Below are 72,089 nucleotides of genomic sequence, written 5' to 3'. Positions count from 1 at the left end.
CAAAATAATTAACATAACTAAAAAGGAAACATTTTGGAACTCAAAGAACTAACCCAAAACTCAATGTTTCCATATATTCTCTTGTACATTCTTTTATATTATATATATAATTATAGTTGTAATACCCAATTTTAGCCCGAGCTCACAAAAAATAATAAACCCAAAATAATAAAATAAAGTCTAAGTCCAGTACAAAATTATATCATTTGGCTCGATCAGAATGGTCAATTACTTGAAAAGGTTGAAGGTCCATCTACAAGCTTATGGAAACATAATCTTCAAGGATGTGCAATCTTAGATATGATATATGCAATCTTAGATATGATATGCAATCTTAGAATATATGATTTTGTAATCTTAGAGATTTAATTTGTAGATACCCTTTAATCTTAGCCGTTGATGTAATTAATCTGTACCGTTGGATTTGTGGAGGCTCAACTATAAATAGAGGCCTCTCCCTTTATTGTGAAAAAAAAAACGGAGGTTGGGAGTAATAATAATTCTTAAGAGTATTCCCTCAAATTTCTCTTTCTCTTGCATTTTTATTTTCTTTGGCGTGTTCAATAGGGTCCTTTCGACTTCATTCATTTGCTGATTTAGGCCCAGAATTTATGTCAAAGCTTGATTTAGTCTTTTTTTATTTTTTTTTATTTTTATTAAATTTGATTTTCTTGTTATTAAGTTATTATTATTATTGTTATTATTATCATTATTATTATCATTATTATTATTATTATTACTATATATACACATACGCATATTTTTTTTACAATAATATATATACATACATTTGTTTAAAAAACTTTTATAAACACATGCACTTATTATATATATATTTTATTATTATTCTATTTGCATAACTTTTATAGACATATTATACATTTACATTTTATATACATATACATTTTTATTTCCTAACTTTTATATGCATATATATATATATATATATATATATATATATATATATACTTTTATATTTTTTTACTTTGATAAATATGTATATACGTATGTTTTCTTATACTATTCTTCATAAATTTTATATATATATATTTTCTAAATTAATTAATTTTAATATATGTAATTATCTTTTTTATAATCTATATATATGTAATTATCTTTTTTATAATCTATATATATGTATATAATTTTTTATATATGTACATGTATATATTTTGTACCATTTTTCTCTTTATTTTTTTGTTTATTTCCTTCTTTTGTTTATCAATTTATGTTTTCATTTATATTTTAAAAGCATATTTTTTATTTCGCTCATTTATTTGATGCTTTGCATGTTATTGATTTATTTTTATTGATTTATTTAGTTTTTATATTATTTCTATGCCATTGTTGTATTTATTACTATTGTATTTATGTATTTATCTTTTACTCGAATTTAAAAATGGAAAATTTTCAAAATAAAGATAATACTCGTATTTAGGATTTTCAAGAAAATTGAGCCCTAACGTATTGGGTTCGATTTTCTTCGTAAAATCTAACAATCGAGGATTGTTCTTTAATCAAACAAAATAAAACTTGTCATCGGAATTCAATGTGTTGTGTCCTAACGTATTGGATGTGACACGTTGATTTCTCGAGATAAAGATTTTAATATATATATATATATATATATATATATATATATATATATATATATATATATAAAGGAAATATTGAATGTTTGAGATTTTAAGAAATCGTGCATTAACGTATTGGCTGCGATTTCTTCATAAATTTTAAACAATTAAATATTTTCTTAAATTTTATTATACGAGTTTTTTGGACCAACTCATCTTGAAGAGAATAAAATGTTGTGCCCTAACGCATTGGGTGTGATATTTTTCTTTTCAAAAAGAGAAAGTCTTAATAAATAATTTCATGTAACTAAGGATAGTATTTTTTTAAACTCTCGAGACATTAATTAATCAATTTGGTGCCAATTTTTGGGCGTTACGAGGGTGCTAATCCTTCCTCGTACGTAACTGACTCCCAAATTCGTTTTTCTAAAACTCGTAGACCAAAGCTATTTTTTAGGTGATCCAATCACACCTTAATAAAAGATTGGTGGCGACTCCCAATTTTTGTTTTTTTAAAGTCGACAACTAATTTTTATTTTTATTTTCCAAAAATAGAAATGGTTTTGACAACAGTTATAAATATTGTTGACCTAAAACAGTTGGTAATAACAAGAAATAGAATATGAGTAGAAGTGGCAGCATAAGTGGGCACTTTTACTGGCATTGCGAAAAACATAAAAAAAAACAGGGGACATCAAATTGATTATGCATTTTGGGTTCTCTACGCCTATTGAGCGTAGCTCAATAAGATGATGTAACATCCCTACTTTAAAAGAAAAGAAAAGAGAAGAATAATATTATTATAGGAGTCCTTGAATAAGTGATCTATAAATAAATTGTAGTATACGAAATTGTGATCATTTTTAGAGAAAATCGTCATACATGAAAGCATAGAGGATTATTAGTAGGAGTACGTGGTTAAGTTAAAAATTCGGTATCGAGTTCAGGGATTAAATTGAATAAGTTAGTAAAGTATATAGACTAAAGTGCAATTATCCTATTTTATTTTGATGAAAAGGACTTAATGACAATTTTACCATTACTTAAAAAATTCAAAAATTTCATGATGGCCTTAAATTATATTTTCATTAAATAATTATTATTTAACATTTTGTTTAAAATAATAGTAATTTATTAAATATTATAATATATATATATATATATATATATATATAAAGAGAGAAAGATAAGTTCTTTCTTATCTTTCTCACGAAAGTTTGGGAAAAAAGAAGAAGAAGAAAACCCTTTCATAATTTTCCTTCAATTTTAAGCTCAATGTACGATTTTTCTTCAAGTTTTTTTTTTATTTATAGATTTTGAATATTTGAAGCTTGCTTTACGTATAAATACTGATAGTTTTTGATTTTATCAAGTATTATGGAAGTTGCCATTAAAGGACATTGATGGAAGCTTAGAAAACTTAAGTGAAATAGATATATTTTTGGATAGGAAATTATTAGAAGATAGTTCTAGCTTGTTAGAAGTGTGAAAAAGAAACAAAAAATGGATGAAAAGTTTATTTGGTATATTTGGCCATGTTAAAGAGAAAGTAAAGAATATTGGTCACTTTGTGTAATATTGGTGCTAAATGATAGCTTGTGAAGTAGTGAGTATTCTAATGAAGACGAATTTGAAAACGGATAATCAAGTGGAAAGATATGCAAATTTTGGACTAGAAAACTTAAGTTGTCAATATGAATAATCATGCATATTTAAATTTGTTTTTATTAGTTTTAGTTTTAGAATGGATAAATGATGTTGTTTCATATTGAATTGCTCCTATTGTAGCTAAAAACTAAACGAACATCTTGAAGGAGAAAGACGAAAAAAAGGAGTAAAGCGATTAAAACTTCTGTTTGTGCTAATATCTTATTTTCATTACATAAAGCTTTAGAATATATAATTTAATATGACTAGTTATATTTATTTTATTTTGTTTTGTTTTTATGAGTTTTGGATGAGCTTGAATAATTTAGTTAATATTTATAAAATTATGTTTCGAGATGAATACTATGTTTTTCATAAGACTAAATTAGAGAATTCATGGTTATGATTTGGATTTGAGTATTATAATTTTAGATGATTGAGCAATAAAATATTTAATATGTTTCAAATTGGAAGCCTATTTTACATTAGGCGATATGTGATTTGAATATGAAATATAATTGAAATGAGAATTATATGAAAATAGAATTGAAATGGATCATGAAATTTGGTTTTTACCCTGTTTTACTAAGTTAGACTAAAACAGATATAATTGGCATGCCATAGAGTCTTTATGTCTGAGAATTTAGATCTCCCCAATTCCCAGAGGGTCGAGAGAGAAAAGGCCAAGTCGGCCAGTTGTATTATTGTTAGCCCCAATTCTCAGAGGGTCGTGGACTACTCTGATAACCATCGTTGCTAAACAATTCGGGGTTGCGGATTCGTGTATCTGGTTATGAGTCTAAACTTTAGTACGGGGTCTAAATTGAAAGAAAAGCAAAAACAAAACTTGAATTTATTTGAATTTCCATATTGTGCAAATTAAATTAATTACGCGATTTTGAATTTAATTAAAAAACTTATTTTCTTTATTTGATTTGTCAATATCCAAAATATTAAAGTTTATTAATATTAGAATTTTCTTTTATTGTGATGTTATTAATGATATTTTTAATCATGTTTTAGTTTATTTCTATCAATTAATTTCTATCCAATACTAATGTAATGATTTATATGATATTAACACCACTGAGCATAAAAATTGCTCAGCGTACGATTTGTCTATTTTTTCGTGCGTAGGTAGTTAGATTCGTTATATCGTTCCAGCAACATCCGAAGAATCGAACTTCAGCTTAAACAATGTTGGTGAAGAGTTTACTTTATGGTTGATGTAAATGACATGTACCTAGGCTTATATATATAATATTATGTCATAAATTGAATTTAAATATTTTCATTATGTTTTCTTAGCTAGTATTTTATAACTAATATTTTGATAAAATAGTAAAGCGTAGAAATCTAGTTTATTGATATGTTTTGAGAAATCATAGTGCTAGAAATTGATTTGGGAGATAATTTGAATGTGGATATATATTTTGTGAAAATCTAAATTATTTTGCAGGGGGTTTTTCGTAAGATAGGTAGAAATGTTGCCGAAATTTTTATAAAATAATTTTACCAGTACGTTTCTTTTTCAAAAAAGAAAAAGAAAAAGTGAGTTGCTTCGGCAACGAAATGTGACATTTAATATTCGGATCCGACAGCTGAGTCAGGTATAAAGTGCCACAGATGAATCCGCTATCTTTGAAATAAATACAACCAGTGATCTTAGTTCTAACACACCCTAGTGAAAAATCCCCACTTTTGTATCTCAAAGGCTAGACCATAAATTTTCTCCCCGATTATTTAGTTTGTAAAACGAACAACAAAAGGTTTTATAGCCTCAAATGCACTTGCAAGACAATGTTCCTCAATAGACTGATAAGTGCTCTCTTTCCTTGATTCTAACTTACACAAGCCTCTAATATATAATAGTTTAAAGCTTGCTAAGATAAAGATTAATTACAATCAAGATCTTACTAAAATAACCTCATAAAAAGACTTTACAAATATCCTCATAGAACTCAATAAATCAAAGATCTTCAAGGTAAGTCTTCAAATCAGTATTGATTCGATCCATACCTCATGAGATTCGACTATTTGATTCGATATGATTAAATCTTCAAAGGTTTGTTGCTCCAAAAGATGGATTCAAAGGCCAACACACGTCCACAAAATCATTTAAGTTATTGCCTAACAAATTTGGTTAAAAAGATTTCCAACTCCAAATAAGGTAAGTTATATTGCTTGTCAATATGCTAGCGAAAGTGGCAATTTTCTTTAGTAAATTGGCAGCCACTTAAAAAATATTTGCCTTAACAATGAAACCCCTATCAAGGTTGAAAAAGCTTTTCATGTTTAGAGCATGAATTCGTTTTGACAAAATTAACGTCTAATTCATCTTAATCTGTCCAAATCTCATCAAATCATTTATCCTTATTATAAGGATACAAAGATAATAAAATCGGCTCATATCTTCATGGATTGCATATCTCAAGTAGGCCACATAATAATGCTTGAAATTTTTTCTTACTTGACTCAATCTCTTCTTCAATGATAAACACGAGACTCACTGTACAAGATCCTAAAAAGTATGCAAGCAAATCATCAAAATATTTTAGTCTAACATACCAACAAATAAGACAAGTTATGTGCCTAGCATAGTGATAAAGAAAGCGAACACTTCCCTCGGCACATAGACAACCACTTCAAAAATTTGGATAAATAAATACAAATATATACTCGGTTGATTATAATGTATAATCCAACTAGTAGAATGCACAAAAGATAAAAAACACTATAAAACCAAATTAATCTAAAAACAACCGAATAAAATTCGTACTACATATGCACATGATACCACACATTATAATTAAAGAAGGCGAGATTCGGACATGAGTGATTGCTTTTATATTCATAGAAGTTTGACTTATATTCGCAAGCAATAAACTATTGGGTAAATTGTTACAGGTTATATTTTAGTCACTTATGTTTGAAATATTACGTTTTAGTTATTTATGTTAACGTATTGTAACATTTTAAGGACTGTGCCGTTAATTACCGTTAACGGGTGAAATGGTAAATTGACTGACACATTAAATCATCATTTCAAATAAAAATTTAGGTTAAATTGTACAATTGGTCCCCATATTTTTTTGTTTTGAACATTTTAATTTTTTCTTCTATGTTCTTTTAACTTTTTTATTTTATTATTTTCCATTTTCTTTTGCTTCTCCTTCTATTTTCCTCCCTTCTCCATCTCTTTCAACGTAGTTTTTTTTTTTATGTTTTCCTTTTGTTAAAAAATTGCTTCAGCGCTAGTTCTTATGCCCTCTTTCATGTAACTGCAACTCCAATAAAAAAAATTCGATTACTGACTTAAGCTCATATAAAAGAAAGTTTCAATATGCCAATCTGTAAGTAATCTTATGCGATCCACGATTAAAATTTTAAGCAATTCGCGCATATTTTCTTTTTTGACAAAGGGTTTTCAAAAAAGACAACCACCGTTCTTCAATGAAAGGACTTGTCCATATTGGTCCTGTTTTGGTGCTTGAAATCATTTAGAAGAACGAAAATAATAAAATGAAAAATCGATATTTAACAATTACCATACTATTTGTTTGGCAAAAAAGAAAAAGGCAGATGAAAATAATTTGAATTTTTCAATGAAAATATTGAAAAAAAGCCTAAATGATATACAATCCATTTCAGTAAACCCAGCCAGTTAGATAAAGACATATATTAAACTTGATCATGTATATACTTGAATGGCTTAATATACATTCATTGTATATATTTAAAAAACCAATACCTTTCATTCTTTTTAATTCAGAATAAATAAAAATAAATGTTAATTGACCTTTAGAATAGTATTTCTTGAATTTTGTTAAAAAAGGGATTCTCCAATGGGAATGGGGGATTTATGTCAAATGTCAACCACTAAGAGACTCAACGATCAATACCAACCAAACCTTGAAGACATGGTGGGGAGCAGCCAAAATTAGAAATGGGTCCTTAGGAATTACTTAGTGATAAAAAAAAAAAAAAACGAAATATTGTAAAACAATTGTGATTTCCAACATTTGAATGAGTTTGAAAGTTAAAATATGTTTTTTTAAGTTCTTGTTGATATATGGTACTAATAAAGATGGAGAAGGAGGAGAGGGGCATATTGAAGAAGATATAGGATTGAGAGTCGAAAAAGTAGAGGGAATCAAGTAAAAGAGGATGAGTGCTTAATGAATTAGGGTTTTGGGAGAGATGAGTCTCCTACAGTGTTGATCTTTGAGGTCTTTATAGGTAAGCGAGAGTTCATATCCAATTATGCCACTTAGTGAGCATCGGGTGGTCAAATGAAGGGTCCAACTAAGTCCAAATTGAGGCAGGGTTATAACAATTTTTATACTTTATTCATATTTAAAAATTAGTCTTTCTATTTTTTAGTTTTAAGAATTTAGTCATTATATTTTTTGGATTTAAAAATTAAGTGCAAATGTTAACATCATCACTTATTTGTTTGTTAAATTTTCTGGTTTGACATTTTGAAATTAAAAAAAAAATACTCACTTGGTAACCATGAAACAAAATATTGACGTTGTAATGGACCTAAATTTAGCGTAAGAATTTTAACAGTGTTAATGAGTTAGACTTACAATTTTAAATCAAAATTAAAAGGATTAAATTCTTGAAAATAAAAGTAGGACAAAATTCTAAATTATGAAAAGTATAGAGACTTGAAGCATATTTTAACTTAATTGAAAGATGATAAATATAAATACATGTGTGTTTCTCTTTTCAACACCAAAGTAATTTTGGGACGTTAAAGAGGAAAATGATTTGGATTGCTATTTGGGTTTGCCACTTATTATTAGTAAGAAAAAATTAATAGCTTTTGGTTATACCCCTTATGGCTTGGGACACGCACAACAAACCACCAGAGGACCAGTGGCTCGGAAGGCCTGATCCTAGCCGACCTTGTGTTATCCTCGAAAGGGTCTTTGCCGACCATCCCTACGAACTAGCTTCTCGCTCATTTCAGAAGGGTCTCGTCCATCCATTCCTCAGGGCACCTGCTCTTCTGTTGAGAGTGTGACTTTTAGGCCACCAAAACTTACTTGAATGTTACAACCTTACACTATCATTTAGAAGGAATGCTAGAATGAGTCCCATCACATACATCCCCCCGTGCACTTCACAATGATGATAGAATCGCCAAGCACGAAACCTCCATTATATATATCCCCCGACTCAATACTCAGCTACTTCTTTTGACTTTTCGCTCAGCTAAGGTGAACCGACTTTCCTTAACATTAACGCAACCTTCTCCTTATCTCCTCCCTTGATACATTCGTGAACACTTTTAAACAAGTTGTTGATAAATTACAAAAAAAAAAAAAATTAGAGTTGATTGGAGTGATTGTTATCATTTGGAGGTTGAGAGGTTTTTGCTAAATCAGTATTGCAAGCAATGCTTACATATGTTATGTGTTGTTTTCTCTAGGGGCGAGCAAAATTCGATTTGACGCGAACGAGTCAAATTAATCGGGCTAATTGAATCAACTCGATTTTTTTTTGAATTTTGAGTTCGAATTGAGTTGAATTTTTGAATTCGAAAAACTTGAGTAATTCGAATAAACCAAATACCAAACACTTTTACTTTCCTTCCCCCAACCCTCTTCAAACACTTTTACTTTCCCCCTAAAAATTGTACTTCCCCCAAACCTCCAAAACTTTTTTCATTTTACTTTCCCCCTAAAACATTTACTTTCCCAAAACCCCTTTAATTTTTTCCTTTTACTTTCCCCAAACCCCCAAAAACTTTTTTCCTTTTGCTTTTCCCCAAACCCTATCTCACTCGAATCGATTCGAGAAAATTTCAAATTGAGTTAGGATTATAAGGATTTTTCAACTCGATTAACTTGAAATTTTTTATTCGATTCGATTCAACACTCACGCCTAATTTTCTCTTCCACAACTTTGTTCTAGGAAGAGTGGCGATCAAAGATGGGCAATGTTGTAATGGGATATAGTTAGATTACCAAATGGCATGAGTGGATTCAGGTACTTTGGTATTACTTTTTTTTTTTTAAAAATAAGTCCTCTTTTGCATGATCTAGTGTAAGATGTGATTATATGGTGGCATGCATGATCTAGTGTAAGATGTGATTATATGGTGGCATGCACCCTCAAGTATCTACTTTACAAAAGCTTGTTATAGTTAGCTCTTGTCAAAAGATACAAACTATGGTCTACATTGCTTTCTTTAGCACACAATTTGGAGTATTCATACCTTATCGAAGTTTAAGATTTTTTCTTAGAGGTTGAGACATGAAATTTTGCCAATGGCAGCAAGAATTGTTATGATGCCAACATCCAATGATTGTGTAGTAAGGGAAGACATAGTCTATGCACTTCAAAACTACCTTTTATTGAGAGAGGCATTGAGGTTAGGAGGATTTAATGAAGGACTATTGCATTGTGAGGCTAATCATTGTATTAATGTTTTTACCAGTTTTATTATTTTTCTATGGCATCTCTTGACAGTTCCTAATGAGAAACATATCGATTTAAAAATACTTAATCATCATTTATTTTTTAGGAAAATTATTTGATACAATATCAATTGAATTTTTTAAACTCCATGGATAAAGTTAAATGATTGACATGTGTTTATTTTGATTAATTTTTAGTTTTTTAATATTACATAAGGACATGTTATATTATATGTCGATAATGACAGTAGGAATGACCGTAAAGCAATAAGAAAGAACACGCAGATTTTACATGAAAAATCCTTATTGAGAAAAACTATGGGTAAAGGAGGTGAAATTCACTAATGTTGAAAAACAGAATACAAGAGGTTTTCTACTACATACATTTTAAGGTTTAAATAACCCTTTTATAATTAACGTTTAATAGAAAAATTATAATCTTATACGAATTTAACTTGTGCGGTAAGGTCCGTACCTACAAATCCCCAAATTTTCCTCTCTATTTTATTTCTTTAACAAGTAAGTTGCACCTTGAACTTTTTAGGTCGGGATTCAGGTCACACAACTCTAACAATCTCCACATTGATACGAATTCTCGATGAATAAGTTCTCCACTTCTTTCACGAAACCCCTTAAGGGGTATTCTTCAACAATGATCACTGACCAAGTCCAAGCAATGTTCAAACTTGGCTATAGAAAGTGACTTAGTCATCATATCTGCAGGACTATCATGAGTGCTAACTTTGCTCACAACAATATTACCACGAGCAGTAATATCACACACAAAATGATATTGAACATCAACGTGCTTCACCTTCTCATGAAACATTTGATCCTTCGTAAGGAATATGACACTCTAACTATCACAAAACATTGTACTAATCTAAAGGTCTTTACTGAGTTCACCAAAGTGACCTTTTAACCAAAAATCCTTTTTACAAGCCTCAATAATCGCCACATACTTAGCTTCAGTAGTAGACAAAACAACTGTAGTCTGTATAGTGACTTTCCAACTGATGGTGCAACCCCCAATAGTAAAGATATACCCTGTGAGAGACCTTCTTTTATCAAGGTCTTCAGCAAAATTTCGAATCAACATACCCAATGACTCCATCTTTACTTCTTCCAAACTGTAAGCAAACATCAGTAGTTCATCGTAAGTATCTAAAAATCCATTAAATTACTTTCCAGTGTTCTTTATCGGGATTCACCATGTATCAACTAATTACACTAACTGTATATGATAAATTTAGACGTGAGCAAACCATAGCATACATGAGAGATCCCACTGCACTAGAATAATGAACTGTGACATGTAGTCAATCTCATCATCTGATTTCGGAGACAAGGCTGATGAAAGTCTGAACTAGGCTGCAAATGGAGTACTAACAGACTTAGCACTCTGCATATTGAACCTGCAAATAACGTTTTCAATGTACCCTTTCTGAGTTAGGTATAATTTACAAGCTTTTCTATCTCTAAAAATCTCCATCCCGAGTATTTTCTTTGCTTCTCCCAAATATTTCATCTCAAGTTCTTTATTAAGCTGGGCTTTGACTTTTCTTATCTCTCATTTATCTTTAGTTGCTATTAACATATCATCAACATAAATGAGTAGATATACAAATGAACCATCACCACTCTTCTCAAAATAAACACAACTGTCAAAACTGCTTTTTCTAAAATCATGAGTAGTCATAAATGAATCAAACCTCTTGTACCACTGCCTAGGTGATTGTTTCAGGCCATAAAAAGACTTTTTCAGCAAGTAAACATAGTCTTCTTTTCCTGAGACTATAAAACCCTTTGGTTGTTGCATGTAAATGTCTTTCTCAAGTTCTCCATGCAAGAATGTTGTTTTCACACCTAACTGCTCAAGCTTCAAATCATACATGGCAACAATACCAAGCAAGTTTTGAATCGAACTATGCTTAACAACAAGAGAAAACACATCTATGAAGTATACACCTAGAATCTGACTGTAACCTTTTGCAACCAATCTTACTTTATACCTAGGTTATTTAACTCCTAGAGTCCATTCTTTCTTCTTGAACACTCATTTACAACGAACAACATTTTTACGCTTAGGAAGCTTCACCAGGTTCTATGTACTATTCTTATTAAGTGATTTCATCTTTTCTTTCATAACAATCATCCAATTGGTTGAACCTTCACAACTATCTACCTCAAAATAAGTAGATGATTCTTGATTTGCATCTAAATCTTCAGCCACATTTAAAGCATAAACAACTAAACCAACCTCAACAAACCTTTATGGAAGTTTAATTTCTCTTTTAGGTATATTCTTGGCAATAGAATATTGTGGTGTTGGTTGTGGTGAAGGAACAACTCTACTCTGAGTTTCTGTACTAACCTGAGGAGTAAACTTTATTATAGATCTTGAATTAATCTGAAGTTCCACCTGCTCCACGTATGTGCTTGATCTCTGCTGGTCTTTTTCAAAAGAGTATTTAAGAGGTAAGTTATGCAACCTAGCAGTCTCAATAAAAATAACATCTCTTCTAATTATAACTTTTCTAGTTTTAGGACACCATAACTTATACCCTTTAATACCAACTTTATATCCAAGAAAAATACACTTAATAGATCTAGGCTCCAATTTACCATTATTAGCACGAGCATACACGAGACATCCAAAAATCTTCAAATTAGAATAGTTAGTAGAAGTACCAAACATACCTCTTGTAGAGTCTTTTTCTTAATAGCAATAGATGGAGACCGATTAATTAGTAAACATGTTGTAAAGGTCGCTTCAGCCCAAAACAACTTTGGTAGACGAGTATCGACAACATGCATCGAACCTTTTCTATTATTGTTCTATTCAACTGTTCTGTAATGCTGCTTTACTATGAAGTATGACGAACTTTCAAGTATCTCACAATATCTTCTGATTTGCACAATTCATTAAACTCATTAGAACAAAATTTCAAGCCATTATTTGTGCGGAGGTGTTTCATATGTTTTCCTATTTGCTTTTTGATCAAAGTCTTCCAATCCTTAAATGTGGGTAACACATCACTTTTCTGTTTTAGGAATAATGCCCAAACTTTTTTTGGAAAAAAATCATTAATGATTGTCAGCATAAAATTAACGCCACCCCTAGAAGGCATTCTAGATGGCCTCTAGAGATCAAAATGAATATAATCTAGCTTTCCCTTCATGTTATAGACTCCTCTGGTGAATCGAACTCTCTTTTGCTTCCCAAAAATACAGCGCTCACAAAACTTTAGTTTGCAAGTGTCTTGTCCATCAATAAGTGCTCTTTTGCTTAATTCTGCCATGCCATTCTCACTTATATGCCCTACACGTATGTGCCAAAGTCTAGTAACATCATTATTTGACCAGGAAGAGGAAGCAACGACTGCATCTCTTGTAACTGTTAAACCCTGCAAAACATATAATTTGGCAGTCTTTTTTTGTCCTTTCATCACGACGAGAGAACCCTTGCTAATCTTTAGAACTCCACTTTCAGCTTTGTACTTGTACCATTTTGAATTAATAGTACTCAACGAAATCAAATTTCTCTTCAATTCTGGTACAAGTCGTACGTCACCAAGTGTTCTGATGACTCCATTGAATATCTTAATTTTGATTGTGTCAATACATATAATTCTATATGAAACATTATTTCTCACCAAAACAACATCTTTAGACACAGTTTCATATGTTGTAAACCAATCTCGGTTGGGACTCATATGAAAAGTGCAGCTAGAATCGAGGATCCACTCATCGCTTACTTTAGAGTTGTCAACAGAAGCAACTAAGAGTTCACCATCACTGTAGTCTTGTACTACATCAGCTTCACCAGATTTTTTCAGTTGTTTTCCTTTTTGATTCACAATCTTCTTTTTGATCTTATTCTGTAACTTTTAGCACTCAGACTTAATGTGCCCTTTCTTTTTGTAAAAATTACAAGTTTTACCTCTATTTGAAGATTTCAATCTACCCTTAGCTTTATTACCAAGATTTTGTTCTTGTGTCCTCCCACGATTATCACTAGTATTTCGTTCTTATCTCTTACGAACAATGAGATTATCTCCCTAAGAGTCGAATCTAGCTACAAGAAGTTTCATTTTATCATACCAGGCTAATGAATCATAAACTTCATCAACTATGAAAGATCTATGACTATATAAAATTGCATCTCTAAAGGTTGAATAATAAGGGGCAACGAACAAATCAAAATTAACCCTAAATCCTCTTTGTCATACTAAACCTTTATGGCCTCTAGGTCCGAGACAATTTCTTTAAAGACAGTTAAGTGTTCTACCAAATACCTTCCTCCAAACAATGAGAATAAATACACTACTTCAGATGCAACTTGCTAGTTCGGGTTTTTGACATGCATAGTTGCTCCAGCTTCTACCATAACACAACGACGGTCTTCTCTTTCAACACGTCCTGTAAAATTTCATTTGACAGATGCAGATGTAATTGTAATAAGGCTTTTCGATCCTTACGCTACTTTTCTTCAAGCGTCAATGTCGAAGGCATCTTATCTAACCTTAGTAGGGCATCATCCAAATTCATCTGTGCGAGAATTGTCTGCATCTTTACCTGCCACAATGCAAATCTGGTATTGTGGTCCAACAACAAAATATCATACTTTAATGTCGTCATTATCGTGATTGAGACAAGCAACTCGAATGCTTTGATACCAGTTTATTATACTATACATCGATAATGGGAGTAGGAATGATCGCAAAGCAATAAGAAAGAAAAATAAGAACATGCAGATTTTACGTGGAAAACCCTTATCGGGAAAAACCACAGACTGAGTAGGAGAAATTCACTAATTTTGAAAAACAAAATACAAAAGGTTTTTTGCTACACACGTTTTAAGGGTTAAACAACCCTTTTATAATCAACGTCTAATAAAAAAAGTATAGTCCTATGTGGATTCAACTTGTGTGGCAAGCTTCGTACCCATAGATCCTCAATTTTGCCTCTCTATTTTATTTTTTTAATAAGTAAGTTGCACCTCAAACTTTTAAGGCCGGAATTCAAGTCACACAACTCTAACATGACACATAAGTTGTAACAACTTCTAACTCTCCCTTGTAGAATTAAAAATTTTCGGTATAAAATAATAATCTTATTCCATATCGAATATTTATTTTTGAAGTTGGGTTTTAATGCATTTAACAGTTGATGCTTGTAATTATGTGTTAAGCATTATTTAATCATCATTTAATTATTTTATTGAATAGTTACTTATATAGTCTTATAATATACACAAACTGTAGATTTAGTATTATATTCTACTTTTATCATTCCAGCTTATACATTTCTTTGAATTTTAAATTTTAACCATGAGTGAAGTAGTAACCATTAATTTCTTTAAATTAAATTTTGCTACTTCTAAAATTTTATGTAGTAAATATATTATCACATATGTAATGTCATGTTAGGTTTTTTATTTTCAATTATAATAAAAGATCAATATTATTTTAACTAATAGATTTAGTTAGCCTTAAGCCATTATTAAAATTTCAAAATTAAAAAGTATAAGGCTAAAGATGAACAAATTGAATGATAATGACTCAATCTACGATTTTAACATATCATAAGACTAATAGTAAAATTTTATCCAACAAATTTAATTACTACGGTTTCATCATGACTAAAATTTTAAAACTAAAAAAAATCAAGCACTAAATTAAGTAATTAACTCAATAATTGAATAATTAATTCAATAATTAACCAACCAAACTGAAAGTGAAATCTCAAAATTCTTAAAATAACAACACTTGATGCACCATGATTACTCTTTTATGCTCATACTACAAGGTAGAGGTGTCCATGGGCCAGGCGGCCCAGCCCGGCCTGACGGCCCGCCCGAAATATGGGAGGGTTCGGGTAAAAATATAGGTCCAAAATATGGGTTTGGGCAAAAAACGAGGCCCTTTTAGAAAACGGGCTGGGCCTCAGGCACCACGGCTCGGCCCAAATATAATAAATATTTTTTTATTTTTTAAATTTTAAAATATTTTTAAAATAATTTTTTTATTTTTTTATTTTTAAAATAAATGTTTGGTGTTTACTAAAAAAATAGGCCGGGCCGGGCTCGGGCTTAGAATTTTTTCAGGCCGGGACAAAATTTTAAGCCCATATTTTGGGCCGGGCCGAGTACGGGCCTAGGACGTGGGCCAAAATTTTTTCTAGGCCCGGCCCGGCCCATGGACACCTCTAGTACAAGGTTAAAACCCAACATTAATCAGAGATTAATTTCAATAGAATCATTAAAAAATAATAATGATGAAGTATGAAGTCATTAAGGTTGTCACCTGCCAAATCTTTGACCATATATTTATAGATTTTAATGATACTTATTATTTTATACTCTTTGAAGTAGTCTTTGGAGCAATCGGACAGGTGCTACATCTTCATCACTAATATATAAAACCATAAATACTTAACCTAGTGACTACATCTATCCACAGTTTTAGGATCTTCATTTTTGGATCAATTATTTTTATAGTAATACAATAGTAAACTTATTAGAATTAGGGGTGAACAAAATTCGATTCGATTAAAAAAAATTAAAAAAATTTCGAATTTCAAGTTAATCGAGTCAACTCGAATAAGTAATTCGAGTTTTGAGTTCGAATTGAGTTGAACTTTATAATTCGAATAATTCAAATAATTCAAATAACATATTGGTGCAAATACCCTTTTGGTCCCTGTCAAATTTGAAAATGAGCAAATTGGTCTCTCTCTCAACAAAAATTACAAAATAATTCAAAATAATTTTCAAAAATTCAAAATGATTTTTAAAATTCAAAATATTTATAAAAAACCCAAAAATTTATATATTTTTTAAAATTATACAAATTAAAAAAAATCTAAAAAATATATAAGTTAAAAAAATTAAAAAAGTCTAGAATAAGTTAATTAATGATTCAAGTTTATCGCACTAAAGTATTTTTTTATTTTTCTTTGAAAAAGTTTTCAAATATATATGGTTTCAAATTTATGTGCTCTAATATGAAATTAATTATACGGTAACAAGATTTTAATTTGACATGTTTAAATTTTTAATTTAACTCGAACAATAAAATATGACTCATCAACTTGATTAATTCGAAATCTTTTCACTCGACTCGATTCGATCGACCACTTATCTTTAATTAGATCCACTCTTAATACCCAAAACAATCAAAGATAAACTCATTGACTAAAATTAATATATCTTATTAAAATTAATATATAATATATATACACTTCACCAATAAATTGTTTCAAATTATTGTGCAAGAAAATTCATTGGTTGTGGTCAAAGCCTTAGTAGATAATGCATTTTTATTTTTATTTATTTTATCATGAACAAAAAAAAAGGAAAAAAAAACCAGTGGGAGGTTTGTCGTTTTTGCCACACCTCACGCGCTAATGTCTTTGACTTAAAATGTCAAACCTTATTACCAAAAAACCATGTCAAAACTTTTATTTTGAATTTTACCCACAATGTTTACATCTTTTATTAATTTATCCCTTAACTTTTTTGAGTTAAATTCGACCCTCAACTTTTCAGAAAAGAGTCAAATAGTTTTTTTTTAATGAAAATGTTGATTAAAACAATAATTTTTTGATGATGTTTGTGTGGCAGCCTACATGACAATCCACAAGTACTTTAATAATTTGAAATGACACTATTTGCTTTGTATGTTATATCAATAAATAATTCTGAAAATATAAAAATAAAATTATTTAAAATTCAAAAATTATAAAATTTCATAAAATTCCAAAAAATTAGCATTAAGTAAATGTGGATTGTCATTCAAGCTATCATGTTTAAAAATTCAACGTTTTAATCAAGATTTTTGTTAAAAAACAATTTAACTCTTTTAAAAGGTTGATGACCAAATTAATTTTTTTCTAAAGGTCAAGGGTCAAATTTAGCTTAAAAAAAGAACAAGAGCCAAATTAACAAAAGATGTAAATATCGATAACTAAATTTGACATTATGTCTTTTAAAATGATAACTAAAAAAATTAACTAGTATTTGTAAACATTATTAAGCCGATTTAAAAAAAATTGTTTAAAAGTAACTATATCATGGTTTGGTCAATTAAGTGTTAGCTCGATTAGCAGGTTATTATTGCTAATATAGGAAAACATGGGTTTGAGTGCTTTGAAGTGCATTATCCTCCTATTTATGGGTTGAGCAAGGACTATAGTTAGTTCTAAACATTTTGTCAAAAAGAACTGATATGATCAAAATTTATAATGAGATTATTTTTTTCAAAAAAATGTATTATGGTTTGAATTAATATTTCATCAAAATAAATAAATAAATATTAACCTTAGTCAAATCTTTCCATTGTTTTAGAAAATTATAGTCGTTTGAGTCTTAACTCGGTTGGCATTAAGATTGTTGTTCGTGCAAGAGGAAATGAGTTTAAGCATACTGAAGCGCGTTTATCCTCCTATTTAATGAATTGGAACCTCATTTACAATTTTTCTTCTTCTAAGAATGGAAATTTTATTATTTAATCTTTTAAATTTTTATAAAATTATATATTAGTATAATAATAAAATTGTATTTCAATTCTTCAATTAATTTATCTGGTTTCGTCTCCATTGCAGCTAGTTATCGGTCAACAAGCCATGGCTAAACGGTGGGAATCTCATAAGTCAACGAGGCCCCTCTCTTTGAAAAAGTCATCTCTCTTTGTAATAATTCTCTGAAACTCAAAGCTATTATATAAATAACACCTTTACATCACTTCTTCTTACAACTTTCTCTCAATACACCTTCTTTTGCCTTCTTTATTACTTAAATCACTTTCTTTTTGGATCAAAGCTTTAAACAAATAACAATAAAAGCAATTCCAGAAGAAGAGCTTTTCTCTTTTTCTCCTTTTGTTGTTGATACGTACGTGTAAATATATAGTTGCAAAAGCATTGCAAGCTTTTATAATATCAATGGCGAATGATTATAAAGCACGTTCATTAGAGGAGACACCAACATGGGCTGTTGCTGTGGTGTGTTTTGTTTTGGTTGTTATTTCAATCTTCATTGAACATGCCATTCACATTGTAGGCAAGGTTTGTTCTTTCTTTCTTTTTTTCTTATATACATTTTGATTTTCAGACATTACTCCCTTGACATAGTTGTATGTTTGATTATATAACATTGCATTGTTTCACCCTTCACACAGTGGTTCAAGAAAAGGCACAAGACATCTCTTTATGAAGCACTTGAGAAGATTAAAGCAGGTAATTTAACACTATTTCCGTTTCTTTAATCTTAATTAAAAAAACTAACAGTGTTTCTTTTTCTTTTTGTGTAGAGCTCATGCTTATGGGATTCATATCATTGCTTCTAACAGTCTTTCAAGGTCCCATATCTGAAATTTGCATTCCAGCACATGTAGCAAACACTTGGCATCCATGCAATACGAAAACTGAGGCTGAAAAATATTCTGAAAAATCCTCTGGTAGAAAGCTTGTTGAATTCTCTGACGATGATAGTTTTTATATTCCTAGACGCAGTCTTGCATCCAAATCTGACAAATGTGCAGAACAGGCAAGATTGTTTAGCTTTAATCTATGCATATTTCATAGTTTATTCATATAAACTGTTCATTTAGACTGAGAAGTATATATATTATTTCAGGGTAAAGTTGCATTTGTTTCAGCTTATGGTATCCATCAGCTCCATATATTCATCTTTGTGTTGGCAGTTTGTCACATTCTTTACTGTATCATAATCTATGCTTTGGGAAGAACTAAGGTAACTAAATGAAGGGAAAAAAAATTACTTTCACTGATTTTTTTTCTCTCTTTATTCTGCCTGTTTTCCCCTTCTTTAATAATGGCTTTGAACTGCAGATGAGGAAATGGAAGGCCTGGGAAAATGAGACAAAGACAATTGAATACCAATTCTACAATGGTATGTATGTTTGTATGTGGAAGATCGCATCTTCGTGCTTATGTTTAGCTAGATATGCGTTGACCATATGTTTCTTCATTTACTTTATTTAATGAAGACCCAGAGAGGTTCAGATTTGCAAGGGACACTTCATTTGGGCGCAGGCATCTGAGCTTTTGGAGCCGTTCTACCTTAACTCTTTGGATTGTAAGTACAATCAGATGAACATTTGAACTTTTTTTTCATATATTTGGAGGGCCCGACTTCTACGAAAAAACTTGAGCAGTTCAAGAAAAATGAAAAATCCGAGTCCCTTCTGTAAAAGAAGTCCAGCAACCATTGAATTTATAGCACGGGATTCTTTTTCTTTAGGTGACATTTTATGGTTATGAATTCTGATTTGATTCTTTATTTATAGGTCTGTTTCTTTAGACAATTCTTTGGGTCAGTCACAAAGGTTGATTACCTGACATTGAGGCATGGATTTATCATGGTAAGCTAAGCCATGGATTCCTATGGAGTTTTATGCTATTTTATTTTTCCTATTTTCTTGTTTCTTATTGAAACTTCAATCTGCAATGCTTTCAGGCACATTTGGCACCTGGAAACGAAACAAAATTCGATTTCCAGAAATACATCAAGAGATCATTAGAGGATGATTTTAAAGTTGTTGTAGGGATCAGGTTGGTAGTCTCAAGCTAACCAAGAGTTCTTCAATTTTATTAGTTAAAATTTTACGATGCTAAGTTAATGATTGTGTTTGCAGTCCAATCATCTGGTTCATTGCTGTCTTGTTCTTGCTTGCGTATACACATGGTAAGTATCTCATCATATTCATAAAGAATTGAGTTCAATAGTGTCGTCATATGAACATAGTGATGGATTTTTTTTGAGCTTACTAATGATTAATGATCAATTTGCTCTTCATCAACAGGATGGTATTCATATTTATGGCTACCTTTTATTCCCTTAATTGTAAGTACAATAGCATGTTAGATTCATTTATACATGTATTTCTGGTTTGGGATTATGAGCAAATTAATCTTAAATCCTCGTCTTTGCAGATAATCCTAATGGTTGGAGCCAAGCTACAAGTGATCATAACCAAAATGGGGTTGAGGATTCAAGATAGAGGGGATGTAGTCAAGGGTGCACCCGTGGTTCAACCAGGCGATGACCTCTTCTGGTTTGGACGCCCAAGCTTCCTTCTTTTTCTCATTCACGTCGTTCTTTTTACGGTAATTTTCCTTTAATCTACCAACATTAAACCAATCATCATTGTCATCGCTTGTGCTAATGCTTGTACATTGATCCTTGATTTCATATCCAGAATGCATTTCAACTGGCCTTTTTCGTGTGGAGCATGGTAAACAATCCTATTCCTTGTAGTTCTTTCCTTTCTGTTGCGTGTTTCATATGCAATTGTTTGATCACCTTATCTAATAAGTCCTTTTTTCATCAAATTTCAGTATGAATTTACGATAAGATCTTGCTACCATGAACATATTGAAGATGTCATCATTAGAGTCTCAATGGGGTGAGTTCATGCAACTTCTTAGGCCAACATTTTGATTTAACAAAGTGAAAACTTTTCTCATAAAATGCAAAATTTGCAACTTTTTCAGGGTTATCATACAGTTCCTTTGCAGTTATGTGACTCTTCCACTCTATGCTTTGGTGACTCAGGTAAGATATAAATAATAGAAACTTTTAAAATCTTCTGCAGTTCTCATATTCTGATCTATGATAAGCCTGGAACTAGTTAAGACCATGATGCAAAACCAATATTTGATCCAAAAAGAATCAAAATCTAGCTCGAAGTCGAGTTTATAACAGTGAAAAATGATACTAAATTTGTCTGTTTTGTTTTGTTTACAGATGGGAACTAATATGAGACCAACTATCTTTAATGATAGAGTTGCAGCTGCACTCAAAAACTGGCATCATACAGCAAAGAAACACACTAAACAAAGCAGGCTGCTACATTCCGAGAATACGACACCATTTTCGAGCAGGCCGGCAACTCCGACTCATGGGATGTCACCGGTTCATATTCTGCATAAACATCCTCAAAGATCCGAAACCTATGGTATATCTTCAGGACATTCGGTTGATCACTGGGATCCAGGGTTGTTCCATTCTCCACTACAGAGTCACGAAATCAATGACCCTATTCATGATAGAACACAGATAGAAATGAGGGATGTAGATAGGACAGTTCAAGAGTCTGGCTCTTCACAAATGGATGCTGAGACACCTCAAACAATTCGAACACAACACGAGATTGACATCATTCCATCTGATTTCTCATTCGCAAAAAATTAATCATCCAATGAAGATCAGCTCGGATGAAAGGGACAATGCTCCTAACTTCTGCCATTTTTTTTGTACATGTTACATGCATTTGAACTGAAGCCAGCATACAGGGAAACTTAAAAACTTGGGAAACAAGGAAACAAAAGAAGAGAGAATTGAACTCTTCCTTTGTTCATGTATATAGACGAAGAACTTTTTTCAAAATTTGTTAGTTCAATATACTAAGTTCATTTTATTCTTTATAGCATTTTGTATTTGCTTTTCTTTTACAGTTTCCAATCTGTTTAAATAATACTTTAACCTTTTTTTAAAAATAAAAAAAAATCTTAGATGGAATATTTAAGATACTTCATAAATGACTGTCACATGTTTTATTTAGGGTATGTATTATTCCGACCATAATAAGAAGAAAAAAAGAGAAATTCTACATTGAAAAAGAAGGTTCACAATGAGGACAAAGTGCAGTTGTACAAGCAATCAACAAATAGGAACAAAAGAAAGTGAAAAAAAGAAAAAAAAGAAAAAAAAGAATGAATTTCGCCTATGTTATACTGTAAGGGTAACAACATGCTCTGGAATCTTTTCATTTCTAATCATATATATGCGGCAACAGCACATATGGATGATTGTGCATAAGCCTTGATGGGTGTCAATGACGATTGACTTTCTTAGCAATCAAACATGATCATTTCCCTCTATGTGTGGCTCTTCTGAATCACGTCCGGCAGCCAATTTCTCAGCTGCCAATCTCTCCTCCAGCGCTCTAGCCCCTCTTTCTCTGCAAGGTGACATATTGTTTAGTTCACAATAAAAGCAAATTATTAGCAACTATAGACATCTTATGCAATGTGTGCCGGGTAAGCTCTCTAGAAAATACAAAACACTTCCTTTTTTCCCAATAGTGATAGAGAATACATCAAATTATGCAACCTGCGTGAGGTTCAAGTATTCGGTCTTTAGATTTGTTGCAAAGCTAAGGCAAGTTTAGCATGTAACCAGCAATTTTCTTCCCCATAATTCTTATTCCTAAATTATCCAACTTCAAGGACAAGGCCAACTGGCCAAGTTTATTCTACAAATTTGGCATTGACAGCCTTCCCCATCCTATGATGAATACATTTATGAAAACCATTTTCTCTACATATTAAAAGAGTGAAAAAGGTACCGTCTCCTAGATGCCTCAATGGGGTCAGAACCAAGTAATGGTGCACCTCCCAATGTATAACCCTGAGGATTTGATGAAACTTCAGATTTCCCACAAAGCATCCGGTGAAATATTGATGCAATGGGATCAATGATTGGCCTGTAAATCACGGAGAAATACTTGAGAGAGAAAAAAAAAAGGGGGGGGGGGGAGAGAGAAATGAACTGGTCATTTCATAGGCTAAAAGGAAACTGAACAATACCTGAGAAATTCAGGGAAGAATGTGGAGAATGCAAAATCTTCACTTGGATCTCCCCTAAGCTTTGATTCTGGTTTTCTCTGCAGGTACCTGAGGTAAATCCAGCCAATATATGTCCCAAATATCAAAGTTGGAAGATATGTTGCGGACTCTGGGGTGAAGAAACTTATGGCAATTGAAAGCAATAGCATAAGTGATGGCAACCACTGCATGGCATAGGAAGCATCATAAAAGGTGTGAAGGGGGAATTCCCAGCTAGAAAGAGTTTTATGCCAAATAGACTTAAATGACCTCGCAACATAAATCTTTACCTTTACTTTGATTTTTAGGAGATATAGCTCTTGGTCAGGTACTATTTGCTTGATGCCAACCAAGAAGCCTGCCAGCACCCCATGGAAGCCAGAAAGAGGCATGTAACTAAGAATTATCAACATGAATAGCAAATATATTAGATCAAATTTTGCATAATAAGTCAACATTTCTACTATTCAGTCAGAGAAGAACATGAGAAAGGGTACTTCAATTTTATAAATTCACACTCTTTTGTTTCTCAAACATTTGACTGAAAAGACTAGTGGAAAAAAAGAACAAGCAGAAGAGGGAGGGGCAGAAGAAGAAGAAATAAACAGAATTAAATTCTCTAAAGACATGGGAAGATCAAAGTACTCACAGGTACTTTTCCTGCATTGTTAGGTAGTATAAAGCAATAGCGGTAATGAAAACACAAACAGACGTCAGAAAGTTAACTATGAAGATGAACTTCAAGAACTCCTTAGAACCCCATATAGGCTCAAGCAACTTCCCCATGAAAAGAAGACCAAGGGTGCTAACAACCACCTGCAGAAATCAGTAACCATTACAACGACTAATAAGAAAAAAAAGAATATTAGGTAAAACAAAGAGTAAATAAATGTTAATACCCCATGCACTGATTGTTCAATGTAACCAGCAGTTATAAGGTTCCAACCAAAAGGAATAGTCCTGCAAAAAAAGTTTCAGGCGGGACAAAAAATGTTTAAGTCCTTGGAATAAAACTTGCAATCCAAAGCATTACTCTATTGCATCTCAAGGAAAACGAATATTCCAACATATATTAATCAACAATATACAGGAGCATGCTTTATCTTCTTTCTTTTTCTTTTTTTTATAATTGGGGGTAGTTGGTGGGGTTGCTAGGGACTGATTCCAATCTCCCATACCAAACAACATAATAATCTTGCCAATAGGCCAAGAGATTGTTGGCATGGAACATGCTTATCTAGTGGCTAAGAAATCATATCATAATGGCAACTAGCATGCAATTCATTGTAATGTCTGAGCAGGCCATTTATAACATGTTGCTCTTGTTTCAATATTTACTAACATCAAATGGGATGCACTACAACCAGATCTTCCACCTCAAAGTGCAAAACTCATTCTTTTGACAGGATCTGATATTAATCTTCCCAATTCAGCCAAAACCATTGCTAGCTTTAATCCAGAACAAATAACAGGTAGGGTGCTGGTTTATCTAAAATCTTATAACAAATCCTGATAACCGATCCCTTCAGCCAAGGGTAAATAAAACATTAAATAAATACATAAGCCGATCACACAGTAAGCAGCTATGCAGATGGAGATGCTAAAAGAAATGGTGTCTAAAGGTTGTGTAAAGCACCAAAATCCAGATCTATGCTTCAGGACATCAAAATCTTATTTAATTCTTTTCAAATATGCAAAAAGGCAATAAGTATTCTGCTTAACTAGCAACTGCTCACCGGAAAAGAGTAAGAAAGTTCAAAAAGAAAGCTAAAATCATTACATAAGGATTACTACTAGTTTATTTCAAGTTCCTAAATCCAGATCTAAGCATTCAAATGAAAAAAGTAGCAAGTCAGCTCCTTTGAACATTTGTACAAAGCATATGCATTTCACTTAACTAGGACGGAAAAAAAACCATCAAAAGGCAACATGCCAATTTCAAGAAAAGGATAACACTATTCACAAACGCAGATCTAAACATCCAAATAACAAAATCTTGAAGCAGTCCAACGAGCTCGTCAAAACATCAACTTTTTGATTAAAACTAGAACCGAGCCGTAAAGAGCAACCGATACAAATATTAAATCATGACCCGAAAATTCTAACGCCAAATAGAATCAAATTGACATAAAACTGATGAGAAAAAAAATATATAAAAAAGAGAACCTGGCGGGAATAAGAGCAAGGTAAGTAACAGCAGTAGGAAGAAGCTGAACCACAACGTGGCCACCGATTAATATCACAGCCAATCCCTTACATAACTTTGTAAATCCACCTAACATTCCACTTCCCTATAAATTCAAATTTAAAAAAAAAATTGTAAAGAAAAAAGCAAATGAATTCATTTTGGATATGTTTCATTTCGTTAATGTAGAATTGAAATTTGGAGAAACAAAGATCAAATTACCGGAGAGCTCATGGTGGAGAATTATTTTGTAGCAGTTTGATTATGTTTTTCCAGTGAAGAACGGAGTGATCTATAAAAGGAGGAGACCTTTATTTTATTTTCCTTTGATTTGATTTTTGGGCTTTCTTAATGTTGTTGATCGGAGTGAGATAACGCCGTTATGCTTACGGCGAACAGCTTAAATTTTAATATAAATTTATATCAAACACTTTTTTTTATGATCATATCTATTTTCTTTTATATAATGCTAGAACTTTTTATAATTTTATTCAACCTTTAAATAAAAAGAGAATGTTTAACCTATTCGAATCCACGTATTCATCTATTGACAATAATGTCGATGCCAATTAATCTAAGATTTAATTGATCAATACACCAATTTTTTAAATAAAGGGTAAACTATTAAAATAATCACTTTTGTTTACCTCAAGTTACATTTTAGTTATTTATGTTTGAAATGTTATGTTTTAGTCACTTACATTAACATGTCGTAACATTTTAGTCACTGAACATTAATTGCCATTAACGGTGTAACAGTAAGCTGACGTGACACGTTAAATCATTATTTCAAACAAAAATTCTAAGTTAAATTATACAATTAGTCCTCATATTTTTTTGTTTTGAGCAATTTAATTTTTTTGTGTTTTTTAACTTTTTTTTTGTTCTCTTTTGCTTCTTCCTTTATTTTCATCCCTTCTCCATCTCTTTTAATGTAGTTTTTTATGTTTTTCATTTGTTAAAACTAAAGGGAAGAAGAAAAAGAAAATAAAGAAATAAAAAGAAAAATTAAATGGTTCAAAAAAATAAAATATAGGACTAATTTTAACAAATGGAAAACATAAAAGAACTATGTTAAAAGAGATGGAGAAATGAAGAAAACAAAGGGAGAAATGAAGAGGATGAAAAATAAAGAAAATAAAAAGAACATGAAAGAAAAATTAAATTGCTCAAAATGAAAAAATATGGGGATTCATTGTATAATTTAACCAAATATATTTATTTGAAATGATAATTTAACGTATTATGTAAACTTCATTACACACGCTTAGCGCAATTAATGGTTTAATGATTAAAATGTTATAATACGGAAACGTAAGTAGCTAAAATATAATAGGAAGTAAATAAAAGTGACTATTTTGATAGTTTAACTTTAAATAAATGAATTTTAGTTATGAACTAAAACATGTGTATTAGGGCAAAAGATAATAACAAAGTTTTACAAAATTATATAATTAAGAAAAATAAATAGGAAATTTATGTTAGATAACAAAATGATTTATATTCTTTTAATGGACATGAAGATCATTAAGAAGTTAAATATTAGTAGGAAAAAATGGAAGAAGAAAAAAGGTTAGTGAAAGAAAAGAATCCACACCATTAACATTGGTGGTGGGAGTAACTTATAATTATTGTATTACAACAGATCAGTGATAGAGTTCAGTAGGTTGGGAGTCACTCCAAAATTTTATGGCCACTGATTCTACAACATTACTATTTGACCATTGCTTAAGCAAATTAGTGAGAAAATTCTTTTGCTTTTACATAGACATGGGGTTGAATTCAACATCATTGTATTTGTGACCACTTATTTCTTCAAATACTTACTTATTAGAGGATTTTTATTTGTATCTTAACCTACAGAAAAGATAAAATATTGTAAATAGTTAATCAATTTGTAATTGCTGAGGTTAAGGATCCGTAAACATTTTCTAATATTTTTATTTAAACTCTCTCTTTAGCAAGAATATACCAACTTATTCTCTCTTGGAAAAACCTAAATTGAAGCTTCACACGGGATAATGATAATCGAAGATGCCATTAAAGGAGTATATCACCATGCTTACATTTTTTTAAATCTTTTAATTTGTGTTAAGAATTTGGATAATTATAATAAAGCATATTCAGTAAAACTTGCAACTAATGTTATGATCGGTAGGAACAATTTTTTAACAAGTTTTAACAAAAGTCCCTACTTTTTACTAAAATTTTACTCATCTTTCTAATATAAGTTATAAATTGCCAATTACTTTTTATGTTATTTCTTACATAAATAATAAATAAACTTTTTCTTGTGTTAATATACTAGATAACTGAACAGGATATAAACCATATATAGAGATGGCGAACATCGGTGTTTTTAAAAATATATAATTTCACGAGTACAATGGAGCTATGGTAAGATTATCAATTACAGTAAAATAATATATATGAATTGAATTGAATGGTGAAACTTAAAGTTATTGAGTACTTACATTTAGGTATTAGACGTACAATTCTATACACAAAAATGTTCCCTGTCAGCTTTGAGGTATCCACAGTCACGTAGACTGCCTGCTGCCTTCATATTGCATGATATGGTTTACATCGCTGCAGGAGCACTGGCCTCAAGGCGTTAAATTCTCCCCATTTGATGTCTTTCAAAGCTTTTAAACAGTGATATTTTATATACATATATCACTAAAGAAGACAAACTCATCCCAGAAATACCATATAGCTACCGTCTCCCAAACATATACCCATGGGCCATGGCTGCTTGAAGAAAATTTTTTATGGAAAAAGAATAGGCTCACTGCAGGGTTCTACTAAAGTTTCATGCACTGATTGCAAATCTTTTGGGAATGAATGATGCTGGGCCAATGTACGCTGCTGACAAAGAGATTAAAAGCCGATGAAAAGCCAGGGCTGAAGCAGCGATGAATGTGACAAATGAAACCCAGTAAAACCGTAACATCAATGCTGGTTCCTTTCTGGCGGAATTGAGGATCTTGGATAAGATTAGCTTCAGTCGTCGGTCGCTTAAAAGGGACTGGTAGTCATAGACGGTTGAACTTGCGGATAATCTCGCAGATGGGTGTAGCTCTGTATTCTGCTGCCCACCGGCCAGCCGTAACTTGTAACTATACTGACTAACTGGCACGAGTTGCCCAAGAGCTTTGACCATCCGTTGGTATAGGATATCAGCAATGATTTTGCACAGTTGGAATCGGAAGGCCTTTGCTTCTTTGGAAACTGCAGCTCGTACTAATGAAGCTCCATCCTGCTTATCCAACATACAAGTTTAAAATACAAAATGAACAAAAAAATTTCTAGCTTCCACGTCAAAATTACATGGTAAGACAACATATTAACAATATCATAAAGCCCCTTGGTATTCTTGGTTGCCATCAACCATCCTGTAAATCATTATATGTCGTCTAATATCACGCCATAGTTATGTTCAGGAGGAAAGGTGGATATAGAAAAGGAATCAAGCTGAATGGCACTCACCGCAGTCATTATAAGTCTTCTTAGTACCACACCGTCTTTAGATGGTAAAAGCCTTAGCAACAAATATGCAACGTCAAACACACCATCAGTCCTACTAGGTAAATTATCTAGGGAAGTTTCACCACTTGAAGCTTCCACCAACTGCAAACTCCTTCTGCAGAAAATTTCCATATTTAGAGCCTAAATTTGAAACAGATAAATGCTATCACACACACACCCAAAAAAAGAAACCATTAGAGTGCCTGTCCTGAGAGCACATGATAAAGAGCAAATGACCATCTTATATATATCTCGATAGCAATGCTTGCTCCAAATGCATACATTTCCTTAAATCATAGAAGGATAAGCCTCTTCTACATTTTACTGCTAGACACAAAATTCCTTGAGAACTACTTACATTTCTTGAAACTCTACTGTACACATTTTATGTTCATTAAATGGATTGAGTTCATTTCACCATGGCTGTCTATTCAGATAGAAGATTCTGGAATCTACAACTCTTCCTCTCTTTTTTCCCCTATTGGTATAATTATAAGTACAAACAGAAATGCCATGGAAAGTATCTGTGAACATGCAGGACTTTGACGTAAAAGCAATTAAATTCTTGATGAATGATTTTTCCTTCCCCTTCTATGTAATTAAATTTGATTGATGTAGTAACAGAAATTGGAAGGATCCAGTTATGGAAAGAATCCTCCAAAATATGGGCACATGATCATTGACAATGTGAAGAGAAAGGGTTAAACCATGAGAGTTGAACGTACCCAGTTGCACCGACTCTCATGAAAAGTGCCAGCCTCTCCCACCGAAATTCCTTCTTTCTGTTCAAAACCACCTGTATGGGGAAAACATCAAATAGATTAGACAAGGAACCCAAAATCAACTCAGGAATCTCCCAATGATACCTAGTGTTACTAACAGAAAACATAGTTCAGTACCCCATATAGCAGTGACCACTACAGAGAGGTCCTAAGAACCAAATGAAGCATTTTACAGTGCTGGAAATTAGGAACTAACTATAGTTTCACCTTCTGGAAATATAAATTTTAGATGATAACAGTGCAAGCAGAAGCACATCCGACTACAGTTCAAACACATAACAGCAATAAACTCAAGAAAGCTTAAGCTACTTTTCCTCAACATCATTACCTAATTTAGAAAACGAACATTGCAAAATCTAAAATAAATTTATATTAGTAGCAGGAAAATACTTGGTACCAAAACTATTATTAACAGTTCAGGCCAATTGACAGAGCTACAAAGAAAAAAGGTCCACTGATAGAGACTTTCATAATGATGCACGATATTCATAGATAAACTACAGGGTTAAACCACCACCGAATGTAAAATTTTCCTTGTTTCAGCTGAATTTTCAGTTAGAAGTTTGCGGACAACAAAAGGATAAGCTGCCTCAAATGTCTTAAAACTTGGATCTGCAGCTACAGCCAAACCTGAAGGAATATCAGGAAAATGCTTGGTGAATTAAAGCCAGTTGAGATGATTATGTGTAAACTTGGTATAGAAGAACCAGAAATAATGAACTACAGATTATCAGATATGAAAAACAATTAAAGAAACATATGCAATGAAAGAAAAATGCATAGGATATACTGTCAGAAGAGATACATGAAAGAAAATGCAGAGTCGTATCATATGTGTGACAGAAAACCCACATACATATACACCTACTCCACTTGACAACTGAAAATCTGTTGGCATCACTCCCATGATTGGTATTTTAGTTCTTCTCCCGAGCATATTCTATGAACTCTTTTCTCACAAAGATCTTGAACAAGAGAACACCAAAAACTTCGGCCAACTAAATTTGAGTCAAGCCGTATCAGTTATTTAAATCATTGCAAACACTTAGGCTTGGTTCCTCTGCCAGAGGTTCAATTAGTAATGATTAAGTACTACGGTAACAGTATTCTTTTTGTCACATAGAAGTTGAAGAATTATCAAAATTATGCACTGCACTTCTGAATCCTTCATAAAACATTGCTTCTTTCCAAACTTTTAACTTTCCATTCTTTAACCACTTTTAGTGGTCTTCATGCAAAACATGATGTTGAGACATGAGATTACAATTTACAACCCAGGTGAATAAAAAAGAATAACCAACAATGAATTTACCACTAAATAAATCAAAAGAATCAACTCAAAACAAAGACATCTGAAACACAATGACTTACCCTCCAAGGACGCAAGAGAACGTAGGACTAGCGTGTAGTATGGAGGCATGCGGAAATGATATTTGAGAGCTACAGACCATATTTTGCCCAAAACCTTCAACAATGTCAATATGACAATCAACCACTTAAAAATATAAAGCAGTAAGAAGAAATATTGTTTTAATTTAGCTGGGCCATTGAGAGGAATCATGTAAAAGCACTAGCATGGACAGTCAAAAAGGAAAGCCTGATAATAAGCATTTGCAAAGGAATTAATGATATGAAATTATGATAGGTAATTTTCGTATTTCATAATTATGAAATTATGAAATTATGAAATATTGATTCTCACCCTACTGAACTTGATATCAGGAATCCCGTCTTTTAATTCTACCTCCCCAAGGGCATCCTCCAGATCCTGAACCAGTTTCAAGATTCAGGGTCAGTATTATTGGCAGGAATTCAACAGTTACCACATGATAAAAGCAACAAGAAAAACTAGGCTTTGCTGCATTAACAATAAGCAGAAAATACTGTAGGTCTCTTAGAAAACTCTGAGCTCAAGAACAAATTTTTAGCCTGTATATAGAGCCATTAAAGAAGTATTGTCATACCATTGTAACACGTCGGATATTAGTTCCTGGCCTTACAACATCCATTTCAGTCAGAGCTTGAAGAAGGGATGACCAATCACCATTTACTATGTGCACTATGGATGCTAGCATTGCAAATTGATGTTTCTTTTCCATTCGACAAAGCAAACCAAAGTCCAAAAACCTGACGCAGAAATCTTCATTAGAAATAATAAGTTAGCAGAGCAAATCCAGAAGTTCTAACACAAAGAAGGCAACACAAGTTTACCCTATCCGTCCTGATGCCGTGTAACGCAAGTTTCCAGGATGTGGATCAGCATGCAACATGCCTGTTTCAAGGAGTTGAGTAAGTGATGCCTCCACTCCTTTGTTAACCTAAAATAGTTATAGCACAAAAGATTTCAACCAATTGCAAATAAAATTAGGCTAGGTCATATTGGCATAACATTCTATATACAAGTATTATAGACAATGAGCTTCCTTTTTTCTTTTTCCTTTTTTTTTGCCAAAAGAGAAAATCAGTTGAAGAGTTACCAACTTTGAGGGTAAAATATGCAATCCCAATCTAATTAGCCTAATAGGAATTTAGGAGGACTGACTTAACACCAAAATGTGGCTGATATATTCAAAACAGCAGATAACTTTTGCAATCAGCAGATTAAAGAAATTCAAATTTTAAAACATAAACCAAACCTTTGACCTCCACTACTTACTCACATTCTCAACTGCCAATCTAAATTTTTGGACTTGTTAAGTGCTTGCTGTTTAATGTTCTTATCGTGTGAACTTCTTGGTAAACAAACTTTGAGGGCAAAATATGCAATCCAATCTAATTAGCCTAATAGGTATTTAGAAGGACTGACTTAACACCAAAATGTGGCTGATATATTCAAAACAGCAGATAACTTTTGCAATCAGCAGATTAAAGAAATTCAAATTTTAAAACATAAACCAAACCTTTGACCTCCACTACTTACTCACATTCTCAACTGCCAATCCAAATTTTTGGACTTGTTAAGTGCTTGCTGTTTAATGTTCTTATCGTGTGAACTTCTTGGTAAACAAACCAAATATATATTACAGTTTGCACCATATATATAGCAACATTATTTGCAAATTTATGAATATTCCAACACCTTGTTGATTACTCTAAAATCTTTATATATATTATACTTGTATACAAGAGACATATGACAATTTGTTATCACTCCAGTTGATCTCTAGTAAATCACCCACCTAAATGTAAACTTATTGTGACTATACATGTGCCACAGGCCACAGTCAAATACAAAGTGATTGGTCAGGAGCAGAACTCTATTTCATACAAGCTATCAGATGCTAAATGCAGGGTTTAATGGTAAATCACTACTCACTAGGTCAAGAAGACGCCTTTTTGCATCAACTTTCTGCCTCTCTAAATATTTGGACCCGTGCTTGATGGAGCTGCTCGTAGTAATAGAGAGTAAATCAGTTGAACTCTCACCAACCATCCACTCCATTGTCAAAACTCTCTTCCTGGTTAAATGTTGAAATACTTTTGGAACTTGCATAAACGAAAAGTGAGAATGAGCATCCTGTGAAAGGCACATCAAGTTAATTGAAGAAAGGGCATCTTTCCAAGACAAGAACTTAGAAACATAAAATATTTGAATTAAGGAAAAATAATAGAAATCAAAATCCATGACTGCCACAACCAAAGTTAACCTATGGCTGAGAATTCATCCTCACTCTAAACTCAATTTTCAATACAAGGTCTCAGTAGGCTGATGATATCAGACAGAAGACAATTTTGGCCAACTATAATAACTAAGCTCATTATGGTGACAATATGCAACTTTTTGTGGAAGTTCCAATATTATCATTACCAGAAACTGAGAAGCATTAGCAGCCTCCAAAGTGTAATCAAGTTCCCCAACTAAACCTTTGCCAAGCTCATCAGCATATAGACGAGGATCGCTTTTTCTCTTTGCAATCTTTTGCAAAAGCCCGAGCTGAAAAAAGAATATCAATTACCAAGTTTAAATAGAAATTGAATTCTCAACCACATAGGGAGATGCTGATAGAGATGTCAATACATACCCCAAGACGTAAAATATAAACATCTCGCACTACCACATGGCGCAAATTAGGACGTTGCACTTTCACAGCAACATCAGAACCATCCAGTGTACACCCACGGTAGACCTGAAAGGGTAATTAAAAGACCACAATAAAAACACTGAAGTGAGTTATACAAGGAAAAAGAAATAAAAAAGATAGTGATATCATGAGATATGTGATATTTACAGCCCACCTGACCAAATGATGCTGCAGCTACTGGTTCCTCAGAGATGTAGCTGAAGAATGACCCAATAGGAGAACCTAATTCCTCCTCAATAATTTTCACAGCCAGAGGTCTTGGAAAGGGAGGTATTTGATCGTGTAGCTCAGACAAAGCCTGCCATCATAAATTCAATCCAAATTATCAAGGCATGCTCACTAAAAATGCAGAAAATCAAGGAGAATATGAGAAACCTCATATTTAGATCATGTCTCCCAGTAATAGTTTAATACACATTCAAGCATAAATTAAGAGCCACAACTCTGAAGGCTGAAACATAATCATTAATGATCTAATAAATGAAGAAAAGAATGCAAAGCATTTGAATCTCATTATGAACAATTTTAAAAAAAAAACAATGTAAAGTTAATCAATTTTTTTATTAAATTTAGTAGACAATGTAGCAAGAAAATGTTGAAATTAATGGTATATACGTATGAATAGACTGATGCCTGCTAAAGTGAATTATCTAACAGTTAGAAGCAACCACATAAACAAAATTAGTCGCTTAAAGGTTCCCACATAAGATACAGGAAATATATGATAAGAAACTTCTCTGTAATCTGACCTTGGAAATTTCAGGACCAATAATATCTGGTCTTGTGGAAAGAGACTGGCCAACTGCATCAGCAAGCAAATGCATGTAACTAGCATATTGGTAAGCTTGTGACTGCAGGAGAAAAATAAAATGCCCCGCATATAACTCAAAGAAAAACAACTATGAGAGGATGCAAACAGCAAATTAAGTGCTCAAGCTTCAACTAGACCACATTCTGACCTTTGATAAAAGTGGGACCAAGGCTTAGCATTGTTTCCTTTAACACCATCCCAAAGTTGTACTGCGATAAGTTCTCATCAATATCTTTAGATGAACCAGGTCTTAAGGACTTTTTGAGCCCAGCCATTCGAATTCTAATTGCAGCAGAGGCAAAGGATGAGAAAACCTTGCAGAACACAAAATCGTGAGCCCCAAAAGACTTGGTGTAACTAAATGTTCAAAGAGATGCTCATAGAAGTGAACAGAAAATATAATAAACGTAGCTCATCTCAGAAAGGAAAATCTTGGAAAGTAGATTCGACTTCAAAACAGAATTTAGGAATTATAAAGTTATACATGTTATCTTATCAACAAGTTTGCTGATCATGCCTTGTCTGCTCCATGTGCATTTCAACTAATAAGCACCTCTGGTTATAAATTCATTTGGTTATTGTTGCCTTGTTTTTTAGATAAGGGGTAAAAGCAATATCCAAAAAAGAACTACAAACGTAATTAAAAAAGAAAATTGTTACAATGTAATACACATTTACACATTATTATTCTAGATAAAAGAATAAAATATATTATGATTCCAAATGCTCTACTTGTTTTTACTTCCAGGAGCAAAATGTAAAGCACATCTTAAGATACAGACAGATAAATATATTTTCAAAGAACTATAAATAAAATTGTGATTTCTGTGGCAAATAAAATGCGTGATTTTAAATGATTTTAAATATTGTAAAGAATGATATATATAAGAATAAAGGTCTCGTTTTGTAATCTTTTATTTTTATCATCTGAAACATCAACGAGACATTTTAATCATTTGTTCATGATTAACCAAAACTAACTTTTTTCCTTTACCATTTACTTTTTAACAACTTCTGTAAAGGACAAATAGAAGAAGTAGAAACCTAATAGAAGTTCATAAAACGATTGATCAATCATTTTAACTACCTCGAGAAGTCGAAAAGCCACTACATGGGGCCGGTGACTGAAATAATCAGTTACTTCTTCCGCATCATAAGCTTCTGGAAGTGGCTTTGACCATTTTTTTGACTGGTAGTAGAAATAACTGACATAAGCTTCCAATGCTTTAAGATCAGCCATCATCAAATCCATACCAGACAGTGCTATCAAAATAATCGTATTCCACTATCAATAACTAAAATTAGGATAAATGAAAACTAAAAACTTTAACTGAATTTTATCTCCGTATGGTTTCTAATTATACCAAATATAAAAAATCAAAATCAAAATCAAATTTTATCCTCTCTTCGCTCATTTCTCTCTCCATTTTCAAAACCAAACAAGAGAAAGCATAACAAAAGTTTCTCTTCATTTTCCTTCTCTCTCTGCATTTATCTCAATCTAAGGAATAGCAGCATGGAAACTTAAATAACATTTTCAACTATTCAATTAATTTCTTAGCTCGCCAAAAACTAAAATAAAATAAAATTTTCTCCTATGTTCCTTCACTTCCCACTTCATTTTCATTTCTCCTTAACTAACAGTTTCAATAATTAATTGATTACTAATTCAGCCAAAAACGAAATGAAAACCTGGATAATAAGGTTGAGGCCACAACGGTGGTTGCGCAGGCGGAGAGAAGTTAGGATCCTCGAGATTCCGAAGCCAAACGACGTCGTCAACGGCTTTCTTAGCCTGAGGAATCCGAAACGTTTCGTTCGCCCACTCCACTCCTCTTTGAACTCCTGTCTTCAAGAAATCCATGTCTCTACGTACAACATCACCGAAATGACTAAAGTTACCAAAAAAAGCCTGCACGCGTCGTTGTGGTTGCTGCTGCTGCTTTACTCGCTGCTTTCTCCTATACGTCGTCGTCTTCAATACTCTGCTCTCCCGCAGCGACGTCACCGACATCGACGCTGTCAGCGATGTTGTTAAAGCCATCCTCTGATTTTTTTTATTTTTTATTTTTTTTTGGGGGAGGATTTTGTTGTTGTTGTTTATTTATTGGAAAACGAAGGGAGTTTGTGGCTCTAGAAAGAAGAAATGGCGAGGGAAGAAGGCAGTGAAAGAGTGGGGGATCTGCTGCGGTCAATTCAGCAAAACTAAACTCCTTGAAAGAAGATGATTTGTCAAACAAATTTATCAAGATAATATTTCATACCAATTGCAAATAGACACGTAGCGATTATTTTGCAGATTTCAGATGAGACTACAAAGGTCGGTGGGTTTCACCGCAGTGAAAATTTTGGCAGTTGGACCGTTATGAAAATATTAATTTATGGTTGGGTATTTGGTATTCTCCATTTTTTGTTTTTTAAAAAAGTAGTTTATATAACTTTTTAATATTTTATTATATCTTTATATTATATTTACGAATCTCTTAATTTTATTTGTAGAGTTAAAAACTACAATACCAAATATTTTTGCTTATTGTATTATGACTATGAATAATTATTTGAAACACGTGAATCTTTTAGACTCTACAAATGGATTCAGTGGGTGAAAAATTTTAATTTTATGAAACTAATTAATTTTAGATTGTTGAAAAGTTATCGAAATCACATTAAAATATTTTTAAAATTTCGAGTTTAATCGAGTTGAAGAGTAAAATAATAATTTTAATGAGGGTATTTTAAATAATTGGGACATATTTATGATAAATACTAGTATTTATAAGACATTACATAAAACATTTGTAATCAAAAATCAATTTTCGCCAAACTTTTTAAATTTTGACTTGTTAACCATTAGATATTTATTAAAATTGATAAAACAAAAAATAGGAAGCCATCATCTTTCATATATCTAAAACAGAGAAGAAACTTCCATTTTCTCATTTCTCTTCTTTTCTGCTCATCTTTCTACAAATCTTCACCAAATCTTTTCATTTCTTTTTGCAAAACTCATCCTAAAAACTATATATATTTAAACCATTTTCCCAATGATTTAGGGTTTGTGCTCTAATATGAGAGTATCAAGCTACTAAGAGAAAATTGCGATTTTGGTAAGGGTTTTTTTTATCTGTACATTATATCATTTCATTTCATATTTACATATATTGAATAAGTTATTGAGCCATTAAAATATTATTACAATGACGTTGAATACGTGTATTTATAATATTTATATGTTTATTTAAAACAATAAGGTGGCTAGAGAAGGCTCTAGCAAAGGAAAAGAGAATCTCTTGGAGTGAAGACCATTGGAAGTGCCACTCCCTCATTTTGTTGTTTAGAAAGTAAGTTCTCATGGAACTTATTATACTACTTTGCTTGTGTGCACGTATTATTGTGTGTTTATTGAAGGTATTAGACATACTCAACATTATGTATGGTATGCTAAAGGCTAAAACAAAATGCAAGGATCTTAAAGTTGGCATGTCAGTATCAAACATCATTTACACATGCATTGATTTCATCGGGGAATGGACTTAGGTATTTAGGAAACTGTAATTCTTCATGATTCAAAACCTTCCAAGAATTAGTGTTCATCTTATAAATGGCATAATGATATGATCCATGCGAATAATTTTTCTGTTTGTATGTGACCATGGAATATTCTGCTTGTATTCAAGGATAATCTTAAATTCTCCTGCGGCGGGATTACACAGGATAATACAAGATTTTTTATCATCAAATAAACAAAGCAATCCATTGTCAACTCAAAAGTAAAAAAAAAAAAACTTATTATCGAAATGAGTTGGCAATTGTTTTTGTATATCTTGATAAAAAAAAATGGCAAATCAATAATAGGATGTCCAAAGGAGCCCGAGGAATAAAAAACAAGAAGATGCGTATTCTTTTTGCTATTGTTATGATGTTAAGAAATAAAGATGGGTTCTTCGACGAGTTGAAAACAAGGTTTTGCTACAGATTTGAAACGAATGGTAGACTTGACAGGTAATTTCATGAAAATCTCTATAAACAATCATGTCTCATTAGTCTCTTCTATTCAAACTCTATTCTACTGTAAATTTCTTAACATGAAATTAAGAGAAAGATATCGTCAAACTTAATTGATAATTTAATGTAAATTTTAAAACACAAGATTTTTAAATCTTGGATTATGGGTAATTGTTATCACAGAAAATTGTCTTATTTACAAATAAAATTTATTTCAAAAAATCTTCTTGATCTTTTAAATTAATAGTAAACTTCAGAACTCGATTGTTAATGTTGAAAAATAAATGAGAAGAAGAAAATGTAACTACGTGTTAAGATAACCTATTAAAAATTAGTCACAAAACTAAGAAAGCGAACCACATGTTAGATAAGCGTCACCTAAATTGAATGAATTCTAACTGAGCATATAGGATATAGTGTTAACATCTTATTATGAGAACAAAGAATCAATAATTCAGATAATGGATAAACTTGGCCTATGATTGTTTGAATGTAATCCCTTATAGAGTGGTATCGTCCTCCTATGCATAGTGAGTAAAGGATAAGATACTAAGAGTCTCAACTTCAACATGAAGCAAAGTCATTAATTAAATGCTTACATATAAAATGTCCAAGAGTGATAAATATGAAATGTTTAAATACATGTTTTGTAGTAATCAAGAGAGTTAGGTAAAATTAGGGGTGTTCAAATTTCAGTTAAAGTTAAGATAATTGATTAAACCAATCTAATTCGGTTAATCGGTTGATTAACAGATATAATTCAATCGGAGGTAGGTTAAAGGTTTTTTGAAATTTCGGTTAACGGTTAATTCGGTTCAAAATCAGGTAATTAACTGAATTAACTGAACTTAATAAATAATATTATATATTATATGTATTAGGTTATTACTAGTTCGGTTAATTCGGTTAATTTGGTCAAATGAGCATTATAAATTTATTTTTTGATATGCTTTATACTTATTTTAACAAAAAATATATAAATTTCAGTTAATCTGTTTAATCGATCTAATTAACCGAAATATTTTGGTTCAGTTAATTTTTTTGAAAAAATTTCGGTTCGGTTAACAGTTAAAGGATTAAAAAGTTTGGTTAATATTAGTTCGGTTCGATTAATCGTTTGAACACCCCTAGGTAAGATGGCAAGAGTCTCTTTTACCTTAAATCAGCGGTCAATGGTTCGATCATTGCGTTGAATATGGAATAGCTTTAAAAACTCATGGCCAGCATCTACCCCTTAATAGACCTACAAAATGCGAAGAATTAGTTAATGGACTCGCTTCAGAGAGTACTTTAAGAACAAAAAAAAATACATCTTTTGTAGTAAATTGATATGATCATAAAGGGTTAGGAAAAGTGATGATGTACAAGTGTGATAAGATTTGTAGTAATATATAATAAATATAATGAATAGTGTTAAAGGGGTAAATTACCAATAAAAGCCTTTTTATTTTTAAAATTACCGAAATGGGTCAGGTCCTAAATTAATTACCGGAATGGACCAATTTCCCCAAAATACGTCCACGGCAGCACGATGTCAGGGATAAAGCAGGAAAACGCTACCTCAAGGAAGCGCTTTGTCCATGTGGACAGAAAATGCGTCCTTGAGGAAGCGTTTTTCCCGTGTATGAACAGTACCAACGGCTATTTTTTTTACCGTTGGTAACCCCCCAACGGTAAAAAAAAACTATAAAAACCCCCCTTTCATTTTTTTCACACTTAAATCCTTTCCATCTTCAATCTTTCAATATTCTCTCAAATTTCTCTCAAAGCTCTCTTTAATTTTTTTCAAAAAAGCTCTAATTTTTTTTTTGAATTTATTTTTTTAAGATCAAAAAAATTTGATCGTGTTAACAATGGCCAGAGACTTAATTCGTCTCGATGATAAACACATATCCGTCGAACAAATGAAAATGGTAAGTGTTAAATTTAATTTTTAAATATTATTTAAAAAAATTTTCATTTATGCAAATTTAAATAAATTTTATTTTATTATTTCTTATAAAAGTTTGTAGATGGGATATTGCAATGCTATATCCGTAATATGTCTGGTCCTCCATCACCGTTGATAGAGAATTACCTACGGGAAGCGGGTTTTTGGCACGTGGCGACGATAGGCCGGGGATGCAAGTAGGACCCGAAATTCATTAGTGCGTTGATAGAGAGGTGGAGACCCGAGATGCACACATTCCATCTTCCATGTGGAGAGTGTCCTATCACTTTAGAAGACGTGAATTTGCAATTGGGATTGCCAGTGGACGGGTACGCAGTCACCGGGTCCGTTCAATCTAGTGATTGGGGAACGGTCTGCTACGAGCTTTTGGGTGCTATTCCGGATAATATTAACGGCGGATCGAGATGGGCTAGTTACAAGACACATTCCCGGAGTCGGATGATGATTCTACCGAACTAGAAAGAATACGATATGCTTGGGCATACATTCTTGAGATAATTGGAGGTTATCTGATGTCGGACTTGTCACGGAACATTGTACATCTGAGATGGCTGCTGAAACTCGTTGATTTTAGAGCAGCTGGTGAATTTAGTTGGGGGTCTGCCGTGTTGGCAACATTGTACCGGGAGATGTACAGAGCGACGCGACCGAATAAAGCGAAAATTGGAGGTTGCTTATCACTACTGCAATTATGGGCACGGTTTCGCTTTTCATTTTTACGTCTTCGAGGGTACCACCCATATACATTCCCACTAATAACGAGGTAAATTTTATATTAGATTTTACAATTATTACGTAGATTTAAAATATAATCGTATGCTAAAAATTTATTTAATTAGGTGGAACCATTCGGCAAGTTATGTTGGATTACCTACCTCTCTTAAGGACATACAACTTCTATTAGACCAACGGTCTGAAGCACAAGTAAGTATTAAATAAAATAGATATACATAATGAGATAGTCGATTCGTATTTAGTATTTAGTATTATGTATTATGTATATAACTAGTATTTCCATCATGTTCATATAGTTTCAATGGACACCGTACGAGGATCTGGCAATTCGGGTAGTAATTCCGGATGAATTTTTTTAAAATCTGAACATTTAGCATGTGAAGGTCCCATTGGTCAACTATGCTATCATGGAGATGCACCAGTCAGACAGAGTATTACGGCAATTTAAATTTCAAGCACCGATTCCCGTGGCACCTGAGGTGTTGGATGATCATCACAGAATCGACTTACGGCAATTGCATACGGATTGGCCGAGATTCTGGTCACACTATATCCAAATGTAGGAAGATCGGTATGATTATATACCTACTCGAGAACCAATCATCGTTCTAGAGTTAGCGTGTGTGCTGAAATACATACCATGGTTTAGGATCCATAGCAAACCATATTTACTGTCGGAAGAGAAGAGGCGGCGGTAATTGCGTGTCCAAAGGGAACGACGTGGCCCTTTAAATCAAAGAAGAAGGGACGATGACGCGGACCCATCAACAGCTCCCACACAATCACCCTACCATCACCAAGCCCAAGAATAAAGACCTACACAAATACCAGCCCAACACTTCAATGACGACACCCACAAAGACAAACCTTTTCAGATGATGCCAGGTGCGTATCCTAGCCTTTTTATGTATCCTAACCCTTATATGTTTCTTTTTTCTAGTCCTATGGTAGGTTGGAATGTATAGCCTGGTTTATCTTCATTTTCGATTACTTCGAGTAGACCGTCGATCTATATGCCGCTGTCGCACGAGGGGTTGTCGGAGAGCTCTTATTTTTACCAATCCCCATTACCTTATGGGTTTCAAACACATTCGTCATTGGTGATGCAAACACCTCCACAGTCAGTATTCTATCATGGTGGGTCATCCTCCCAACACTGACAACCAGATCCCCTACCAGAAGAATCAGAATCCCCGTCGGAACAACCACAACTCCTGCTGGAAATTGGACAAAAGAGGAATCTAGCGCGAAATCGTCGACGACTTCCATGCGGCACTGAATCCGGCGGCCACAGACATTGATTTTTATTTTAATATATTTGTACAAATATTTTGAATATTTTTATATTATTTTATGTAATAAAATAAAAGACAATATTTTGAATATTTTTATATTATTTCATTTAATAAAATATAAATAATACAATATAGTTTTTCACAACAACTATCAACTATTGCGATTTGGACATGATCTACTTGTATGGCCTGGGTTCCTACACCATCCGTACAACTTCTGTTGATTGGTTATTTCTCGGATATCCATATTGTTACGTATTCTAGTTGAGCAAGGTCGACCCTTGGTTTGCGACGCAATTCTCTATCCGGTAACAGCTTAAAGGGAGCAAAAGATACAAACTGCCACTTTCGTTCATCTAGGATCGGTGGGAATACGTGTCTCCAGACATTGTACATGTATTTTAATTTGTACACTTTGTCGACATAGCTCATGGGATCCAGACGGAGATTCTGACAAGCTCCAATTACATGAGCGCATGGATAACGAAGTGCGTCAAACATCCAACAGTCGCAAGTCCTATTTCTCACGTGTACACGATATTACCCGTTAGTAGTACCTTGGTGCGGTCTGTCAAACTCCGTCACACGAAACCATAAATTGTCTCGATCGTGACACACTGTGTGCATGGTGTTCGCCTGCACCTTTGCCTTGTTAATTTCTTGCAATCCCTTCCTACACCATACATGGCCTCCTGCATTTGGCCTGTATAACTCGCTGCTCGTTTTGCAAATAGTGCTGCTAAACGAAAAAATGTCTCTCGCACAACCGATGTTATTGGTAAATGGCGTGTTCCTTTTAGAACAGAATTTATGCATTCAGCCAGGTTTAATGTTATATGACCATATTGTAGGTCGCCGTCGTATGCTTGTGTCCACTGTTCGAAAGGTATGTTACAGAGGTAGTTCGCGTCTTCGTCGTTAACTGAACGCAAAACTGCCAACATTTCATGAAAACGCTAGCTAACATAGCTGAATCCATCTTGGGATAATCTTGTGAAATACCTGTCAAAAAGGTATGCTAAAAAATAGTATTATTTAAAAACGCTAAATATTGTACCTGCAGCACAAGTATGTGGACCTTTGTACTTTTTTATCTCCCACAACCTTGTCCTTTTTCTCAACGAGGCGTAGATTTTCCATGAACATGGACCGTCTTGCACTGCACACTTCGCCTCAAACTTATAAGATTTAGATTTAACCACGTGGTAGTTAACGCTGTTGTTGATGTTATGTTGTTTCAATGCACCAAAAAAACTATCCTTATTGGAATACTCCTTACCAACTTTAAATTCACCCGAATCCAATAACGAACTTGTACGATCACGCATTCTGTGTGGTAGATCTAGAAACTCCAACGCATCATCTGCAGATAGATCGATATTATGCATGTAGGCTAGAGGCGAGTATGCCCTGAATCGTGGATCTTCTTCTTCATCTGAACCCCCTTCAACATCTTTAGGTTCGATTGGAATAGGCTCTGGTTCAGAAAATAATGTAACTTCTGCACTATCAGGGCCAAGCTCTCTAGGTGCATCCAAATCAGACTCATCTTCTAACCTACCATCATCGGCAACGTACGAGGTCCCCTTACCGGTGGACGTCGTAGGGAATACATCATCCCTTCTTTTGGGCATTTCATAACATCCCCAATTGGATGTAGATTGCCAACCACTAGAAGTTGATGTCGTTCTCCAGTACATATTTCCAGCATCAAACATCGACCCACCGAGATGCATGTCCCATCCACTGACGGAGTGTCGTGCAGAGGTTGTGTATTCCATACCGCTACCAAACACAGGCGGTTTCGTGTTTTGTAACCCACTAACAGAGTGTCGGGCAGGGGTCGTGTATTCCTCTCAAACAATAGTCGCAAATGCATCATTTGGCAATGCAAATTATACATATAATTCAATATAATGTGCTCCACTAGAGAGATGAGTCTGCACTAGAGGTGCTCATGGGTTGAGCCGGGGCGGGTTCGGGCAGGGCCCAAAAAAATTCGGCCCGCTTCCTAATCTCGGGCCTGGCCCTGCCCGAAATATGGGCCTAAAATTTTGTCCAGGCCTGGCCTGGGGAAAAAATACTAAGCCTAGGCCCGGCCTGGCCCTTTTTTTTGGGCAATTAATGACATAGGTAATAGTTTTCTAGTATTTTATTAAAAACAGTAAGTAATTATTTAAAATTTAAATATTTTTAATGTGTGACAAGTAACACTATATTTATATGACATCAACATTTAATGTGTGAATTTCTTTTTGGTAGAAAAAATACAACTTAAAATGAAAAATTCAAAAAGTTACAAATTTTATAACATTATATTACATTAAAATTAAGGTGTAGTAGTTAAATATCAAATTTAGGCATAATAGAGAGACCAAATTAAAATTTATTCATTTTTTCCAAAATTACGAAAAAGGGTAAGACATAGCAAACCTAGAAGAAAAAAATCATGTGTTAGTTTGTAAGATTATTTCAACCTCCAAAACCAAAACAAAATGTTCTATATGTGATATATTTATATTATTTCTACTTTTCAAATATAAAAGTGAAGAATTATATTATTTTACTTTTTCAAAAAGTTACAAATTTTATAATGCTTTTGAGAAAATAAATGTAATATATTTTAATTAATACATATTACATAATAATATAATACCGAACTCATATATTGCACGAGATAATAAACTAGTTAACTAACTATGCTAGCCTTGTGATACAAGATCAAACTTGTCACATGTCTTTAAGTAATACTAAAAAACACACATCATTTAGGAAAAGTCGCTAAGGTTGATTGTTTCAAAGGAAAGGGTGTGTGATAGTGATAGCGACCTGCCTAGGCCTGCTGTTTTTCTGTCTCACTAAATAGTTTGTTTTTGCAATAAAACAAAGCAAAAACAAAAAAAAAAGATGAGATTAAATGAAGAAACTAAGCTTGTGATCTCAGAAGTCAGCCCTGCAAATTATATGCTCTATAAAACATAAATCAATTCTCATCCAATAATAATTGAATAACACAATTTTGCTCTTAATTGTGCTCAGCTACCCTTAATCCTGTAGCCTCGTATTGAAATACAAAACTCACCTCAAGGCAACTTTACGGTAAAGATATATATACATACATACATATATATATAAGTTGCTTTCTAAAAATGAAAAAACAAGTTTTCTTATCTATGGATTCACGAACCATATGCTAAAAAAATAATACTTCACTTGTTGAATAAAACTCTTAATAATTAGTCTCTTACTCTCTTCATATATGTATAGCTATAATTGTCGATTTGGCTATGACTATCCTTCTATATGATTGTAGTTTACAAATTGATGTCATATCACTATGTTTATTTGTAATGGAAGACTTGTTTAATTCTACTTATGTTTAACAATTCTTTTAAGTGACAAATATGGAATTTGTTTTTGTCTAAATTTTTTATATTTTTCAAATAATTAAATATAAAAGTCGGTTTCATTACTAAAATCTGGTTAGTATATATTGGAAGCTTGAAAGAGTTGTTAAACATAAGTAGAATTAAACAAGTCTTCCATTACAAAGAAAAGAAGTTAGTCAAACCATAGTAGTTTATTTACATTACTAGAAACATTGCTTTACCCGATCAAAATTTTTAAAAAAATCCATTGACATAGAAGTAACCATCATCCATCTTATCCTAGATTCCTAGTGCATCCAGTGACCCAATCAACAGCAACATTCGTTTTATCAGTGGACAAAAGATGCATCAACACATAAAACAAAAGATATCCCTTTTAGCAGAGGTCGACCAGAACAAAAAAAATCCTTGGTTAAGGCTTCAGCCACTACAATAGATTCAACTCTTACTAGTAACTTTCGTTATCAAGAACTATGGTTGCAACTCCTGCCATTTCTCGTTTGGGGACAAGGGAAAGCTGTTTATTTTGATTATAGCTTGTGGTATAGTTATATAAGAGCACACTCCGTCAAACAGTGTCATAATAACTATTTCTCAACTGGACTCACAGGAAATCCATGGAAGATTACTTATATTTACAGTAAAGATCAGAGAAAGAAAAAATAAGGAAAACTAACTAAATCTCTAATGAGAATTGAACCGAATAAACTAGGGTTAACACTGTTAATATACCTTTGAAATTCAAAGTAGAAGACGTTTGTAGCTTTGTTCTAACCTCTGATTCTGGAAATGGGTGGAGCCGTGGAGGATCGGAGGTGGATCGGCGGAGGACTGGAGGTGGATTGGTGTCGGAGGTGAAGGTTGAGAAAAAAAGGGAGGAGGGCAGTCGGGCACGGGGTTAGGGATTTGTGGAAGAAGGGAAATGGGAAATGGGGGAAATGAGGAAGAAATGTTTTAAAAAATAAAAAATAAAAAAATATATATTATATTCGGGCCGGGCCCGGGCCAACAAAATTTTGCCTAAGGTCCGGCTCGTTTTCTAAACGAGCCTCATTTTTTGCCTAAGCCCATATTTCGGGCCTATATTTTTACCCGAACCCTCCCATATTTCGGGCGGGCCGTCGGTTCTGGCTTGGCCTCCCGACCCATGATCACCTCTAGTCTGCACCATTGCCTCTGAGCTACGAGCACCTTTGATGTCGAACGAGTCATATGTCACCGGATCAACAGAAGCACAAATTGATACCTAATAAACAAAACTTTCATTGGCGTCGTTTTGAATATTTTACGCCTAATTCTTTAACGAAGTTCTGTCAAATCTATGTTCTGGTTAAAAACCAGTCGCACTGTATTCTCTAATAAAAAAACAACATCGTTCTCGGTGTGACGAACCTCACAATCATAGTAAATAACAGCACTAATACGTTCACTCATATTCAATTTCTATCCTTTTTAGCCTCTCTAAATTTTTTTGCTGTAACTTATGCAACCTGAGAAAAAAATTTGGCTCATTTATAGCTTCAGGTCAAATAGGAACTACTGTAGCAAAAGAGCGTCCATGTGGGAGCTTCTTTCAGTACTTTTGCTGACATTGCATCCTACTTGAAGCATTTTTGACACTATTTGCTCAGAAACATCTTCTCAAAATTATTTTTTCAGAAACTACTGTAGCAAAAGAGCGTCCACGTGGGAGCTTCTTTCAGTACTTTTGCTGACAATGCATCCTGCTTAAAACGTTTTTGACACTATTTGATCACAAACGTCTTCTCAAAATTATTTTTTCAGGAACTACTGTAGCAAAAGAGCATCCACGTGGAAGCTTTTTTAAATTAACAAATAATTTAATTAAGTAACCCTAAATCCTAAACCCCAAACCCTAAATTATTTGTTTTTTCCTTAAAAACCATAAACGCTAAACCCTAATCTAATTTTTTAAAATTTATAATTAACCTAAACCCTAAACCCTTATTTATTTGATTTTTTCTTTAAAACTCTAAAATCTAAAACCCCCAAACCCCAAAAATCTTAACCCTAATTGTATAAAACCCTAACCCTAAAAAATAGGGAAAACACTTCCTCAAGGAAGCACTTTGTCTATGTGGACACAAAGCGTGCCCTCAAGGACGTATTTTTTGTCCACGTGGACAAAGCGCTTCCTTGAGGAAGCGTTTTTCTGCTTTATCCCCTGACATCGCGCTGACGTGGATGCGTTTTGGGGGAAATTGGTCCATTTCGATAATTAATTTAGAACCTGGCCCATTTTGGTAATTTTAAAAATAAATGGGCTTTTATTGGTAATTTGACCGTGTTAAAGTGGTAATAAATACCACTTTTAACTCCCTTGGCCTTTTTTGCTCCCATGGGCGACAACTTTGGTATCAAAACCTTAACCAGAAAATCTCATAAAGTTGGACTTTTGGGCCCCAGAATCAATTGGACCTGATGTGGACTTATAAACTTTTGAGCTTTTACCCAAATTAAGTTGACCACTGCTTGGACTTGGGCTTAGAAATGAACTAGGACTCAATTTTGATTTGGACCTCTTAATGAAAATCGAAAATGGGCTTTTAACCAAATATTAGGCTTACCACTTAATTGATTTTAAAACATAACCCCATTTTATGTGCAAAATGAAATGTTTAAAAATAAAACCATAATTTATAAAAATAATCATGATTTTATTTTAAAACGAATTTTCATATTTTCACCAAAACCCCATATCTTTGATATCCAAACATTTTGAATTAAATTAGATTTAGTTTTAGAATCAACCTCAAATCAATTTAAACTTAATCTAAATTTAATCTTAACTTAATCTAGAATATTTACAAAACTCAATTCAATCCCCAAAACTTGTAAGTTCAATTCCATTTGGTCCTAGTCTCAAAATCTAAATTTAACTTCTTTTCACATCCAATTTTACTCAACTTTAGAATAAAAATTAACTTCGGCTCATAGATATTTTGTAGCTCTCATCCAACAATTCAAGGGTTCAATAAACCCATAATTGTAAGCCCAAACAAAATTAGGTGTCTATATGGGGCATTATTGAGTAAGTCATTAGAAGAAGCTAACAAAATAATTGAAGACATAACAGAAAATGATCCACAATGGATTTTGAGTAAAACTGGTGCAAACTAAAAGAAACCGATTGGAGTAGTAGAAATTGATGTGATTCTTGCCATTGTTGCTGAAATGACTACTTTGAGATGAGATATGAATGAGAAAATCAGGGTTAGCAGGAAGCAAACGATTTATGATATTTGTGGTCAGTGTAGGGATAATCATCATTCTAGGTAGTGCATAACTGAACTAGAACTGGTTGCATATGTTAGGAATTTGAGAAGGTAGTAGAATGACTCATTTGCCAACACCTATAATACGAGATGGAGAAATCACCCCAACTTTGATTGGGGTAGTAATCAAAGTAGATCTTCACAAGTTAAACTAATTGGACCTTCAGGATTTCTCTCAGAATCAATATAAAATGTCACATTTGCAACAACCATAGGAAGTGGAGAAGAAGTGAGATATTGAAGAGTTGCTTCAACAATTAATATAGGAAACCGATGCTAGGGTGAAGGCATTGAAAACTTAAGTGGGTGAGATACACTAGGTCATTCATAATAGGCCTCAAAAAGCACTACCATCAAACACTAAATCCCTTCCTAATGCTAATAATTCGAATGAGCATTGTAAGGTGGTCACTCTTATAAGTGCTAACAAGATACCAAGTGCCTCTTCTTTAGTTGAGATGAATTCAAAGAATAAATTGTCTATTCCACCTATTGGCACAAGCTCCAACGAGTTTGAAGAAAGCTTTAAAGAACATAGTCATTATGAAACATAAGTAAGGACACCATCAAAGGAGGTAATAAAGACAAAATACCCTTCTCCACCTTTTCCATGAAGGTTGCAAATGAATAAGTTGGACAAGCAATTTTAAAAATTTCTTGAGGTATTTAAAAAGCTTTCCATTTACGGTACTTTTATTAAATCTCTTGAACAAATGCCTAGCTATGTGAAATTTATGAAAGACATTTTGTCAAAGAAAAGATGACTAGGTGATTATGAGAACACAACACTTATTGAGGGGTAAAGCGTCGTAATTCAAAAGAAGCTCCATTCAAAGTTAAAGGATCTTGGGATTTTCATGATTCTCTATGCCATTGGTTCTCATACTTTTGGTAATGGTGCGTTGTGATTAGGAAGCAAGCATTAATTTGATGCCATTCTCCATAGCTTAGAAATTGGGTTTGGGGGGATATCATACCTACCTCAATTATAGTAAAATGGCAGACCAAACTCTTTGTTCCCCTAAAGGGGTAGTTGAAGATATATTAGTGAAAGTGGACATGTTTATTTTTCTAGCAGATTTTATTTTTTTAAATATAAAGGAAGATAGAGAGGTTTTACTTATTCTTGGCAGAACATTTATAACAACTAGAAGAAAATTGGTCAATGTTTAGAAGGTAAACTTACAATGAGGGTTATTGAGCAACACGTAACCTTTAACATTTTTTTCTTCTTTGAAATATCCAAATGATCAAGAAGAATGCTTTTCAGTTAATGTGCTAGATCAAATTTTGGTGAGTCTTTTGAGAATATTTTTCCTATTAACTTTTTGAAACATGTTTTTTTCTTTAAAATTAATAGAGATGATGAAGAGTTTTGAGGACCTTATGAAAGCTTTTGACTCAATTCCAAAGCATGTAGAGTCTGTAGCTAGTTCTAATCATTGGGATTACAATTAGGACTAATGAAGGACATGAAATTGTTTATTGAAGAACCACTTGTTTTGGAGCTTAAGCTCAAGCAGTTAACCTCCCATTTGAAGTCACTATACCAAAACAGGTTTTTGGCGGCGTTCTTTTAGGCCTTTAACTTAGCTTTTTAGTGCCGCTAAAAGTATTTGCGGTGCTTCTAGAAAATAGTTGAAATATTTAATAAGAGAAATATTTGAATTATGATATTATATATAATTAAAAAATCATAAAATCTTATTACATCATAATTCATAAATATCTTCATTCGTGTCCTGGCGAACCCATTGAAATTGTGTACTAGTACTAGGGATATTTTCGTTTAAGTTTTGTTCTGGAAAGGACAAAGTTTCTGATCTCTCGTCGATGTTATCTCTACTTCCATTGCCCATGTCAAACAAGTCTCTAGGGATGTTACGGAGTACAACGTACCAACCCTCATCAGTTGGATCTTTTGAGTAAAAGACTTGTTTGACTTGAAAAGAAAATACATACGACTCATCTATCAATTGTTGTCCTGTGTGAATCAATCGAGAGAAGTTCACCATTGTAAAACCAAATTGATCTTGCTTAATTCCACGAGCAGTATTAACATCAGCCCAATCACCTCGAAATAAGACAACTTTCCATTTGCCGTAGTAATCCAAGTCAATTATGTCGGTAAGAAGTCCGAAATACTCCACATTTCCCTCAATAGGATTATTGTCCCTAGCACTAACATAACTTGTAATTGAGGAATTAACAACTATTCCACAATTTTGAGTTCTCCTCAATCTCTCGCGATATTTTGTATGAAATCTGAATCCGTTGATGAGGAAGGCACTATATCTTTTAACCATTCTACTCGGACCTTGGGAAAGCCATTTAACTTCGTCATTGACGTTCTTCCCACTCCAAACCTATTGAATGGAAAGTAAACTGAATAATTCTAAATGTTATGAGAAAACATTATTATCTGTCAATGAAAGCTTCAATTGCATACTGTTTGGCTTAACCATTCATGAAAAGATTCTGTAAACAACTTATTGATCTCTTGATGTTGTAATCTTCGAGAGCGCGAACGAGATCTCAATATTTGTTTGTACTCACTATGTTAAAAAAAGGTTCACTTTGTTAGAAGATAAACAAATTATAATTGATGAATATTTATCAAATTTCTAGAAATTACTTCCGTAATGGTTCCATTGAATTGTGGTGAAACAGAACATATCGATGTGCTTGTACCCACGATAAATCATCTAATTCTACAATTTCAATATTGCCGAATGGTTCTCCAAAACCTTGAAACAAATAAGTATCGGCGAGTTATCAGTAAGTCCAGCATTTCTACTTGGTCTGCTCAACCTTGTTTCAACATCTTCCAAATATCTTGAACAGAAAGTCATACATTCCTCTGCCAAGTAGCCTTCAGCAATCGATCCTTCTGGATAACGCTTGTTGCGGCAGTAAGACTTCAATTTGGATAGGAACCTAAACACGATGTACAACATTATCAAAATTGTAACTAAAGGCATATAGATGAATGAAGGAAAATTTTACAAATAAATTAACACCTTTTTATGGGATACATCTATCGATAGAAAACGGGTCCACCAAGTATTGCTTCATGCGGGAGATGGATTAGCAAGTGCACCATAATTGTGAAGAAGGAAGGTGGGAAGATTTTCTCCAAGTTGCATAAAGTCAAAGCGGCTCGATCTTGTACTTTCTCAAGTTCTTGAACATCCAAAACTTTTCCACAGATGGCTTTCATTAAATTGGATAGTTCAATAATACAAGATGTCACTTTTTTGGACATACAACATCGTAGAGCAACTGACAGTAAATCTTGCATCAAGATGTAATAGTCATGTGATTTTAAGGAATATAGTCTTCAATCTTTAATATTAACACATCGAGATATATTTGATGCATACGCATCTGGAACCTTCCCATGTGGACTAAATCAAGTCGACTCTGAAGATTGTCTTTTGATTTTCCATCGACATTCAAAATTGTACCGATAATATTCTCGCAAACATTTTTCTCAATGTGCATGACATCAAGATTGTGTCGTAAAAGATAATGCTCCTAATAAGGCAACTTAAAAAAATACTTCTTTTTTTCCACAAGTTCGCCTCATTAGGATCTTTGTAATACCCCGAAAATTACTACAGCAAGATAATATCCCTGATATAGTAAAATAAGGAAATAAAGTGATAAAAAGGGTAATTTTGAGTTATGACAACATTGGGAAGTATATTATGACATATTAATGCAAGAAAGGATTAAATCGTAAAAGTGAGAAAAGTTATGTTGCCCAAGTGTAAATACTCAAAAATTGAGGGGTTAAAGTGTAAATATGAAAAGTTGAAGGACAAATAGTATAAATATTTTAAGAGTGGAATGATCTAGAAACTAAAAAAATGGATAGATTAGGACCAAATTGAAAAAGGTGAAAAATTTTGAGGACTAAATCATAATTTTACCAAATTAAGTGATGACTCAATGATGGAATTTTAAAATATCATAAAGGGCAAAATGGTCAATTAGAAGAGAGAGAAATCTAAAAGATAATGATGATGTTGGAGATATTTTAGATTAATAAATAAATTGAATTATTTATTGAATTAATAAATAAATTGTCCAAATATTGAATTAAAAATAAATTGTAATAAGAATGGATAGAAAAGATAATTGAAAGAATATAGAAATAATGAAGTTCATGATCAAAAGAAAATAAGAAAATTTCGAGGACGAAATTTATTTTAAGGGGGGAGAAATGTAATAGCCCGAAAATTACTATAGCAAGATAATATCCCTGATATAGTAAAATAAGGAAATAAAGTGATAAAAAGGATAATTTTGAGTTATGACAACATTGGAAACTATATTATGACATATTAATGCAAGAAAGGATTAAATCGCAAAAGTGAGAAAAGTTATGTTGCCCAAGGGTAAATACTCAAAATTTGACGGGTTAAAGTTGAAGGACCAATAGTGGAAATATTTTAAGAGTGGAATGATCTAGAAACTAAGAAAAATGAATGGATTAGGACCAAATTGAAAAAGGTGAAGAATTTTGAGGGACTAAATCAAAATTTACCTTATTAAGTGATGACTCAAGGATGAAATTTTAAAAGATTATAAAGGGCAAAATGGTCAATTAGAAGAGAGAGAAATCTAGATGATAAGATGATGTTGGAGATATTTTAGATTAATAAATAAATAAATATTAGTTTATTAATATTTTAATTTGATTTTTTAATGATATTTTATCATTTTATTATTTAGTATATATATGTGGAAAGAAAGATGAAAAACCACCAACCCACCATCTTTCCCATGCACCAACGTGAGAAGAAGAAGAAAGAAAGAAAGTTTTCTTTTCTTTACAATTTGGTCCTTTTTACCAAAAATCCACCATTTTCACTTAGAAATCAAAAGAATTTCCATAGCTTCCAAGAGAGAAAAATAATAAGGAGACAATGGAGAGCTAGAATATCAAGTTAGATTCAAGAAATAGAAGTTGAGGAGAGATAAAATCAAGTTAAAGATTGAAATCAATAGCACAAGGTAAGAACATTAAGATTTCAATATATTTTTGAGTTTGATATTATTGAAAAGTAGGAAATTAATGTTAATGTAGAGTTTCTTTATATAAGGTTCTATATTCTTGTTATGCTAGTAAAAGGAAATAAGTGAAAGTGATGGAAAATATTGAAGAGAAAGGAAAGGAAAGTGTTATAAATTTAGTTATCAACATTTACGTTAAAAGCAGTTTTGAGACAACAGTAGTAGTCTGACTTTGAAAATTTACCAAAATCATAGAAATTTAATTAGAGGATGAAAAAATATTGAATTAAAGCTTATTGAGTCTAGTTTCTCAAAGAAGAAACAGTGTAAGTAATGGAATTATAAATTATGAGATATAATAAATTTTGTGAGACAAGGTCGAATGATTTCGGGTTCCCCTGTTCAATTTGGAAAATCATAAAAAATTGAATAAAAATAATTAGAGACTTAAATTTATATATTTAAAATCCTGAATGAGTCTATTTTCAATATAAACAAATGGTAACATCATTTGAATCTCAGACTTATTGGCTAAACCAAAATTCAAAATTTTATGATAAGAATATATGTGAGTCTAGTTTTAGGTAAAATTAGTGGATCCTAATTTGAAGTTCTGTAGCTCAAGATAAAAATAATTTAGTGACTATGACACAAATGGACAGCTTTGAATAAATTTACAAGTAAATAGTGAAATCATAGATAATGTTACTTATAAGTATGTTATATAAATTAAGGATGTGGAATGGAGAGGAGGAGGAGGAATAATATATATATATATATATATATATATATATATGAATATTCAGCTAGCATGGATAATTTGCACTTTTTACGCTCAGGACTAAATTGAATAAAAGTAAAACTTTATGGGTAATTTTGTAAAATGTAAAAATGATCAATTGCATGAAATGGATTGTTTATTTATTTAAATTACAAAATTGAATGAAATTAGAACAAGATTGGGTGAAAACATGTTTTAGGTATTAAATTGAAAAGTGTTGAAATTATGAAAATTTCGATATTTTATAGAATTCATGGGTGTTATCAATATGTATGGGAATAATTAGGCTTAAAACAAGGATTAAAATTACAAGAATTTATTTTTCTGAGCCTAAGGATTAAAATCGTCATTAATTAAAAGCTTAGGGAGAAAATGGTAATCTTGCCTAGAGCATTAATTGAATGTATTAGAATATGAAATGAATGAAAATAATGATCAAATTTATTTATAAAGATCTGAATGACTCAAATACGAGACTTGAACGTGGAAAAGACAAGACATCGAATTAGTAAAATTGTAAACACGAACAAGTAACGAGGTAAGTTCGTGTAACTTGAATTATATTCTTAAATGCTTGAAATGTATGTTATTGATGTGAATATGATTTGAATGTTTGTTGTATGATAATTGATGAAACATTGATATATTTGATAAAAAGGGGAAGAAATCCCGGTTGAATGGAAGGAAAATTCGATAGATCTCTGAAAAGAAATTGACGGTAAAAAGGATCTAGCCCAGACGGGTGATCCTATCCTGATATAGCCCTCCCGAAGAATATGTGGAAAATGGATTTAGCCGAGACGGTATTCAATTAGGGTCCAATTTAGCTCGACTAGTAATTCGATCCAAGCTCATTAGAGTAATTGTCATTGCAGGGGATTTAGCCTGGATTGGTAATCCCGACAATACTCTATGAGTTTATATTACAGGGGATTTAGCCTGAACTAGTAATCCCGCTGTAAGGATGAGGCTCGCGGGAGTGTGCTCTCTGAAATGGAAATGTGCGCATATGAATATGAATTGACGGACCCGAATTTGTACACTAAAAGTGTACCTCTGAAAATCCATCGAATTTCCTAGAAATTCAACAGGATAAAAATAGAAAATGGTAAGTACTTAAAATCATGAAATTAAACTTGAAATACATAGAAATGACAATTATTTGATATACTGAAATATGACATGGAAAAATACATGTATGTGAAACTTGCCTGATAATTATGCATATTCAAGATTATGAACTGCTCTTCGAATAAATATACATTGAACTTATAAAAAAATTATGGTACATGAAATATTGTCATAATGAATTATATTTAAGAAGAAACAACAAGAAAATGATATGTATCATGACATGTAAATATGAGACTATCTTTGATACGTTGATACAAGGAAAATTAAGTGTATTAAGACGAGTAATAAATTTAAGTGAGACATGGAGAGAAAAATAAGTTTGTCAATATTAAAGTACCCTACCCAATGTTGTTGCTTGAAGTTTAGGCAAGTGCCAAATTACTGTTGAATGGTAATATGTTTAATTATAAGGTGCATTGGAACGATAAGTGCTTAGACAAAAATATAACTGAGCTTATGAAAGAGTGGAAATGTTTCAGTTATGCAGTTTCTTATGAAAAGATTTGTTATGTGATACGCCCGTATGAATCCTGCACCTAATTCAGAAATAAAAAAAATTTTAAAATATATATATTTAGGATTATGCGAAAAATTTCCTATGATTCCAATTTAATCCTAGTAGGTTCCTAATGAATGTTTTGGGCTTCGAGGTCCAATAGAGAGACGTTATGATTATTTTCAGAATATGAATAATAAATGACTCAAAATTATTGAAAATGTTCAGTAAACTCCGGTAATGCCTCATGCCCTATTCCGACAACGGATACGGGTAAGGGGTGTTACAACCATCCTTTTCATCAGAGTCATCATCAGCTTCATCATTTGATCTTCTATTTCTTTGTGTGTTTGGCAGTTGGCTCATCTTCCCATAACTAAAATTCATATCTTCCAACAAATCTCAAGTACTAAACCCTTAATTAACCTTAAACCCTAAGTTAACCATTCAATACATAAAGTCTATCTATTACATATCTCTTAAATAATTTAAACTATACTCATAATTTCAATATTTATTATTATAACTTTTACAATTATATAAGAACAGATTTAAAATATAAATTTAAAAAACTAATTAATCTAAACCTAAAATCCTAACCCGACCCCTGAATACCTAAACCCTAAATCATATTCTTAACCTCTAACCCCTAACCCTTAAACCTTAAATTCCAACCCTTAATCCATAATCCCTAAATCCATATTTACTCCCTAAACCTTAAAATAGTAACTCCTAAACCTGCTTTAAATCTTAAATTAATCATATACCTTAAACAAATAACCCTAAACAAATTTATTATTATGATCTCTTTTACAATTATATAAGAACATATTTAAAATATAAATTAAAAAAACTAATTAATCTAAACCCAAAACCCTAACTTGACCGCTGAATCCCTAAAACTTAAATCCCTAACTCTTAACCCCTAATATCTAACCCCTAACCCCTAAAAATTAAATCTCAACCTTTAAACCATAATCCCTAAATCCATATATATACTCTCTAAATTTAATTAACCTTAAAATAGTAACTCCTAAACTGGCATTAAATCTTAAATTAATAATCATATACCCTAAACTAAAAACCCTAAACAATAGTGATAATTAATTCAATATTTTAAAATTAATACTATCTCTTTTACGATTATATAAGAAATTTTTAATATATAAATTAAAAACAATCAATAATCATGTACCCAAAAACTTAAAATGATTTTAAATAATAGTATTTTAAATTTTCCATGGGTTTTACTTCAAATTATTTCTACGTGTCATTATTTTTTCTGAAGATTTTAAATATTCAATTTAGAAATAAATTGAATTTTATTTAATTAATATAAATAATAAACCAATTAAGATAAAATGTTTTTTTGCGGCGCTTCTCCAAAAACGCCGCTAAAGCCCGAGCATTAGCGGCGCTTTTTTAAAAACGCCGCTAAAGCCCTGAGCATTAGCGGCGCTTTTTCATAAACGCCGCTACAACCCCGAGCGGCGCTTTTCTATAAATGCCGCTAAATCCTGGAACATTAGCAGCGCTTTTTTAAAAACGCCGCTAAATCCCCGAGCATTAGCGGCGTTTTTTCATAAACGCCGTTAAAACCCAGAGCATTAGCGACACTTTTTCATAAACGCTGCTAAAACCCCGAGCATTACCGACGCTTTTTCATAAATGCCGCTAAAGCCCATAGAAAACACCGTTAAAGCACTCGAAAGGTCAGAATCGGTCTTAGGTTTTTTGCGCGTTTTTACTAAAAACACCGTTAATGTCTATTTTTAGCAGCGTTTTATAGAAAATGCCGCTAATTCTTGATCTTTAGCGGCAATTTTCGTAAAGCGCCCCTAATGCTCGATTTTTACCAGCGTTTTTTGTCCAAACGCCACTAAAAGTGCCGCTAAAAGCCTATTCTGGTGTAGTGAGTATGTGTTTATGGGTGACAATCAAAAGTTATCAGTCATAAATCCACCTTGCTTATTGATGAGCAAGAAGAACAACTACTATAAGTTCTTGGAGAATTTAAGAGGGAAATTGGATGGTTGATTTTAGACATTTGAGGAATCAATTCAGCTTTTTGCATGCACAAAAATAGATTAAAGGAGAATCACAAACCCACTGTTAAACACGAAATTCAACTCAATCTGATAATAAAGGAAGTGGTCAAGAATGAGATAAACAAGTGGCTTGATGTAGGTATTATTTACCCAATTCTGATAGTTTATAGCTCAATCATATTCAAATTGTTCCTAAGAAAAGTGGTATGATTATAGTAGCTAATGAGAATAAGGAGCTTGTACCTACTTAAAAAGTGATGGGTTAGAGAGTTTGTATGGAATATCAAAAATTAAATTAGGCTACAAAGAAGGTTTTTTTCTATTACTGTTTATTGAGCAAAATTTAGATTGGTTGGTAGGAAAAGAATTCTATTGTTTTCTGGATGGCTATTCAAGTTATAATCAAATTTCCATTGAACTTGTGAATCAGAGAAAAAAGATATCCACTTGTCTATTTGGCACTTTCGTATTTAAATGGATGCTTTTTAGGTTGTGCAATACGCTAACCACCTTTCAAAGATGCATGATGGCAATTTTCTCAGACATTGTGGAAAGTGGTGTTGAGGTATTTATGGATGATTTTTCTATTTTTGGAATTTTTTTTGATGATGTTTATTTAATTTGAAACAGGTTCTTAAGTGGTGCGAGGAGACTAATTTAATGCTCAATTGAAAGAGGTGTCATTTCATGGTACAAGAGGGTATTCCCAGATTATATGTGTTGGCAAGTAGGTTATTTTGCCGTCTTTTTGAATTTCTAACATATCCAACCAGTTTTGATTCAGTTGTGCACCACCAAGAATTATTATTATCCCCACACTAATCAAAAGTAGCATAAACTAGTTACTTCCTGCTAACCCGGATTTTCTCATTCACATCTCATCTCAAAGCAATCATTTTAGCAACAAGGGTAGTCATCGCATCAACTTCTAATACTTCAATCAATTTTTGTTAGCTTGCACCAGTTCTGCTCGAAATCCATTATAGATTAATTTCTACCATGTCTTGAATTATCTTGGTATCTTCTTCAAGCGACTTACTCAATAATTCCCAATTAGTTGCTACATCTAGATTACCTTTAATGGACTCTCGCAAACCAATGTACAAAGTCTAGATCAACAACCAGTCTAGCACTTGGTGGTGAGGACACTTCTTTTGCATATCCATAAATCATTCCCATACCTCATATAAAGTTTCCTCTTCATACTGTTAGAAACTAGTAATATCATTCCACAATTTTGTTGTCTTTGTTGGATGGAAGAACTTAGCCAAAAAAATTTCCACAACTTGATCCCAAGTTGTAATCAACTCATTTGGTAATCCATCTAACCAATCTACAGCTCGTCCAGATAAAGAAAATTAAAACAACCTTAATTTTACAATTTCTACTAAAACACCATTAAATTTAAATGTATTGCGTAGTTTGATGAATTTCCGCAAATGTTAATTGCGATTTTCATTCGGAAAACCAGAGAATTGATTAGCTTTAACCATCTGATTAACTACCTATTTAATCTAAAAATTGGTCGCTTCCATGGTTGGAAAGCGAATACTAGTATGAAGCCCTTTGTAGCACCCCTTACCCATATTCGACGCCGGAATAGGGCATGAGGCATTACTAGAACACATACACTTGTAAACGTATTTAACCGAGTTATAAAATTTCATCTAAATTAAAACTTTCAAAATTTTTTAACATGCTTTTATAATTCTTCACAATATATCCTTAAAATAGTATATTCATAATAAATAGGGCCTACGAGACCCGATACATACCCATGCAATTCAATGCTTCATTTCCATTTCATTCAGTTCACAATTTCTCATGCTCACAATTCAAATCATATCACTAGCAATTTCCATTTAATTACCATGTATTTCAATTAAAACACAATAATTAATAATAATTATATTTGAATTACAATAATACAAACTTACTAGGCTAAATTGCAGAAATACCATGATACAGGGGCATTTTGGAAATTTTTCATTTCCCTCGACTTTTCATGCGATCTTGATCTAAATTAATAATTTCATTAAATTTATTAATTTAGATAATAAAACTATTCAATTCTTGAAATTTCGTCATTTTGCCATTTTAAAAAATTACCCTAAAATTTTATTTTATTCAATTTAATCGCTAAACCTAAAACATGTAAATTAGCTATTTTAAAATAAACTCATATTATCAGAATATTCACACATATTTTTCCTCCCCCTCCACTCTATTTCACATCCTTAATGTACTTAACACTCTTAGAAATAACATTTTCTAAAGTTTCATTATTCACCTTAAGTATATTCGAAGCTGTCTATCCGAGTCAGTATCACTAAATTATTTTCATCTGGAGCTAAAGAACTCCAAATTATGGACTGTTAATTTTTCCTAAAACTAGACTCATATATATTTTTACCATAAAATTTTCAGAATTTTTAGTTTATCCAATTGGTACAGTTTATTCTTTAAAGATTCCCCTGTTTCACTGCCTGCCGTTTCTAACCTCTCTTCACTAAAAATCAAATATCTCTTAGTACAAAATTCTGATGATAGTTTCGTTTATTTCTCTTGAAACTAGACTCATTAATTAATTTAAGCATATAAATTACAAATTACAATTACTATTTTTACAATTTATAATGATTTATCAAATTTAGAACAGGGGATTCCAAAATCAATCCAACCCTGCCTCACTAAAATTCAAATATCTCAAAATATATGACTATTTTACTTTCTATGTTTCTTTTATGTAAAATAGACTCATTAAGATTTCATTTCATATCTTATTCACTCTCTAATTCAATTTTCAAAATTTATGGTGATTTTTCAAAGTTAACCTACTGCAGCTGTCCAAAACTCTTTTAGTGCAAGATGTTGATAGTCAAATTTATAACACCCTCCTTTCCTTTCTCTGCAATATTTTCTATCAATTCCTATTGTTTCCCTTCACTAACATATCAAGAACATAGAACCTTATATAATAAATCCCTACATTAACATCAATTCCCTACTTTTTCAATAATATCAAACTCAAAAATATATTGAAATCTTAATGTTCTTACCTTGCTCTATTGATTTCAATCTTTAACTTGATTTTCTCTCTCCTCCAGCCTTTATTTCTTGAATCTAACTTGATATTCTAGCTCCCCTTAGTCTCCTTATCAATTTTCTCTCTTGGTGGCTATGGAAATTCTTTTGATTTCTAGATGAAAATGGTGAATTTTTGGTGGAAGGATCAAATTGTAAAGAAAGCAAAACTTTCTTTCTTTCTCTCTTTTTCTCACGTTGGTGCATGGAAAAATGGTGGGGTGCATGCTTCTTCATCTTCCTTTTCTTATATATATACTAAATAAATAATAAAATAATAAAATTAAATTTAAAAATTAAATTAAAATACTAATAAACTAATATTTATTTATTTATTTAATATAAAATATCTCCAACATCATCATTATCTTCTAGATTTCTCTCTCTTCTAATTGACCATTTTGCCCTTTATGATTTTTTAAAATTTCATCCTTGAGTCATCACTTAATTTGGTAAAATTACGATTTAGTCCCTCAAAATTCTTCACATTTTTCAATTTGGTCCTAATCCATCCATTTTTCTTAGTTTCTAGATCATTCCACCCTTAAAATATTTATACCATTGGTCCTTCAACTTTTTCATATTTACACTTTAACCCCTCAATTTTTTAGTATTTACTCTTGGGCAACAAAACTTTTCTCACTTTTGCGATTTAATCATTTCTTGAACTAATATGTCATAATATACTTCCCAATGTTGACATAACTCCAGAATTTCCCCTTTTTGTCACTTTATTTCCTTGTTTTATTATATCAAAGATAATATTTTACTGTAAAAATTTTTGGGATCTTACACCCTTCGACATACAGTATGGCACAGTCTTTGATAAACATATGAGTAATAGGGACAACAAGAGGAACTCGTGCATTATTCCACTTGTTGCCATTATTATTTCCATTTGGATTTGGCCATTGTTGACTCTTCGGATACAACCTCGGAATTGATGTTTAATCTTTTAAGTCTGTGTAAAGTTCTCCTAATCTCTAAATCAATCAGTAACAAATATGGATATTTCCTTCTGCGTATACAAAAAGCCAAAAGCACCTAAAAAAATTTTGAACTAGGCGAAAAGTAATTAAATTGATGTCATCTAGATTAGCAATTGGCTGCTCGACAATGACACCAAAAACTTGTTCGAAAATCGCACACATAAGTATATGAATTGTGACATGTAGTATACAAATAAGTTTTGGATAGCCTTTTTGTCTTTTTATACTTACATATAAAATATAATTTTTAAATAAAATAACTAAAATTAACCTATCTAAAGATTGAACCCATGTTTAATGAATTTATAAACAAATTCTTTACCACTACATCATTAATAATTCATGAGTAAACTTTAAAAAATTAACTTTTAACATACTATGTTTTCTCTCACCAAATTTGTGTATCTATATATTATTAATAAAACCCCTAACGAGTTGGTGTCACAGTGTTCACAGTTGAAAACAATATCATGATAAACAATTGTAGAGCATTTAGTATTGTTAATATGATGTATTTATGTGTTTAAATTTCGCTTTACTCACTATCTAATCTAATTTTTATTTATTTTAATATCGTATATATTCCATGTGTTATTATGATTAATTAGTTTCAAACTATATGATACATTATTTATTGTATTTTATTTTGAATATACATTTGTGTTTTAAATCCATGATTTCTACATATATGCATGTGGTAGGATTTATAGTTATTATTTATTTGTATTTATTTTATCATCCTGATTCAATTTATTGAATCAAAATCTAGTAGTTTGACCAATTCGATAACTATCCAATCATTACGATATTTCAAATATTGTCCTTTATTTAGAAAAAATCCTACTACTGTTTTAAAAGATAAATTTGATAAAAATATTTTTACATAATATTTTATCCACGTCATAAATATGACAAAATTTAGCATAATTTTTTTTATTCATTGGATTTCTAAAATTAAATATTATTTGTATTACATATGATATTTGAACTTGTGCAATGGCCAGCATTCATAAGAGTTATGAAAAGCTTGAACCTTAATAGGCCCAAGTTTGTGCAGACATGAATCATGAATGGGTGTCTAATATTTTATCAGTTCATATATTTTATGAAAATCGATTTTCGAAATTTCAAAACTATGTTTGAAAATAAATTATAAAAAAATTAATGTTTATGAGTCGGGAAGAACTATGGGCAATTTTAAAGATTGTATTAAAAAGAACAGGTATGATTAGAACTCAGTAATGAAATTATTCAAAATAAAATTAGTATGAACCCATCGAGTTAACATGATTACATCGTTATTGTACTTTAATATTAAATAAAATTTTATTTGATAAATTAAGAAATAAATAAATATTATTACCTGATAATAATAATAATAATAACAATTATATAATTTCTAATACAATACTACCAAGTCAAAATATTGAAACATCACTAATTAGGTTACATAGTCCACTTATAGTAATTAAAAAATTTAAATCTAGTTTTCCATAAATAAGCTTAGGTAAACTTTTCTCCATATAGTAAAGTTGAAAATTTATAAAATATATATTTTTAATGGTACATAATCTTATCTTTTAAACTATAATTATGTTTAAAATACATTTATCTATATTTATTATAAAATCTCTAATTAAATTAGTTATCTTTTATTTATTTTGAGAGTGATTTTCTCATTGTGTTTCCATGCCTCTTTAGTTTATCCTGTTCATATTTTACAATTTAATCAAAGCTCAATTTATTATTCAATTCAATTTTTTATAAATGTATTTGTTATATAATTTTATTTTTCACCCACATTATGGGTATAGCATAATTTGATGTATTTACTTATTCTAATTTTTTTACTCACAGCTTAAATTATTTTTAATTTTAATTTCGTATATATTGTTATTATTAGTTTCACTATTTACATCTCATTATTTAGTGTATGTTATTTTGAAACATGTTTTCTAAATACATGAGACAAATTTTTAGTATAAATTTTAAAATACTTGTGATGTAGTGTATTTTAGTATAATTTTTTTCCTTCCAAGATATTGACTCTTACTGGAGAAATTGGAGAAGTAGATTTCATCCATACCAACCATGTTTTGAACTGCTTTGTAGATGGAATTGCTAAAACAGGGCTTTCTCGTGATCAGTTCTTTTCTTAGCTTTAATCTTCGTTTTTAGCTCTTTTCTAGATCACTGCCTCTCTTTGTACTGTTTGCTTCAGCATTTGTGGCCTTGTGGCGTCATCTACTGTATTTACATTTCATGGGTTTTTTAATAATATTAAAATGGTATGAAAAACAGATGTGATGTTTTCTATAGTTTAAAGTTTTCCATAATTTCTAGTTTTTTTTAAAAATATTTTCAGATTTTTTTTAATTTTTTTAAAATTTAAATAGAAGGGTTTACGAAGCAATTATCGTCTGTGTTGATGCCATCACGTTATCAAGTGTCACCCTTAACCTTTTTTTTTACACCAACCAATTTAAAAGGGAACGTTTTATATTAAGCCCATAAATGTTTTGATTCATTACACTTTATTTCGGCGTAATCACTGTATCAAGCGACACTAATAAAAAATTGTTTAAAAAAAATATGATGCTATCAACCAGTCAGGTTGCATAGAAAAACACTAAAAAACACTCTATTTTTCTATTTAATCTATTTCCCATGCTATTTTTATATTTAATTATTTTCTAGTATTATTTTTAAGAAAAAACCCACATTTCTTGCTCGTTGATTTGTGCTTTTATTTGTGAGCTTTTGTTTTAATTTATAATAAAATTATTTGATTGAAAAAGAGGAGGTATATACAAAATATGAGTTACATCGATTAGTAGAGATTAAAATAAATTAAGATTGAAGAATAAAAGTGTAAATCTACTGTTGGTACATATTATACTTTTAATATTATAAAATGATTTGAAAGTCTTTTATTTTTAATAATACATATTAATTATTTTAATAATTATTCCAAGCATTAGATATAAAAAAATTAATTGTAATTTATATAGTATATTAATTAATCTCGATTCCTTATAAATTTAGGCGACTTGTATAGTTAATGTACAGATCTAAGACCACTTATTCATGTTCATTGAGGAACATTTCTTATGCATGCATTAAGTGTAAAATCAAATAAGTCACTTGGTTAATGCTCTAAGCTTTCGGGAAGGAAGCTTAGAGGAGGAAATATTTAGATTTTAGATACAAAAGTGAGTGTTAAAAATTGTAATCACTTTGTTGTGCGAGTTATTAAGATAATAAATTATGTCTTTAGACAAGACCCCATAAAATAAGAAAATTGAACTGTATAACATATCGTGTGTGTTTTTGTTTTTCTACCTTGTTTATACTTCATGCGAGTAGTTGGCATTGATTTTGTTTTTGGTAGAAGAAAAAATTAAACTAAAATAAAACTAGTCTAATTTTCGTCGATTAAATCAGACATTGCATGATAAGCATCAATTTTCAATAGACGTCGCACATAGATCGGATATTCATCAAGGATGATCAATTGGTTCAAGCTTTCCGAGATTTCCTTAGCCAAGCAGTCAGTGACTCAGTTACCATCTCTCGATAAAAGTCTAAACTTCACTTGCCAATCCTTAGCAATTCAAGTGTAGAGCAGTTTGACTTCCGCTATATTGTTTACACAAACAAAACCAGAACACAGAATTTCTAATTATCAATTTGTAAATATTAATTTTATTCTTTCGTAATTGAACTATATGAATCAATGATGGATCCGATTTAACCACGGAACCAAATACTGAAAACCTTAATAAATATGTACATGTTAGTATATAATAGTAAAAGATAACCGACGAATTACATAACTCCAAAAGGCAAACCAAAGTGAAAAAATGCAGAGCACATGACTCTCTGCAAAGAGAAATAGAGAGAGACAGATACCTCATCATCGTCATTCTCATAATTCTCCAAAACAGTGTTTTCGAGTTTGTGCTGTTCGAGGCAACAATATTGTAACAAGAAAAACAAAATTGATTCACAAAGTTTTTATATAAAAACGGTAGAAAATTCCTTATATTTTCGAAAGAAAAAACAAAAATATTTATTATAAAAGAAAATCTGTGGAAAAAAAGAAGAAGCAGAGAAAAACCCCATTATACTGACACCAAGATTCTCACACTTGATTGCTTCCAACACTCTACACGATAAACAGTATCCCTTTTTTTTATTCCATAATTAACATTAGGGTTTCCTTCCTTTATTTCATCAGTTGCCATTTTCTCCAAACAAGGAAACCAAATTCCTTTTTCCTTTGCAGCCTTTTCTTCTTATACTCTCTCTCTCTCTCTCTCTCTCTCTCTTCCCCGAGGTCTTTCCATTTCTATAGATCAAGGCTTTGCTTCCTTGGGTTTTTTTTATATTATATTATTTTTGTTTATTGCTTCCAATGCTTTGTCCATGGACTTGTTTAACTTTTGTTCTTGTTTTATTACAGAAGAAGCATGCAGACATATTATTGCTATTGCATACTTTCATCTTCTTTACGTTACTACGTGACAAGAGCTACCTTATGTACTCGTATATATATATATGGAGAATATTTGTGGAGACTTTCCAACCACCTTTCAGACAAGCTTGTTTAAGTATGAGATTATAGATTTTGTAATTTGCGTTGATTACTCAATTTGCTTTTTAATAATGAAAATTTTAATTATAAAAATATAAAATACTTTGATTTTAATTAAATAATCAATACTTTAGCTTCAACAAAAAATAGAATTATTTGTTGGAAGAAGAGGTAAAGAGTTGCATACTATTTAAGTGAGTTTAAATTTTTCATTTAAAATAACTCAAAATATATTTTTCATTTAAATTTCGATTTGAATAAATTATGTTAAAATTTTAATAATATTTTATGTATTGCTACCTATAATTATAAACATATATTTTAATATACTAAATTACACGTAACTATTGATGCTATATCTTTTATTATAATATATAATATAATAATATTTATATATATATTAATACTTATAAAATATATTATTTCATTATGTAATACTATATCACATGCTATAATAGTAAAATAGTACATAATATATTAATTTTTATCATATATTATTACTTATTATTATATTGGTTGAAATACTTTTTATACATTTGAAAGTTAACCTTTTACTATATTATATTATTCTATATCATACGATATAGTATATAATATATATTAATAGTTTATATATATATATATGCATAAATATTTATTAAACATTATAGTATCACGTAATACTATATATTTTATTATAATCTATAATATAATAATAGTTATATATAACAATAGTACATTAAATATTATTATTTATTATTATACTAGTTGAAATATGCTCTAAGCCCCTATACTTTTCGTATATTTAAAATTATCCTCCTACTATATTATATAGTGTTATATGACATCATATAATAAATTAATAATTTATATATATGCATCGATAATTAACCATTATAATATCATTTAATACTATATATTTTATTATAATCTATATTATAATAGTTATATATGTATTAATATGTTTTGAGATAATTATATGTTATATTATTTTATGTTAGTAATACTAATACATTATAATATATTATTGTATTATGTATTAGTATTGGTTTAAGGTGGAGTTAGGTAATCGGTTTCAATTTTTGTAATACTTATATAATTTATTACTCTATTATCATTAAAGCTTAATTTTATATATTTTAATAATTATTATTTTTATATATTTTTATACATATATAATTATGGTATTCAAACTATTTGTATTAAATTAATGTTTTTAAAATTTATTTCGCTTTATAATTTAACATAAAAATTATTAGTAATTATTTTTCCTATTAATAAATTTTTAATATAAATATGCCATGTTTATGAATACATTTTCAAAAATATAGAGACTATTGTTCATTTACGTTTTTTTTAAGTAATATCATAAAATTATATTAATTATTAATGCTTATTATGGTTGTTCAATTATAAATTTGGGATTTTTCGGGTTTTGGATCGAATTTATTTTGAACTTGGGCCAGATCAATCTCGGGCTTGAATCTGTTTTATGTTCATAATCATATTATGTTGATGCTTTTTTTTTGGTATCATATCATATTTTTAATTATTTTTTGGTTTATATTCTTATCCTAAAATAATATTATCAATTAATATCATAGGACCACCCATTACTCCCATCTTTCTCATTGGAATTGCGATGGAAGAAAAGAGCTTTCTAGATATAGTTTCATAATCACTGAACATAACAAAGAATGTACTGAATTGAATGATTACTTTCTTTTCCTATATTTGTTAGTTAACCAAATTATTTCATCATGAGAAAAAAAAATTCATTCAAAGTAGAAAAGACCTTACAGAAAAGGCCCGAAAGTAGAAAAGATAAAAGACCCGAAAACAGAACCGAAGTGGGCAACACCATCCGTTAACATACGGATCACAGAGAGAAAGGGCAGAGGAGGAGCACTACAAGCAGTGTCCTGTTGAAAAGGCAAATCCACCTTGACGAAACAAAATATGGCAAGATTAGAGGCAAAGGTCGGTGTCGTGTTGTCAGAAACTCACTCACCTTGAGGCAGAGACATTAACGATACGGTCCAAAAGACCTTGCAGACACGTCGAGATTCTCAATCCAGATCCTACAATCTCTTAACCGATCATACCATTCACTTTATTAACAACTCAACCAAACCAAATAATAACATCTTATTAAGAAGTTATTATGACACTAAATATTAATAGAGTTATAAATTTATACAAAATTCATGCATAAATATAAATGTTCTATCTTTATTTACGTTAGATCAAAAAGTAAACTGATTATTTCTGTTAAAAATTTCATCTATTTTTACTGTTAAAAATCTAAGTGACTGATGAAATAATCAAATAGTTACACGTGATGTGCCACATGCACCTCATGCTGACGTACATAAACCAGTCTATAACCTTAACAATAATAATTTGCTAATCAACATATGCCCTTAAATAAAAATAAAATTAAGAAAAAAAATGTAATACGATCTGTCAGGATATTATTATGGGATATTATCTTTTATCAATTTGATTCCTAATGGGATATTATATGATATTATTATGAGATATTATTTCTTAGCAATTTGATTCCTAACGAGATATTATAGGATATTATTATAGGATATCATCTTTTAGCAATCCGATTCCTACGTGACTACTACTGTATAGATATATATACCTTTGAGGTCTATCAATAAAATTCAAGAGATTACCTTATTTTTGTCATGACATCTGAGCAAGGTTTTTGACACAAAATTTTTTTTCATCATTCTAAATGGTTGGTGGCAAGTCTTCTCCTCCTCCACCACCACCAGGGGGCGACACTTCCTAGTTTTACCATTGAGCAATGACAGTCTCTTCTGGCGATATTCGATATTAAACAATCAACTTCCACTCAGTTAAATGGTAAGTCTAAGAAAAATTGAATTTTTTATACGAGGTGTTCAAATCATGTTATGGGTGATCTTATGTGTTTGACGAGTGTGAGAGATGTTGTAGCATGTTCCATATGACTCCCTAATGGCCAGACAGTGGTGGCTACCCAAGAAGGAATGGTTAAATTGACGAATAAAATTCACTTAAAACATGTTCTTTACGTTCCAAAATTGAACTGTAATTTAATTTTAATTTCCCAATTAAATGATGATATGAATTGTTTTATCTAATTTTCTACTAACATATGTGCTATTCAGGAACTTCATTCGAGGGAGCTGATTGGAGCGGGTGAGAGATGGGATGGACTTTACTATTTCTGGCAAGTTTCGACGGTCAACGCGGTTTCGGATGAAGCTTCATTCTCTTTGGAACTTTGGCATAGAAGATTGGATCATCTTTCCGAGAAAGTAGTAAAATTATTTCCTTATGTTGGTAACTCTAGAGATCATCTGAATAAAGCATGTGAAATTTGTTATCGTGCTAGGCAGACTAGAAATAAAATTCCAATTAGTGAACAGAAAGCCACTCGCATTTTTGAATTAGTTCATTGTGATATATGGGCATTTTATGACACTCCATCTTGTGGATCTCATTATTTTTTTACATTGGTTGATGATTTCTCTCGTGTTGTTTGGGTATATCTATTGGTTTATAAAAATAAGGTTTTCAAAGTTTTCAACTCATTCATTGCTATGGTTGATCATCAATTTTCTCAACAAATAAAGTGTGCTAGAAGTGATAACGGATGGTATTTAATTGTCTCCAATATTATTTTCTTACAAATGATATTATTTTCAAACATCTTGTGTTGGTACTCCTCAACAAAATGGAAGATTGGAGAGGAAACATCAACATATTTTAAATGTATTTGTGCTTTACGTTTCTAAGGAAATTTTCCTTTATCTTTTTGGGAGAAGTGTCTGTTGGCTACTTCTCACCTCATTAATTGAACTCCTTCACCTCTTCTTCATAATAAAACACCCTATGAAATGTTGTTTGGTAGCCCTCCTTTGTTTGATGATCTTTATGTGTTTGGTTGCTTATGTTTTGTTCATAAATAACGTTCTAAGGGGATAAGTTTGTTAGTCGAAGTCGAAAGTGTACTTTTGTGGACTACCCTTTTGGCAAAAAGGGTTGGTATTTATATGATCTAGATTCTAAGAAGTTCTTTGTGTCCCACAATGTAAAATTTTTTGAGGATATTTTTTCATATTTGGATGGGAGTGTTGCAACTATTGAGCCTAACAATGTTACTCTGCTATATAGGAGTGCAGACATAATTTTTAATACATATTTTGGTGAATCAGATGTGTTGTAACCCTCAACAGTTCCTCCGCTTGCTACTTTGCAGCCTATGAGTTCGCCATCTGCGAGTTCTACGACACTTGTGGTATCTTCTTCTTCCTCCAATGACATGGTGATACATAGGGCTTTGGATAATGATGCGTCTAAATTGGGATAAGGGCATAGGGAGAAATTTCTCTCTGTGAAGCTTCGGTATTTTGCCACTCATACCGTCATAGAGAAAAGTCCATCTCCCACCTCACCTACTTTAGAGCCTTCCTCAGGTACTTTATTCCCTATAGCGCATTATGTTAATTGTGACAAATTTACTTTGAAACACCGAAATTTTCTTACAACTATTATTTCAAGGGTCGTGCCATAATATTTTAAAGAGGCCGTGAAGGATGTAGGATGGTGTG

General features: G+C 31.7%; 3 protein-coding genes and 1 non-coding gene across 4 annotated transcripts; 2 read left to right on the top strand and 2 right to left on the bottom strand.

Annotated features, from left to right (window-relative positions):
• The first annotated feature begins 18,407 nt into the window (after nt 1–18,407).
• On the top strand, nt 18,408–22,105 carry LOC105777498 (MLO-like protein 12). The gene is made up of 15 exons (XM_012600808.2): nt 18,408–18,721; nt 18,835–18,892; nt 18,967–19,202; nt 19,293–19,409; nt 19,508–19,568; nt 19,666–19,754; nt 19,966–20,040; nt 20,136–20,230; nt 20,314–20,363; nt 20,482–20,522; nt 20,612–20,785; nt 20,878–20,913; nt 21,017–21,084; nt 21,173–21,233; nt 21,426–22,105. The coding sequence occupies exons 1-15, from the start codon at nt 18,599–18,601 to the stop codon at nt 21,870–21,872; spliced, it is 1,731 nt and encodes a 576-aa protein (XP_012456262.1). The 5' UTR covers nt 18,408–18,598; the 3' UTR covers nt 21,873–22,105.
• A 160-nt stretch (nt 22,106–22,265) lies between these two features.
• Nucleotides 22,266–25,862, bottom strand: LOC105777500 (rhomboid-like protein 19). Its single transcript, XM_012600812.2, has 8 exons — nt 25,695–25,862; nt 25,454–25,578; nt 24,187–24,247; nt 23,937–24,103; nt 23,578–23,683; nt 23,270–23,472; nt 23,029–23,166; nt 22,266–22,641 (listed from the first exon to the last, which is right to left on the bottom strand). Exons 1-8 carry the CDS (start codon nt 25,704–25,706, stop codon nt 22,539–22,541), a joined length of 915 nt encoding a protein of 304 aa, XP_012456266.1. The 5' UTR covers nt 25,707–25,862; the 3' UTR covers nt 22,266–22,538.
• A 2,020-nt stretch (nt 25,863–27,882) lies between these two features.
• Nucleotides 27,883–36,754, bottom strand: LOC105777074 (uncharacterized). Its single transcript, XM_012600131.2, has 16 exons — nt 36,368–36,754; nt 35,763–35,938; nt 34,824–34,989; nt 34,614–34,666; nt 34,019–34,162; nt 33,805–33,909; nt 33,591–33,716; nt 33,099–33,299; nt 31,994–32,100; nt 31,747–31,909; nt 31,485–31,550; nt 31,154–31,247; nt 30,300–30,412; nt 29,726–29,796; nt 28,962–29,115; nt 27,883–28,731 (listed from the first exon to the last, which is right to left on the bottom strand). Exons 1-16 carry the CDS (start codon nt 36,717–36,719, stop codon nt 28,285–28,287), a joined length of 2,538 nt encoding a protein of 845 aa, XP_012455585.1. The 5' UTR covers nt 36,720–36,754; the 3' UTR covers nt 27,883–28,284.
• Nucleotides 36,755–59,958: 23,204 nt separating this feature from the next.
• On the top strand, nt 59,959–60,065 carry LOC128034420 (small nucleolar RNA R71). The gene has a single exon (XR_008190545.1). It is a non-coding gene; the product is annotated as a small nucleolar RNA R71 (small nucleolar RNA).
• Nucleotides 60,066–72,089: the final 12,024 nt, after the last annotated feature.

The sequence above is a fragment of the Gossypium raimondii genome, chromosome 10, assembly GCF_025698545.1.
Source record: "Gossypium raimondii isolate GPD5lz chromosome 10, ASM2569854v1, whole genome shotgun sequence".
NCBI classification, from domain to species: Eukaryota; Viridiplantae; Streptophyta; class Magnoliopsida; order Malvales; family Malvaceae; genus Gossypium; species Gossypium raimondii.
Note: the sequence above shows the minus strand (reverse complement) of the source record. Positions and strands in the feature narration are given on the sequence as shown.

What these genes read in the sequence shown, in the direction of transcription:
- LOC105777498 (XM_012600808.2), top strand. Translation starts at nt 18,599, where the DNA reads ATGGCGAATGATTATAAAGCACGTTCATTAGAGGAGACACCAACATGG. An exon ending in CTGACAAATGTGCAGAACAG is followed by an intron (nt 19,203 to 19,292) that starts GCAAGATTGTTT and finishes ATATTATTTCAG; the next exon opens with GGTAAAGTTGCATTTGTTTC. An exon ending in ATGCTTTGGGAAGAACTAAG is followed by an intron (nt 19,410 to 19,507) that starts GTAACTAAATGA and finishes TTTGAACTGCAG; the next exon opens with ATGAGGAAATGGAAGGCCTG.
- LOC105777500 (XM_012600812.2), bottom strand. An exon ending in TTCTTCCCTGAATTTCTCAG is followed by an intron (nt 23,167 to 23,269) that starts GTATTGTTCAGT and finishes CGTGATTTACAG; the next exon opens with GCCAATCATTGATCCCATTG. An exon ending in ATTGAGGCATCTAGGAGACG is followed by an intron (nt 22,642 to 23,028) that starts GTACCTTTTTCA and finishes GTCACCTTGCAG; the next exon opens with AGAAAGAGGGGCTAGAGCGC.
- LOC105777074 (XM_012600131.2), bottom strand. Translation starts at nt 36,719, where the DNA reads ATGGCTTTAACAACATCGCTGACAGCGTCGATGTCGGTGACGTCGCTG. An exon ending in TTTATATTTTACGTCTTGGG is followed by an intron (nt 33,717 to 33,804) that starts GTATGTATTGAC and finishes TTCTTTTTTCAG; the next exon opens with CTCGGGCTTTTGCAAAAGAT. An exon ending in ATGAGAGTCGGTGCAACTGG is followed by an intron (nt 29,116 to 29,725) that starts GTACGTTCAACT and finishes AATTTTCTGCAG; the next exon opens with AAGGAGTTTGCAGTTGGTGG.